Here is a 72,089-nt window from a genome sequence, read left to right as displayed (position 1 = left end):
ATTCAAACTTCTGTACATAATGAACTGATTTTTTCTCTATTTATAGAAGAAAGGAAGTTGATGTGTAAGTTGCTACTGCAAGTTGCTGTGTAAGCTGCTTGTAAGCTGCTGCTGCAAGCTGTTGTGTAAGATGCTTATAAGCTGCTGTGTAAGTTGCTACTCTAAGTTGTTGTGCCAGATATAGATAATCTTCTACCATGGATAATATTTATCCATAACGGAGTACCAAAAAGATAAGCTTCTTTAGGAGGCTTATTTCCAATGGAGTACTAAATAGATAAACATATTTACGGCGGAGTCTCATTTGGATAAGTTTCTTCAGGAAGCTTATTTACAATGGAGTACAAATGAACATCCATAAGATAATATATTTATAGCAGTACAGAGTATTTTTGTTCTCCACTGGAATTATGTGACATTATTTCGTTGCTAATATTAAAGATCCGCTTGTCCAAAAAAGCAAAATTCTTTATTTTTTGTTCAAAACTGTGTTTGTTCGTGAAATTTTACAAGTTTTTGGAATTTTTTCAAAAATGAGTTTTTCAAATCCCACTCACAAAACTGCAACATTTTTTCAAGTGAAATACATGTCCAAATATAATTTTAAATTCCAAATATCATTTTTTAATTTAACTCCAAATACTACTTTTTTCAAAAATTATGTTTTTTATGTCCAAACGCCTACTAAAGTGCACAAGTTGATACATTTTTGGGGGCAAGTTTTCATGGGTTTCAATATAGTGAATCTTACGGAAATGTCCCAAATAAGTCATAACTTACCAATCTCTAACCGTTAATTATAGACTTACCAAAACTAGCCAAGCACATACAAAGATTGAAAACCCAAATAAATAAGGATTCCTTTTCTGCAAGAATCATACCCAAAGATCTCCTTCCATATTTTCAAGTGTAATCAGTAACATTAGATGCAAGACAAAAAGAAAATTCTATGGATGACGTAGCAAACAAGGTGATGAAATACAAAATTCCAAAAATCTAAGCAAAAAGGAACTTTTTTCAATAGGTATGGTTAAATTCATTGAAAACATATAGATGAGTCAATATACAAAATTTGAGGAAGATTGGAGGTGATTAGGACTGATTTGGTATCAAAATTCATAGTTAAAATGGAGTTCAAAAAATTCTTTTACGACACATGTATCATGCATGTATCTCACACACATGTATACATGGATATACATGTGATACATATTTGATACAAATATGATACATATGTGATACAAAAATGATACATAAGTGTGATACACATATCATCTTTTTTCATGTTCATCTCTACTTTGAATTTTAAATTCAAACCACCTCAAAACTCTACCATATCACCCCAAAATTGAGATTTAAACTCCTTAGGATGTATCTAGTTTATTTCCCACTCAAAAGAAAGTAAAAATTTGATATTTGTTTTGCTACAAATAGCTAATTGGCTAATATTGATAATATTTTATGAATTGACTAATTTTTGTATTAACTTACTCATGGGATGACATAACTGATAATTTCCCTTCAATATACAAAAACAACAACCCCCTACTATGGGCCATTGTAGCCCTAGATAACCTACGATTTAATTTTTTTTAAAAAACTAAAAATCGGTTCAGTGCGGTACGATTTGATCGATTTAGTTGATTTTTAAATATCCATTGACAAAGTAATATCAATATTTTTTCGGGTAAGTAATCGCTCTAGTGGATTTATTGCTGCTAGTATAGAAGATGCAAGGATCAGTCGGATTCTGAAAGAAAGTAAGGTTTGTTGTAGTTCTTAGATTAAAATTTCTGGAAGCAAGTAATCTAGTCCCAATTTTGGGATACAACAGTAATTTATAATTTTCTTTACCGAAAAGGGCCAAAACTGCCCTCAGACTATCCGATTTGGTAATATGACATATGTCCATCTATTTAGCCAAACATTTTTCCACTGTTATCTTTCTTGCTAACTTATGCCCCTGCGACTAACGGGCAATGCCAAATAAAAATGATTTATTTAAATTACACGTGATAATTTTTTATTGGTCCAATTTAAACCATGACCCCAATAAAATAAACTCACCCTTAACCCATTTTTTTACGCAACCCAAAACTCCAACCCATCTTAAAAAATGGCCAAATTTTTGATTGCCACGACCCAAAATCCCAACCTGTCGTGATGGCGCCTATCTAGATACTAGGCAAGCCGATAATCTCGATAAACCACAATTTCTCTTAAGTTTGAAAATACAATAATTTAATACAATACAAAATCTCACAAATACTGACATGAACACTCCCCAAAACCTGGTGTCACTGAGTACATGTGCATCTAATATGAATACAAGTCTGGAAAATACGGTCTATAATAGTGTGAGACCAAATACAGTAAACAAGGAGATAGAGAAGGAGAGATAAGGTCTGAGGAATACGGCAGCTACCTCAAATTCTCCTGAAAACCAACTGCGCGAAATGATCAACACCGGCTATATCCGGGAACACTTGGATATGCACACGAAGTGCACGATGTAGTATCAGTACAACCAACTCAGCAAATAACAATAAAAACTAAGGAATTGAAGATAATGATGAGCTACACAGTTACTGTTCATTTTCAGTAATTCCAACAAAGAATAGACATTCTTCCAAATCCGGCAGTTTAAGTCAAATCAATTTTATACAGTTCAATTTCTTGTATTCCGGATATAAAATCTTTCAGAGATTTCACAATAATGACAGATAGCAATCAAGTGCAATAACAAATGCAAAGCAAGTACAGCCTCTCAGACGACAGTCACTAAACTCATCACAACAGCTCAACCACTCGACTCTCAACCCTCAGCACTCACACTCAATGGGTACCCGCGCTCACTGGGGGTGTACAGACTCCGGAGGGGCTCCTACAGCCCAAGCGCCATAATCTGCACGGACAACTCACGTGTTGCACGGACAACTCACGTGCTATAATACCCTGCACAGACAACTCACATGCCATAATATCCTTACCTCACCGACAGGCCCTCGGCCTTACTCAGTCCTCAACCTCTCTAGTCTCTCGGGCTCTCATAATTCACAAAGATCAACCCAAACAAAGATAACATAATGCATCAACAAATATCAAGAAAGATTGAGGTATGATACGCAACTAAAATCATGACTGAGCACAAGATAGAAATTAGCAATTAATTCAATAAGTACGTGCCCTCTGTGGGTCCCAACAGTACTATCACATAGCCTAAGCATGATTTCTAATATGATTTATAGTCAAATTTCTTCAACACATAAAGAGCATATAGCTAACAAAAAATTATTCTACTTTACAGTTTTACGGGTCAGACCAAGTCATAATTCCCTCGGTGCACGCCTACACGCCCGTCACCTAGTATGTGTGTCACCTCCAAAATAATCACATGACATAAAATTCCGGGGTTTCATACCCTCAGGACCAGATTTAAAAATGTTACTTACCTCAAAACGTGAAATATTTTACTCTCCTATGCCTTTGCCTCGCGAATCGGCCTCCAAATGCCTCGAATCTAGTCACAAATAATTCTTTTCAATCAATAAAATTTATTGGAATTAATTCCAAAAGAAAATACTAATTTTCCATAAAAATTTGAAATTTAGCTCAAAAATAGCTCGTGGGGCCCACGTCTTAGAACTCGACAAAAGTTATAAAATTCAAGAGTCATTCAACCACGAGTCTACCCATACCAATTTTACCAAAATCCGACCTCAACTCAACCCTAAAATCTTCAATTCTTATTTCCAAATTTCTAAGTTCCAATCTCCGATTTACACCTCAAAATCATGTAATTTAGTTGGATTATTCAATGATAATTCAATATTATGGAGTAGAAATGATCACAAGGGACTTACTTCAAGTTTTCCTTGAAAATCTATCAAACATCGCCTCTCCTCAAGCTCCTATTTGTCAAAAATGGCGAATGGGACGAAGTCCCTCCTTTATAATTCTGCCCAGACTGCCTCATTTTTTTGCCTCGATCTTGGCCTTCAATTTTGGCCTCGATCCTGGCCCTCAATCATGGCATCGACCCTAGTCTTCGACCCTGCCTTCGATCGTGGTCCTCGATCGTGGCTTCGATCTTGATCCTCGACCCTACCTTCGGTCGTGGCCTTCAACCCTGGGCTCGATCGTGGCTTCGATCCTGATCTTCGACCCTACCTTCGATAGTCCTTGATTCTGGGCTCGATTCTGGCAGAAGAAATTTCCAACAGAAGGAAATTGCAGCAGTTGTTGTAGTTTAATTTTTGATCCGTTAACCATCTGAAACTCACCCGAGGCCCTCGGGACCTCAACCAAATATACCAACAAGTACTAAAATATCATACGAACTTAGTCGAGTCTTCAAATCACATCCAACAACACTAAAAACATGAATCACACATAGATTCAAGCCTAATGAACTTTGAAACTTTCCATTTCTACAAACAACGTCGAAACCTATCAAATCACGTCCGATTGACCTCAAGTTTTGCACATAAGTCATAAATGCCATAACAAACCTATTAAAATTTTCAGAATCGGATTTCGATCCCGACATCAAAAAGTCAACCTCTCCGGTCAAACTTCCCAAAAATTCAACTTTCGGCATTTCAAGCTTAATTCCTCTACGGACCTCCAAAAACAAATTCGGACACGCTCCTAAGTCCAAAATCACCATACAGAACTATTAGAATCATCAAAATTCAAATCCGAGGTCGTTTACACATAGGTCCATATCCGGTCCACTTTTCTAACTTAAATTTTTAATTTTGAGACTAAGTGTCTTATTTCATTCTGAATTCCTTTCGGACGCAAACTAACTAACCCGATAAGTCATAAATCAATTGCAATGCATAAATTGAGCAATAAATGGAGGAACAGGGTTATAATATTCAAAACAACCGGTCGGGTCGTTACATTCTCCCCCTCTTAAACAAAGGTTCGTCCTCGAAGGAGTTTAGAATAATACCTGGAGTCTCAAATAAGTGTGGATATTTTCTCTGCATCTCCTACTCAATCTCCCAAGTAGCTTCTCCGGTTGGTGACCTCTCCACTGCACCTTCACTGATGCTATGCTCTTTGACCTCAGCTTTCAAACCTGCCGGTCTAAAATAGCCACCGGCTCCCCATCATAAGTCAAATATTACCGTCCAGCTGTACTTTACTGAAATCCAGAATATGAGACGGATCCCTGACATACTTTCGGAGCATGGATACATGGAACATTGGATGAACACCTGATAGACTAGGTGGTAAAGCAAGTTCATAAGCCACATCCCCAATTTTCTTAAGTATCTCAAAAGGCCCAATATACCGAAGACTCAACTTGCCCTTTTTTCCCGAACCTCAACACACCCTTCATGGGTAAAGTCTTGAGCAGAACCTTCTCCCCAACCATGTAATTAACATCGCGGACCTTCTTGTTGGCATAACTCTTCTGCCTAGACTGCGTCGTGCGAAGCCGTTCCTGAATCACCTTGACCTTCTCTAAAGCATCCTAAATCAAGTCTGTACCCAATATTCTAACCTCACTAGGCTCAAACTAACCCACCGGAGACCGACACCGAATCCCATATAAAGCTTCATACGGAGCCATCAGAATGCTTTACTGGTAGCTATTATTGTAAGCAAACTCTGCGAGTGGCAGAAATTGATCCCAAGAACCCCCAAAATCGATGATACAAACGCGTAGCATATCCTCCAATATCTGAATAGTGCGCTCAGACTGTCCGTCCATCTGAGGGTGAAATGTTGTACTCAACTAAACATGTGTGCCCAATTCTCGATGTACTGCTCTCCAAAACTGTGAGGTAAACTGCGTACCCCGATCTTAAATAATGGACACCGTCACACCATGTAGGAGAACAATCTCGCGAATATAAATCCCAGCCAACCGCTTCGAAGAATAATTAGTACCAACTGGAATAAAATATGCGGACTGGGTTAGCCGATCTACAATCACCCAAACATCATCAAACTTTCTCAAGGTCCGTGGGAGCCCAACTACGAAGTCCATGGTAATACGCTCCCACTTCCACTCTGGAATTTCAAGTCTCTGAAGCAATCCTCCTGGCCTCTGATGTTCATACTTTACCTGTTGACAATTTAAACACCGAGATACAAACCCAACTATATCTTTCTTCATCCGCCTCCACCAATAGTGTTGCCTCAAATCCTGATACATCTTCGCGGCGCCTGGATGAATAGAGTACCGCGAACTGTGAGCTTCCTGGAGAATCAGCTCATGCAAACCACCTACATTAGGAACACATAGCCTGACATGCATCCGTAATACACTGTCATCTCCAATAGTGACTTCCTTCGCATCACAGTGTTGAACCGTGTCCTTAAGGAAAAGCAGATGTGGATCATCATATTGGCGCTCTCTAATGCGATCATATAAAGAAGACCGAGAAACCACATAGTCCAAAACTCGATTTGGCTCGGAAACATCCAATCTAACAAACTGATTAGCCAAGGCCTGAACATCCACGGCTAAAGGCCTCTTTGCTACCGGTAAGTATGTTAAGCTGCCCAAACTCTCCGCCTTACGACTCAAGGAATCGGACACCAAATTGGCCTTTCCGGGATGATAGAGAATGTTGATATCATAATCCTTAAGCAACTCTAACCACTTTCGCTGCCACAAGTTAAGATCCTTCTGTTTAAACAAATGTTGTAGACTCCGATGATCTGTATATACCTCACACTGGACACCGTATAAGTAATGCCGCCAAATTTTCAAGGCATGAACGATAGCTGCTAACTCAAGATCGTAGACTGAAAATTTTTTCTCATGTACCTTTAAGTGTCTGGATGCATAGGTAATCACCCTACCGTCTTGCATCAGCACTGCGCCGAAACCAATACGCGACGCTTCATAATACACAGTATAAGACTCTGAACCTGTAGGCAACACCAATACTAGAGTTGTAGTCAAAGTTGTCTTGAGCTTCTGAAAGCTCTTTTCACATTCATCCGACCACCTGAACGGAGCACCTTTCTGGGTCAATTTAGTCATAGGCGATACAATAGACGAGAATCCCTCCACGAAGCGACGATAATAGCCGGCCAAGCCGAGAAAACTCTGAATCTCAGTAACTGAAGATGGTCTAGGCCAATTCTGAACTGCCTCTATTTTCTTCGAATCCACCTTAATTCCTTCACTGGACACTATATGTCCCAAGAATGCCACTGAACTAAGCCAGAACTCACACTTAGAGAATTTGGCATAAAGTTTCTCCTCCCTCAGCCTCTGTAATACAATACCCAATGGATGTACATATTCCTCATGGCTACGTGAGTACACCATAATATCATCAATAAATACCACTACAAATAAATCAAGATATGGTTGGAATACACTATTCATCAAATGCATCAATGTTGGTGGGGCATTGGTTAGCCCAAAAGACATCACAAAAAATTCATAGTGGCCATAATGAGTTCTGAATACTGTCTTCAGAATATTCGAATCCCGAATCTTTAACTGGTGATACCCAGATCTCAAATCAATTTTGGAGAACACCCTCGCTCCCTGAAGCTGGTCAAATAAATCATCAATATGTGGCAAAGGATATTTATTTTTGATTGTAACTTTGTTCAACTACCTATAATCGATGCACATTCGCATAGTACCATCTTTCTTCTTCACAAACAGAACTGGTGCACCCTAAGGTGACACACTAGGCCTAATAAACCCCTTTTCAAGGAGTTCCTGAAGTTGCTCTTTCAATTCTTTTAACTCAGCTGGTGCCATACGATACAAAGGAATAAAAATAGGTTGAGTGCCCTGCACCAAGTCAATACCGAAATTAATATCCATGTCGGGTGGCATACCCGGCAAGTCTGCAGGAAATACATCCGAAAAGTCTCGCACGACCAGTACTAAATCAATAATAGGAGTATCAGCATCAACATCTCTCACAAAGGCCAAATATGACAGACATCCCTTTCCAACCATATGTTGGGCCTTCAAATAATAAATTACCCTGCTAGGAACAAAATTTAGAGAACCTCTCCATTCAACCTTTGGCAACCCCGGCATCGTCAACGTCACGATTTTTGCGTGACAGTTCAGAATAACATGATATGGAGACAACCAATCCATACCCAGGATTACATCGAAATCTAACATACGAAGTAATAAGAGATCAACTCTAGTCTCCAGTTCCCTAATAGTTACCACACACGACTGATACACACAATCCACAGTTTAATATTGCCCACAGGTATAGATACACAAACATGTGAAACTAAGGACACACAGAGCATATCCAGATAATGAGCAAAATATGATGATACATATGAATAAGTGGAACCAGGGTCAAATAATATAGAAGCCTCCATGTGGCACAATTAAACAAAACCTGTGATCACTGTATCTGAAGCAACAACATTTGGCCTGGCAGGAAAAGCATAGAATCGAGCCTGCCCGCCACTTGATCGGCCTTCCCCTCTTGGGCAACCCCTAGTTGCCTGACCCCCACCCCGAGCTGGTTGGGCGGGTGATGTAACTGCTGGTGCTGGTGCCGTTGGTAGAGAACTCTGTTGTGGAGCCCCACTCAACAGCCTAGGATAATCTCTCTTGAAATGACCCAATTCTCCGCACTCGAAACAACCCATCCTCTGACGGAACTGCTGCTCCTGATAACTTGAAGAATTACCTATAGAAGCCTGAGCAGACGAGGCATGATGAGAACTCTGCGCTAGTAGTGCACTGAATGAAGACTAGCCTGAGTGAGCACTATAAGAACTGTGGCTACCTGATGCACCACGATGAGCTGGATGACCTGCCTGAGCGTGTCTGTAAGAACGGCCCCTACCGCGGTAAAGATGACCTCCTGAAGGAACACCGCTGAAATCACCGGAACTACGAGGCCTCTTAGCCTCCCTCTTAACCCACTCCTGGCTGCGAACCATCTCAATTTGATGAGCAATGTCAACAACCTCGTCGAAAGTAGCACCAAACACTCTTTCTCTAGTCATGAGTAATTGTAGCTGAAAAGTGAGTCCATCTATGAATCTCATGATCATTTCCCTGACTGTGGGAATCAACCATATAACATGACGGGCCAATTCTGAAAATCTCATCTCATATTGTGTCACGGACATATCGCCCTGATGAAGTTGCTCGAACTGCCTGCGTAGCTCCTCTCTGCGGGACTGAGGCACGAACTTCTCCAGGAATAGACCAGAGAACAGCTGCCAGGTAAGGGGTGTTGCACCGACCGGCTTACACCTCTCGTAAGACTCCCACCATCTGAAGGCAGCCCAAAAAAACTGAAAAGTAGTGAATGAAACCCCATTGGTCTCTAGAATACCCGTTGTCCGAAGCATCTGCTGAAACTTATCTAGAAAACCCTGGGCATCCTCTGACTCAGCACCGCTAAAAGGTGGAGGTCGAAGCCTCGCAAATCTCTCAAGTCTCCTCTGCTCATCCTCTACCATAACAGGAACTACCAAGGCCTGAGCGGCTGTAACCGGTAGAGCTGGTAGTGCCCCCGATATCTGAAGTACCTCTACTACCTCGTCTAGAGTACGTGCAACAGGGGTATGAGTACCTCCCCCGGCCTGAGAACTGGCAGGTACGGCCTGGGCCGAAACCACCTGAGCCAGACCACTGCAGGATGCCAATATCTAGGCCAAAGTCTCCTGAAGGCCTGAAATTTCAATGGGCACAGTTGGTGCCTGAGCTGATCCTGTCGGCTCAGCTATATCCGAAATCTGCTCCTGAGCTGGAGCAACTGGTGGTACTACAGGTGCTGGTCCAACTGTGGTACGAGCTACACCTCGATCTCTACCTCGACCCCGACCTCTACCACGGCCCCGACCTCTGTGAGAGAATAGATTAATACGATCTGGTAGTACGTGTCCTCACCAACTGTGAGAGAATAGAATAACAGATTTTCGGAATCAAAAAATTCGCACGACAGAATACAAGAAAGTGAATTTTTCCTAAGGGTTCTGCAGCCTCTCGAAGATAAGTACAGACGTCTCTGTACCGATTCGCAAGACTCTACTAAACCTGCTCATGACTCGTGAGACCTATGTAACCTAGGCTCTAATACCAACTTATCACGACCCAAAATCCCAACCTGTCGTGATGGCGCCTATCTCGATACTAGGCAAGCCGATAATCTCGATAAACCACAATTTCTCTTAAGTTTGAAAATACAATAATTTAATACAATACAAAATCTCACAAATACTGACATGAACACTTCCCAAAACATGGTGTCACTGAGTACATGAGCATCTAATTTGAATACAAGTGTGTAAAATACGATCTATATTAGTCTGAGACCAAATACAATAAACAAGGAGATAGAGAAGGAGAGATAAGGTATGCGGAACACGACAGCTACCTCAAATTCTCCTGAAAATCAATCGCGCGAAATGATCAACACCGGCTATATCCGGGAACACCTGGATCTGCACACGAAGTGTAGAGTGTAGTATGAGTATAACCAACTCAGCAAGTAATAATAATAACTAAGGAATTGAAGATAATGACGAGCTACACAGTTATAGTTCATTTTCAGTAATTCTAGCAAAGAATAGACATGCTTCCAAATCTGGCAGTTTAAGTCAAATCAATTTTATACATTTCAATTTCATGTAATTCGGATATAAAATCTTTTAGAGATTTCACAACAATGACAGATAGCAATCAAGTGCAATAACAAATGCAAAGCAAGTACAGCCTCTCAGACAACAGTCACTCAACTCATCACAACAGCTCAACCACTCGACTCTCAGCACTCACACTCAATGGGTACCCGCGCTCACTGTGGGTGTACAGACTCCGGAGGGGCTCCTACAACTCAAGCGACATAATCTGTACGGACAACTCACGTGCTATAATATCCTGCATGGACAACTCACGTGCCATAATATCCTTACCTCACCGACATGCCCTCGGCCTTACTCAGTCCTCAACCTCTCTAGTCTCTCGGGCTCTCAGAATTCACAAAGATCAACCCAAACAAAAATAACATAATGCATCAACAAATATCAAGAAAGACTGAGGTATGATACGCAAGTAAAATTATGACTGAGCACAAGATAGAAATTAGCAATTAATTCAATAAGTATGTGCCCTCTGTGGGTCCTAACAGTACTATCACATAGCCTAAGCATGATTTCTAATATGATTTATAGTCAAATTTCTTCAACACATGAAGAGCATATAGCTAACAAAAAATTATTCTACTTTACAGTTTCACGGGACGGACCAAGTCACAATTCTCTCGGTGCACGCCCGCATGCCCGTCATCTAGTATGTGCGTCACCTCCAAAATAATCACATGACATAAAATTCCGGGGTTTCATACCCTCAGGACCAGATTTAAAAATGTTACTTACCTCAAAACGTGAAATTTTTTACTCTCCTATGCCTTTGCCTCGCGAATCGGCCTCCGAATGCCTCGAATCTAGTCACGAATAATTCTTTTCAATCAATAAAATTTATTGAAAATAATTCCATAAGAAAATACTAATTTTTCATAAATATCCGAAATTTAACTCAAAAATCGCCCATGGGGTCCACGTATCAGAACTCGACAAAAGTTACAAAATCCGAAAGCCCATTCAACCACGAGTCTACCTGTACCAATTTTACTAAAATTCGACCTCAACTCAACCCTCAAATCTACAATTCTTATTTCCAAATTTCTAAGTTCCAATCTCTGATTTACACCTCAAAATCATGTAATCTAGTCGGATTATTCAATGATAATTCAATATTATGGAGTAGAAATGATCACAAGGGACTTACCTCAAGTTTTCCTTGAAAATCTATCAAAAATCGCCTCTCCTCAAGCTCCAATTTGTCAAAAATGACAAATGAGACGAAGTCCCTACTTTATAATTCTGCCCAGACTGACTCGGTTATTTTTTTGCCTCGATCTTGGCCTTCTATTTTGGCCTCGATTCTGACCCTCGATCATGGCTCTCGACTCTGGCCCTCGATCATGCCGACCCTGCCTTCGATCGTGGCTTCGATCATGATCCCCGACCCTACCTTTAATCGTGGCCCTCGACCTTGGGCTCGATCGTGACTTCGATCTTGATCCTCGACCCTACCTTCGATCGTCCTTGATTCTGGGCTCGATTTTCTGGGCTCGATTCTGGCAGAAGAAATTTCCAACATAAGAAAATTGCAGCAATTGTTGTAGTTCTATTTTTTATCAGTTAACCATCCGAAACTCACCCGAGGCCCTCGGGACCTCAACCAAATATACCAACAAGTATTAAAATATCATACGAATTTAGTCGAGTCTTCAAATCACATCCAACAACACTAACAACACGAATCACACATAGATTCAAGCCTAATGAACTTTGAAACTTTTCATTTCTACAAACAACGTCGAAACCTATCAAATCACGTCCGATTGACCTCAAATTTGGCACACAAGTCATAAATGACATAACAAACCTATTAAAATTTTTAGAATCGGATTTCGACCCCGATATCGAAAAGTCAACCCCCCCGGTCAAACTTTCCAAAAATTCAACTTTCGGCATTTCAAGCCCAATTCCTCTACGGGCCTCCAAAAAGTTTTCCGAACACGCTCCTAAGTCCAAAATCACCATACAGAACTATTGGAATCATCAAAATTTAAATTCGAGGTCGTTTACACATAGGTCCATATCCGATCCACTTTTTTAACTTAAATTTTTAATTATGAGACTAAGTGTCTCATTTCATTCCGAATTCCTTCCGGACTCGAACCAACTAACCCGATAAGTTATAAATCAATTGCAAGGTATAAATTGAGCAATAAATGGAGGAACGGGGTTATAATATTCAAAACGACCGGTCGGGTCATTACATTGATTGTAAAAAAAAAATAACTTCTTCATCTTTCCAATTCTACCACCATCATAATTGCCACCATCCCTTTTCCTTCGTAGCAACCACGCTTCTACCATATTTTTAGTTTAGAGCAGTTTTGGTCCTTTTTCATATTTTTATCTTCTTTTTCATTTTATATTTACCATTGGAGCTGTCATTTTTCAAAAGTATTTGTCAAAAGACTTTAATTTGCTCATTCAAATGTCACTTACAATGGTAAATCTTTTTATTTTCTCATCACATAAGATAATCAAAGAACCCATTATGAATTCATGGGCTTTAAGTTCCGGAATAGTCTAGATTTTTCTTCACAATTTTTGTAACATTTGTAAACTCTTAATAAATTGTTAGACCCAAATGGTAATATTTTGTAAAAAATAAAAAATTTATGGCTTAGGTACTCCTCCTTGAACAAAATCCTAATTTTACAACAAAAAAAGGACATCAAATCGGAAAAATTAAAGATTTTCTAATCGGAACCTTTTCGATTAGCATAATATTCTTGTTGTTATTGTTTTAAAATGGAGTAATGGAGTAAACATGAGAATCATGATTGTGGTGGCAGCATTGTTGTTATGGAAAAAAGGGGGTGATGACAACTATGGTGATGTAGAGGTGAAAAGATGGAGAAGTTATTTTTTTTGACAATCAAGAGTTGGCCAATTTGTTTTAGAGATTTTGACAAAGTTAGCCGCTCGGCAAAAACTATAAACAACCGCTAGCCCACAATTGCACATTACAACTTGTGACCAAAAACAAATAAATTATGTTAACCATTGTGCCGCCCCCGAGTCTCAGCTTTCTTCTACAAAATTATAATTTACCGTTATGATAATTTCATAGATTGACATCCCTTATACTAGTTTTTAATATTATGTTTACATTATTTATTTTAATTTTTTGTGTAATAATTCTTTTAACTTATTTTTTTAGTAATGGTAGATAAATAGGAGTATAAGATAAATGTGCCCTTTTCTATATTAAACTCTTGCAATTGATAAATTCTATCAAACTAACGTATTTAACAAATTCTTTAAGGATAACAATCACAGTAACGGTCCAATCTATCAATTGTCAATATGTGCCACTCACCTACGACCACCAAGAAAAGAGGAGAAAACAAAACCCAACAAACAAAAACATAAATTTATGGAACATAAAGATCTGAAATCTTGAATCTTTTTCTAGATAAGGGAGATAATTTATACATATAATTATATAAAATAGATTGTTACTGTACAAAAATTATACAAAATAGATTGTCACTATACAATTTATATACAATAGATTGTCAATAAAAAAATATATATAAAATAAACCGTCACTATATAAAAAATATACTAAATAGACTGTCACTATACAAAATATATACAAAATAGACTGTTACTATACAAAAAATATACTAAATACACAGTCACTATACAATTTATATACAATAGACTGTCACTATACAAAACATATACAAAATAGACTGTCACTATACAAAAAATATACAAAATAGACATTTCGGGTTATTAGATGTAATATATTTGGGTCGGAGAGACATTTCGTGTCAATGGGGAAAACATGAGCTATTAAACTTTTGAGGGGCTATAGAGGGTCATTTTTTCTCTTCTTTTTTTTTTTTTGTGGGTCGGATTTTGGTGTTAGGTAAAAAAAGGATTAAAGGTGGGTTTATTTAATTATAGTCATGGTTTAAAATTGGACCAATAAAAAGTTATTACGTATAATTTAAATATTTTTTTTATTTGGCATTGACCGTTAGTCGTAGGAGCATATATGAGCCAGAAAGATAACGGTGGAGGTATTTTTGACTCAATAATATAAGGATAGTTTTGGCCATTTTTTGTCTTCTTTAATAACATTTCCCTTTCCTTTGGAATAGTAATCTTTCTACTGCTTTTTATACAAACGATGAAAGTTTATAACCAAACACGTGCGGCCGATTAGAAATTTGGAAACGCCAGTTCAATTGGACTTTAGTGCAAAAAGGTTCATTAAAATTTGGAGTAAGATGTCTTATATCATACAAAATGCTAGAAATAAATAAGGCTGTGGAAAATATATCATCATTTCATGAAGAGAACTTGTGCATGCCATTTACGTAATAGGTTTCACCGTATTCTCAGTATTTGTGCTGAAAGCTAAAGGGATAGCTAGCTCTCTTTGAGAACACGTGAAATTTAGTTACAACACAGACAAATACTAATGTTAAGGTTGTTTTCTTATTGTCCTCCTTTTGTTAGTTAGCAATTTTGTATATTTGCCACTCTAAGCCGATGCATGCCACATTGGTGAGGGTTTTAATCTCAGACTCTGCCAAAAAAGTGGCTAACACATTAGAAAGGAACACACAATTAAGGACATCACTAAAGCATAATCAGAAATTGTGTTTGAAAACTTTTAGAAGGAAAAAAAAAAGAAGTAATTGTGAATTAACGTTTATGCAAAACAAACAAATTATTAGTTATAGTTGTTTTTTAATTGTTCTTGAATATGGTGCTTGTTTAGTGAAAATAAAAAGGCAAAGAGGTTTTTTTCTGTAAAATTTTAATTTTCTCAATCTCATTCTACCGTATAGCGTATCCCAACAAAAACTTTTAAACATCTATATTCCTAGTGAACATCACTACTTTGCACATTGAAAATCAGAAGGGCAAAGAAAATGGAATCTTATAGACGTCAAGTGAATACAGATCGTTAAAAAGAGTAAAAGACTGTATATCGTCTTTTTTTCATTTCGTCTCATTACTTTAATTTATCTTTTCTTCGACTCAAATTGATATATACCAATTCTAGCTTGTGCCAAAATAAATTTAAGATTTTAATGCTCACCGAAAGATTTTATCTGACCCAATTTACTATTTCCTATAGCCACGCACATGGATTAAATATCTCCGCTTAACATCTAAAGAAAGTGAAAATAGCACGGGCTAGTCAGTTTTCGGACTGATAATTGAAAATAGTCGGCGTTTGTAAAGTCATTGAAAAATAATTATTATTTTGCTAAAACACAGAAAGTTCTAGCATAATATGTTGGATTATGGAGCTCATGCGTATAAACTTCCAGCATATTATGTTGCAACTCCAGCACACGGAAAATTTCAGCATAATACGATGGATTATGGAGCTCCTGCGTGTAAACTTCCAGCATATTATGTTGGAATTTCAACACATTATGATGGAATCTCATATGTAAAAAATTCAAACTACAGCATATTATACCGGAATTTTAAGGGTTTTTTGTTCAAATTTTATCTTTACATAAAAATTTGGCTGAATTTGAATTACTTTTGAAACTGTAGCTATTTTTCAATTACCACTTGTAAATCTGACTATTTCTGAATATTTTTTTTCCCTAAAGAAAAAACAGAAAGGCCCAATAATGTCACAACATGTTTTCTCAACAAATTAAATTCTGAACAAATTTGTTATTTTCTTAACATTTGAGAAAAGAACTAATTGGTACATATGTTTAAAGTGAAAATAAGACAATGACTTAAAATAAAGGGGTCACTAATCCTCTTTTAACTTATTGTAAATTTAAATGTCAAATGCAACACAATGTTTAAGATATCCAATTCCCTTGGGAAAAAAAAGATATCCAATTCAATAGTACATGATAAAGTACTTACACTATGTGTCCGCACATACAGGGAGATATGCACTATTCTACCATGATTTAACTTATATACATTATTAGTGTACAAAATTTTTACAATATCAATATATTTTAACATGTTTAACATGTTATATCCTTTATTTCTATGTGAGTAAATGAGATTATTATTTACAATCATATACTTTAAGTTATCTTGACACGACGGTATTAAAAAAATAATATAATGTAAACTTTTCAAAAATAAACAATATACTATAAGTGCATAAAGTTAAACTCGCAATTATGTTTCATTTGATCAAATCTTGTCCTAAAGCTCTATAAGTTGGAGTTATTGCAGTTTTTAGAAACTAAGGGGAGTGTGTGTAAATTGTAATATGTCAATTTCGTTAGGTGTTCGCTTTTTTATAACCTTTTCAAAATATAATGCTGACAAAAGTATAAAAAATATTTCGTACTGTTTTCGTGCAAAAACTTCTAACTTATTTTTGGAAAGAAAAGAAATAGTAGAAATTTGCAACAAAGACGAACAAAACCAATGATAATTGGATAGCATATGAATTTTGGTGGAACGCGACACGTTATTACCACGCCTAAGGAACCGGAGAAAAGGTTTTAAAAAAGAAGAAAAAGAAAGAATCTAACGCGCTGAAGAGTTGCTTATGTTTTACGCGGCAGATTTAACAAACTATTGAGTTCTGCAAATCATCTTCTCAATTCAAACATTAGAAAAACAAAACAATGGAGGTAGAAGAAAATCCTCAATTGCAAACGCGACCTGAGTCATCGCCAATGGAAGTTGAACAAATAGATCGGAGGCCGGCGGCTCTCGGAGACCTCCGCATTCTTCCCGACGAAGTTTTGTGCGCTATACTGACTTTTCTCACTCCTCGCGATGTCGCTCGCCTTTCCTGTGTTAGCAGGTTTTTTCCATTCTTTTACTGTTTTTTCTACAAAAAAAAAACTTAGTTTTGTGTATTTTTGATGTTTTTGAATGTGGAATTTGTGATCATATAGTTTGTATGATTCGGAATGACTTTTGGTTTGGAGCTCAATTTCTGCTTATTATATGTAAATATGAATGACGGTTCAATTTCGAATTTAATTAAGGTTTAGTTCATTCAATTGCATGATTCATTGCTTCTTCTGACCTATAGGTGTTCAATTTTTATTTAATCTCTATGAAGTAGTAGAATGTGGATCTTGTGTCCGTTTCTTTCTTCTCATTTTCATTTATTATTGGTCTATGGCAGATAGATGCCAGATAGTTTGCTCATTGTTTGCCGGGTGATCAAGTTGTTGGTGTGCCTGTGAGCATGTTGATTGGAATCTGATTAAATACGTGGAATATCTGCTTAAGATAGTGTGGATGATAATGACAAAGTTACTACCTTTATTGATTGTGCCCCTATGCCTATTAATCACTCGTAGAGTCAGTAGAGCCGAGCTTATTGATTGGACATGATTTCTTGAGATACAGCTCCTTATTCGAAGTGCTCTCAGTGCCTTCATTTTCTGATGTAAGCTTAAGGAAATAATCAGTGCCACTTTATCCAGTACATTTCTCAAATACTTACCATTTTGCAGTGTGATGTATATTCTATGCAATGAGGAGCCCCTATGGATGAGCATATGCCTTGATATTGCTAATCGTCAGCTTCAATATAAAGGCTCCTGGAAAAGAACAGCCCTGGACCAGTATGGATATTGATAGGATTTTCCTCTGCAGTGTAGTTAGCCTTCATATATTCTGTTTTCTGACAGTTCATTGTATTTTCCCTTTGGATGTAGATTGAATGTGACTTTTGAAAACAATGAATCCTGCCGGAAGCCGCTACACTTTGACGGTAATATATATATGTATGCATATATTTCTATTGGTTTCTTGGATTTTCTACACAATGTACTAATGGGAGCTCAACTTTACTAATGGGAGCTCAACTTGTGCAGGATTCAATTCTTTGTTCCTGTATCGTAGATTATACCGGTGCTATACATCATTGAATGGATTTTATTATGATACCGGAAACGTGGAAAGAGCGAAGAACCTTTCTATAGAAGAGTTTCATGATAAGTATGATGGACAGAAACCGGTATGGTGTTCGCCACCTAAAATCGTTTTAACTCACATTGCGTGGTTGTTAGATTGTTGGTAATTTGTTAGATTATCTTTGTATCCACTATTTATATCGCATACAACTTGTGGTAAAGTTATGTTTTAGCTTGCATCATTTCATGCCATTTTACCTCCTTTCCGTTGAACATACTGACTTTCTCAAATTATATGTCATATTTTCTGTTATTTAAGTTATCCCACAATTGTGTCTACTTTGCTAAAAGGAAAACCTTTACTCTATTACCTTCAACAGATATCCTAGTGTCAAAAATTACTGTAGTTTCCACTTGAAAACAGACTAAAATGTTCAAGTTCTTGCGAAGTTAGTTTTCTGTCACTTTTGGACCCACTTCTACTCAACTATTCTGGCATTTCAAGTGTTCCTTACTAGCTGTTCCCAAGTCAAAGTAGGGCACTTGAATAAATGAAGGGAGAGCTTATTGTCTTGTATTAATTAGTTTTACACGTGCATATCAGAAAACAAGTTGTTTAGTGATTCTTCGTTGCCTCTTCTTCTTCTTGTTTTTTCCCGTCTCCATTACTATATTTTTTGCCTTTCATTTCACTCCTTTTCTTTCTTATATATACACTGAATTCATCGTATTATACAGAGGATTCATATGGCTAGACTCCAACTAGTATAGTTGATTGATGATATAGACTGGATCTTTCTCTTTAAATCTAGTTGGTTGCATTTTCTATCATATGACCTATGTTGTTCATATGTATTCTTAAAAGGGGGCAAAAGGCAGGGGTTTAATTAGTCTGAACATTTTTAGTGCTGACAGCTTATGTGCATGGTTTTCTTGATTGACAGCTCATGAGAGTATAGATTATCTTCTTCACCAAGCTTATTACTTACACTATAACAGGTACTAATTGCTGGATTGGCTGACACTTGGCCTGCAAGCACTACATGGACTACGGAGGAGCTTTTGAAGAAATATGAAGATACAGCATTTAAATTATCTCAAAGAAGTCGTCACAAGATTAAGATAAAACTTAAGGAATATGTGTCATATATCAAACTTCAGCATGACGAGGATCCTCTTTACATTTTTGATGAGAAGGTTCCTTTACACTCCTGCTATTCTCTCTGTACAGTTTCTCGTGACAGATTGTTCTAATTTGAATTATGTTCTCTCAGTTCGGGGAAACTGCACCAGAATTGTTGAAGGATTACAGTGTTCCAAATATATTCAAAGAAGACTTCTTTGATGTGCTGAACAGGGATCAACGACCTCCTTTCAGATGGCTCATTATTGGACCGGAGAGGTCTGGTGCCTCTTGGCATGTTGATCCTGCCCTAACTAGTGCGTGGAATACACTTTTATGTGGTCGTAAAAGGTATATTATTGAGAACCAGTCATCTTGTCTCAGGGTCTTGCTGAATACTTCAATTAGTGCACGTGTTCTTTAATAATTCCTGAACAGTCAAACTCGTACTCATTATTGCCTACTTGGTTGATAATCTCCCTCACCAATCAATGAAGTTAAGGCAGAACGCATTGGAGATAATGCTAGTTTGCTCAGTTGTTGGTGGAGATGATGGGGTTGGTCAGCTGCCCTAGTGTTGAAGTAAAAGAAGTCAAAGATGCATGCTGAGGCTTAAGTAGGAATTTTATTTAGAGAGCTTATACTTCTGAACGAGCTTTTTTAAGCTCACTGCCCTTCTGTCCTATAGGCATATCATACTTCTTGCATTTCATGGTAGGTTCGTGGGTGTATATCTACAAAGAGGCTGGCTTTGCTGAAAATTTGAGTCCGGTCAGTCTTTCACTTTTTTCCTTGAAGTTATTTCATGAAAAGTGTGCTTGAAAATAGCCAAATACATATATTCTTAAAAGTGTAAACAAAGGAAAAAAGAGTTTGACTCAATTAATATCTTCCCATAGTTTTCCTGAATAGGCATTAGTAAGTTAATGCAGTACGAGTTTAGTGCTTTGCATTTATGATAGCTTGGAGCAGGGAATGAGCTAAAAGAAGCTCAGCGAAGAAGTGGATGGTGACAAAAGACAGATTTTGGCTCTCTGCTGGGAGTTTATTGCCTATAAAACTAGATTGATGTTGTTTGCTCAAAATTCTCCAATGATAAGAAATGGCGCTAAGTTGTCTACTTCTTGAGTTATGACTCTCCTTCCCCCCCCCACACCCCCCCCCCCCCCACACACACACACACAAACAAAAAAAAAGGAAAGAAAAGAAAAAGGCAGAAGGCTTTAAATTTAAGGAGTAGATTTGAGTTTGTTTATACCATGTAACTTACATCATTTGGAACTTTTGAAATATCTTGATGGTGTTCTCATTTTACACTGCTCCAAGAATTATTCCTATACTGTAGTTTGGAACTAGTGGATTAATCACCATTGTGATGCTTATCGGGGGATAAAAAGGTCATTGTTCATCTTTATTTTGCAGGTGGGCACTTTATCCTCCTGGGAGAGTACCTTCAGGAGTGACAGTTCATGTAAATGAAGAAGATGGTGATGTCAGTATTGACACTCCATCATCTTTGCAGGTATTAAATATTTTTGAGATGCAAATAATTTGCTTCCACTTTGCCTAATGTTGTGATGGTTTTTTATTTGTTTGAGCCATGTTATGTTATTTTTCTCTCCTGTCCACCCAGTGGTGGCTGGACTTCTACCCTCTTCTCGCTGAGGAAGACAAGCCGATAGAATGTACTCAACTGCCTGGGGAAACAATATTTGTCCCTAGTGGATGGTGGCATTGCGTGCTAAATTTGGAGACTACTGTTGCTGTGACACAGAATTTTGTGAACTCCAAGAACTTTGAATTTGTATGTCTGGATATGGCTCCTGGTTATAGGCATAAAGGAGTTTGCCGTGCTGGGCTTCTTGCTTTGGATGATATCAGTATTGAGGATGTCAGAAAAAATGTGTTGTCCTTGGACAACAGTTTGAGCTGCTCTGACCTGTCAAGGAAAGAGAAGAGGATTAGAGTTGACCAACCTGCTAAAGGTTCAGAAAATGGAAGTACTATAGATGGTGATTTGGGAGAGGTGGAATTTTCTTATGACATAAATTTCTTAGCTATGTTTCTGGATAAAGAGCGGGATCACTACACTTCGTTATGGAGCTCGAGCAACTCTATTGGGCAGCGAGAAATGAGAGAGTGGTTATCGAAGCTTTGGGTTGAAAAACCAGGGATTAGAGACCTTATATGGAAGGTATTTATGTATTCCATTCTCTGCTTGTTTATGGTTAGTTTTGTTCTTCTTCTTTTTTTTTTTTTTGGGGGGGAGGGGGGGGGGGGGTCAATATTACTTTTCAAAGTATACTAGAAGCTTTCGTGGAAAAAGTCAATTGTGGCTAGGGGAATAGAAAATTATCATTATATGTCTTTCCGTTTGTTATTTGTATTGGACCTTGAAATAAGATACTAAGTTATCCTAAGTTCGGAAACAGCCTCTCTACCCTCAAGGTAGGGGTAAGGTTTGCGTACACACTACCCTCCCCAGACCCCACTCGTGGGATTATACTGGGTTTTTTGTTGTTGTTGTTGTTGTTGTATATATGCCTAAGTTGCTGCATAGCAGGAACCTTGACCTTTTTTAGCTGCACAACTGATCTCACGTAGTCGCATGTTATGTATACTGTGCACAATGAGGTATTAGATTAATAATTGTCATCTGTCATCAGGGTGACTTTTATGTAATTTAAGCTTCTGTTATCACTTCTGACTACCTTAGAATTATTTTTGCTAGGGAGCCTGTCTGGCACTGAATGCTGATAGATGGTACACATATGTGGCGGAAATTTGTACCTCCCATGGGTTGCCGTTGCCAACTGATGATGAGAGGCTTCCTGTTGGAACAGGCAGCAATCCAGTAAGTTTTTGTGCTTAGCGGATCTTCGACTGTTATGCTTATTTCTTAATGTCACTTTTTTCTCTAGACTGAAGTTGAAGGGAACTTTTAGTTATCCTTGGAGCCTGACATTATAACATTTGTGATAATGTTGAGGGGTTAAAACATCAATACTCAAGTAGGCTGTTCTCATCTCAATGAGTTAATGCTGAAGTTGAGATGTCTTACAAAAGAGTGTAAGATCAATTATTCTTACAAAGATGTAGTATCATCATTAACCTAGCAAGTGGTAATACTTGTGTACAGGTTTATCTAGCTGGGGACAATGTTATAAAAATATTTGTTGAAGAGGGATTAGAAGCTTGCCTTCATTCTTTGGGCACCGAGGTAGATGTGTTGTTCTGGCAGTTTTTTTTTTCCTTCTATTTCTTTGTACTATTATTGATTCAGTTATGGTTTGATCTTTTGCAGCTTGAGTTTTACAGTCTACTCCAGAAAATAAACTCCCCTCTGAAGAATCACATTCCTAATGTTTTGGCCAGTGGGATTCTTTATATTGAAAATGGATTGTATAAAGTTCAGCATTGGGATGGCAAAGGAGTTCCGGAGGTGGTTGCTAACATTAGTCCCCTTGTGGAACTTGAGCAAGTTGATTATCCATTTGGTCTGTGGAGTAAAAGGCAGTTTGATTTTAAAAAAGCTGGGATGTCATTACCCGAACTAGTAAGCGCTGGCAGCGGCTCAACAATATGGCCATATGTCATAACACAGAGATGCAAAGGAAAAATATATGCTCAAATGTTAGTGAGATCCATCTCTATTTTAATAGATGTCTATAATTGACTGTATCATTCATTTGAAGTACTTTCAGTTGTTATTTTGAAGCACTGCTCCTCCTTTTCATTTACTTTGCTCTTGTTAGCAGAAGAGATTCCATCTCATGGGAAGATACTGTAAATTTGGCCTCCTTCCTGGGAGAACAAATGCGCAACCTTCATCTTGTGCCATGCCCAGCTTTGAATGATTCAATATATTCGGAATCCCAGCAGAAAGAACTCCTCAATGCTAATGGGTATGTGGAGGATGATGAGGACAAGATTTGTGCTCCTGGAGAGTGGAATTTGTTCCTGAGAACTCTGAACAGGAGAAAGAAGGATGTTTGTAACCGCTTGACCAAATGGTAAACCTTTAATACCGAATACTTTGTTGATCACAAAGCAGCTTTAAAGTCTCAGTATTATGTAGTGAATCTTCTCTTATTACCTTTGCTTCTACTCACCTGGTTTTGTGACTTTGACTGTGATATTTGACACCATGATCTTCGTTTATTCTCCTAGATACAAACGCCATAGATAATAAAACTGTGGGTCTAATTCCTCTCTATTATTTTATAGAATTCTTGGGTTGGTTAGTGTTGCATTAATGTAATAACTATGTCAGGGATAATACGAATGTTTTCTTTTTTGATTCTTAATTGTCTCTTCATTTGGTGTCAGATCAGCGATATGTGTTATTCTATTAAACTAAAGCCTTTCTTTGGACTATTGCCTACCACGACTTACCACTAGTTTCTTCAAAATGGTACTTGGGGCCCTCTTCTATTCCAAATAATGCTACAAATGTCTATTATTTGACTAATTTTGATTTAAATATAATAAAGTTAAACTCTACTTTTAATAAACAAAGACACATAAAACGCATTTCAACTTTTAGTTTAATAGTTATGAATTTCTTTTATAAAGAAATGTAGTTTTGAAATTTCATAAGACACCTACATTGGGGGGGAAATGATACTCTTATAAAGTTATTTCTTGAATTGAAAAATTAAAATCCTTAATGACTTTTTTACTACTTATATATTGCATAATTAAGATGGTAGAGGCGGCATGTTATCCTAGCTTAACTCTCTTGTTCACCACATGAAAGACAATTATGTTCAGTTATTATTTAATATAGAGGACGAATTATATTTAGCCAAGGACTTCTTGTTAACCTCTGTGTTTTGGGTTTTGTGGTGCTTGTTTTCTACTGGATTAATGTTTTAACTTTTTTTTTCACTTCATAAAAGGTAATGTACGTCAGTTATTTGTGCCTTAATTGAAAAAAAATCTATTCAGACAGATTGGCCTGTTAATCTCTGTATGTGTTAATTCTTCATCAAAAAAGAATCTCTGTATGTTGGGTATTATGATGCCTGCTTTCTACTCTATTTCTCTTTTGCAGTGTGACACCTATATGTGACCTTTTCACTGTACATTTAGATATGCTGGCACAAGCACTGTGAATTTGAGCTTCTAATGCACAAGTTGGATCTGAGTCTTTTGTTGTTTCAATCTGTAGGGGTGATCCGATTCCCAGAGAACTGATTGAGAAAGTTGAGGAATACATCCCTGATGGCCTTGGAAAGGTTCTTATATTTAAGAATGAAGTGATTCATTGGACTTCCTTCAGTCTGCTAGACATTTTATTGTTTCTTTTGTCCCTTTTTCCTTCCTCTGATGAAAATGCATTTCTCTGACTTCTTGTTTATTGTCTCCTTTATAAGGTTGATATGGGATCCAGATCTTGTACCTGGATACACTCCGATGTAATGGATGACAATATCCACATGGAACCATGTTCCGTTGCTTCTCGCTCTGCAGGGACTATTGATGATCCTGAGTTGATTGACAATGTTTATGCTAATGGATCTGATTTGGGTGAGCCTAGACATGCATGGCGTCCTACTCATATACTTGATTTCAGTGATCTTTCAGTTGGTGAGTTATTAAGCAACTTTGACCTTGCTTTTTCGGGCTTGGTCTGCTGATAGTTTCATATTTCTTTTCCTGATGAATGAACCATGTTCTTATTTGGACTCTACTAGGCTTCTACTGCTTGGCCCTAGATTATGTGTAATTTGGAGAAGTTACGGTATGTCTAAGATGGTAACTTTTTAATAACTGCTTGTATCAAATGAATATGGTAAAGTTTATGAGCATATTAGATGAATATCAATGATTATAATAGCAGAAAAAGAGAAAAATAAGAAAAGAAAAAGGGAAATAGATATGGAACAGATTTGGAATTTGGCACCAGCTTCAGAGGCAGGCTTTGCCTATTTAAAAGAAAACATTTTTTTTTATTTAAGAAAAAGACGAAGAAGAAGAAAAGTTTTAGAGTCAGAGTCGTAACTACTTCCAATTTACTGTTTTGTGAGTATAATTTGTGAAGTATTTTTTTTTCCTATATGTTTGGCATAGTAATTCTAAGACACAGTTAGATTCTGCCCTCCTTACAATGTGCAGATTAGGTTTACTTATTTTAACATGTAGGCTAATCAATAAGGTATCTAAGGTCCATTTTAGAAAAAGGCTTTACCTTTTTTAAGTGATTTCGCATACTTCTGACAAGAGAAGCTTTTTGGTGGATATTAATTGGCACAGAGAGTCTTGCATGAAAATATTATACCTGCCATTACTTAACTTTAACTAGATCAGTCTAAAGTTAGCACTGTAAATCTTGCATCACTAAAAACTTAAGATGTGGAAGGTTATAAAATGTTCATTGATTTGATTTTAGTTTTAAACATTTGAGTTTCTGTGATCATTAACCCAGTTTTTTTCTCAGGGGACCCGATTTCTGACTTAATCCCGATATACCTGGATGTCTTTAGAGGAGATCCACGTTTACTGAAGCAGTTTTTGGATAGCTATAAACTTCCATTTGTTAAAAGAGGACTTAATGCATCAGCTGAAAGCAACAGATTTCAGAGACTTTCTTACCGAGCCATGTGAGTACATATGGTCTGACGATGTCATATTTCTTCTATGTTGTCCTCGTGTGTTTTTCCATGAGATAATTGGAGGCCTTTTGTTCTTCAAAGTCAAATTTCACTAATAGAGCTTATATAATACCCAACCTTATGAAGATAGTAACGCGTGCTTGGATTATGTGGCAACCGACATATATTTGGGCTAATGTTGACATGTGGACTCAGGCCTTAGAATCCATGACCCTCGTCCTTCACCAAATCGAGGCATCATTTGTCATTTTTAGAATTGTTGATTTCCACCGATATGATACTCTCATCAATCAGACCCCTCAATCACTTTCAAACTCGAGTCATTATATACTGCATTACTGTTAAGTTGAGGAGGTTTTAGTAGATAATTAGAACTAGAGACCACCGAATGTTGTATGTGATAGCCAACATGAGAACTGTAGATGAAGATAGAGTAGAGTAGATTGGAGCGTCGTACTCCTTTTGCCATGAAATATGCTAGAAACTCACCTTGAACGACTTTCGTCGATACAGGTGCTACTGTATTTTGCATGATGAAAATGTTCTCGGAGCTGTTTTCGGTACTTGGAAGGAACTAAGGAAGGCAAAATCATGGGAAGAAGTCGAGGAAGCTGTATGGGGAGATCTTAACAGTTATACAGGCTGCTGTTAAACTTTCTTTTTGTTCTTTTTTAATTTAGTCTTTCACGCCCCTGGTAAAAGTTCTATTGCTGTATGTTGAATAAGTCCAGTCGCTAGTACACTCACATTTGTTTGAGTTTATTTGTTGATTTTATTCATCTTAACTTCTGATCACATCGTTAACATTTTAATAAAATATAAAACATAAAAACAATGATTGTGGAATTAGTACTCCGGTGGAAAACAACGTGTCCTGATTTTAGTAATTTTACCGCTTTCCTTTGAGAACATGTCTTACCTGAGTTTGTCCTGATGTTCTTCTATACGTTTGGCATGCATATAATTGAACATTGTCGTCCTCTGAAGATAACCTGTATATATGCCGATTTACAAAGTAACAAAGATATTGAGTTCACGTCTTATGCTACCTACAAACGGAATATTGTTGAAAAATCGTTCTATGGGACAATTTTAGTACGACAACAATGTTGTCTTGGCATATTCAACGGACACAATGAATGCTATGTTATAAAGGTCAGAGATTTCGCCACTAAAACTCTACATTGCCAAAAAAAAAATTAAAATATATAGTAATTCCAAATTCAGACAACTCACAGTTCGATGCGCCTTGTGAGCTTCTAAAATCTAGAAAATAAATATGAACTTTTAACAGTTGAGTTAGACAGATTAAAATATAAGGCAAATTTAGAGAAAATTGTTGAATGTTGTTGCCAACGCCAATTTATAGTACTATACCTAACACTTGAGTTATACTTTCTTGTTGTCAATATAATGCAAATTTAGAGAAAATTGGTGACTTCTTGCCAGCACCAATTTATAAACTATTATTTTCGTCTTAGAGATTGCTTTACACCGTCTCCATGTATTTCAGTTCCAGAAGTCACTGTTTTTCTGAAACCTTCTCTTTTTGCTCCTCTACGACATATTAGTCGTTACTGCTTATGTTATTTTCGTTTATTGTACTCCTTATCTAGTGTCAAGGAAAAGAAAGGGCAGCCTGATGCACGAAGCATCTCGCGTTCACGCAAGGGCCGGGAAGGTCCGCGCCCAATAGGTGTGATAACTACCTAAAATTCCACAAGACCAAGGTTTCAAAAGTAGTAAACACTCTTTACCAAGTCAAACATATAAAATATCAGCAAATTATAGGGTGAACTCTGAGAGTCAATTCTGGATAATACAGCACACTACACGTTCACCCTTTTGGTAATTATGTTACTGTGTACTTACATCACAATTGACCAACAAAATCGCCACTATTTTCAATTATATCTTCAATATCAGCTTCATCTAATTCATCAAGTTCCATGCTGCCCCAAAAAGAATTGGTTCCACCCTTTGGTACCTGCAAAGGAACTCTAGCCTCTTGTATTATTGCCAGAACTTCGTCCATACTTTAGGCCCAGTTATAGGGGAAACTCTAGCGAATATTTTGGAAAGTTCTTTAAAAACCAGGGATGCTTTTTAATTTCAGGAATGGTTATTCTCTGCAAAAAGAATCAGCAAATTACCACCAATTTTATATTATGCTTCAGGCACATCCGCAATACTGAGGTGCGCTATGTATTCTTACTAATCATGAAACGCGAATGCAATTTTATGGAAGGAACAATAAGGGAGGGCCTTTGGTGGGATTGAACCTTTTGTCTAAGTATAATATATTGAGACAATGAGGTAATTTCTGGACATATTACATGAACTATTCTATGATCCACATCTTTATTAGAGGACTTGATGATTTATTACCTTTTCAGGGTCTGCCACAAAAATCCTGGATAAGAGATGGCGGCATTCAAGGGAAATTTGGACTTGTTCGGGGATTGAGTAGCGGACACTTAGTATTTTCTGCACGGAAACTAGCCAATCATAATGCTGCAGTATATTGCTCAATGCTAGACACTTGCATTAATAGAATGATCCATTGAATGCAGTAAATTAAGGGCAGTCCGGTGCACTAAGCTCCCGCTATGCGCGGGGCGGGGTCCGGGAAAGGGCCGAACCACAAGGGTTTATTGTACACGGCCTTACCCTGCATTTCTCCAAGAGGTTGTTTCCACGGCAGCAACTTCACCAGTTACGCCAAGGCTCCCCTTCATTTAATGCAGTAAATTGATAACCAAAATTCAGGGTAATCCACTAGAAATCTAATTATGTTGCCATCACTTACAGCAATAGTCTTTGTAATGTTTTTTGGATCGCTTGAGTCTTGAAATGGATAAGCTCCAACTAACATTACATATAAGGTGACTCCACATGACCAAACATCTGCAAGCTATGGTTCCAAGAATTAAAAGGAGAGAAATGAGTATATACGAGAAACATTATGGAAAATTTTAGCAAGGAAAGAAGAAGGAAGTAGCACCTTCCCATCATATTCTTTCTTTGTTAGGATCTCTGGTGCTACATAAGCAGGCGTCCCTACAGTGGACTTAGGTTGAGAATGAAAGACAGTTGACTGCAACAAGTGTAGCAGTTAAGAATATGAACTTAAACCTTGAATAGAAGCAAGAATTAAGACTTGAGAAAAAGATCAGTAACCTTGGAGTACCCAAAATCGCATATTTTGACACGTGGTGCAGCACTTCCATCGAGTAAAGTGTTTTCCAATTTGAGATCTCTATGACAGATTTGCTGCAACAGAATACCAGAAACATACTAGTTTCCAAAGGAGGACTGAATTAATGAAGTTTACAGCATGAGAAGTAGAGATGATGTACCATGAAATGGCAGTAGCTAACCCCTGATATCAGTTGTTGAAAGAAGAACCTTGCCTGAGTAACAAGTACATAACCAAGCACTCAGCTGAAATTAAATTAGAAGAGCCTGCTCGGAAATGCTTCACTGAGCAGTAAAATCGGAAAAACGCTTTTAGTTTGAATTTATATACATTAACACATGAGGATAGTCAACTGATAACATATTTAATGGACACTTTCCAATGCATATTACTCCATGGTTTCAACTTTTAAGATGGCATTCTTGGAAGTTAAGAAGCTAACTTCACTACTCATCAACAGAGCCATGACTTGAGGCCTTTTAATGTTCTGCCTCTAAAAATGTAAAAAGCATATTAACCAGTGGACCTCCCACGTCGAAGGACCATATGAATATCATTGTAGACCACTACTAACCATGAATTCATTACATTGGAGATAAAATTAAAACAGCTGCGAGCAATATGCAGTTTGTCCGTTCTAGCCAAGGCTAATTAGGAACTGGTTTCTTACCTCATCTTCATTAAATTTTCCAGCATTACAGATCCTTGCAAAGAGTTCTCCTCCGGAAGCATACTCCATTACTATTGCTAGATGAGTCGGTGTCAGCAAGACCTATACGAGTTAAGTCAATTCATGACTAAAAAGCAAAGGATAGGTCTACTAATCACTTAGATACATCTCTCTTTGCTAAACTATTTAATGTTTTAAGGGATGTAGGACAAGGATTCTGAACAGTCATTGTAATCCCACCAATTGTAAAATTGCCAAACTCAAAATAATCTGCAATTCATAAGATTATGGCTACTATTCAGAAAAGTTAATTTGCTTTCAATCCATAAGATACCAAAGATTGCATTTTAATTGCGAGCAGCAGAGTCTTTTAAAAAAGAATCATGGCATTACATAGCTTAAGTATCTTATTACTACCATTACCATTTTACCAACCAGATCTTCTGTTCCAATAATCAAATTCATTACCACTTGTGATTTTAAAATAAAATAAAAAACAAGCAGAGTTGGTACCATTTATGAGACATGATCACATGGTTAAACAAGCCGCAAACCAACCGAAAAACCGAATCTGAATAAATCGAAATTTTCGGTTCGTCCTGTTTTTTCGGTTCGGTCGGTATTATACCCACCCCTAGTAGGCCTAAAAAATATTTGGGAGAGGTTATTAGGCAGGGCATGTCATTGCTTCAGCTTACCGAGGATATGACCCATGATAGGAAGGTGTGGAGGTCGAGGATTAGGGTTGTAGGTTGACAGTTAGTAGTGTGTTCCTCCTAGGCTTACCAGTAGTACTAGGACTATTTTTGTACTATCTTAGTCATGATTCTTTATTATTACATGATGTGTCATTCGCGCCTGTTACCATGTTACATTGTTGTTACTATTGTTTGTTGTTTGGTTGCTTTATTTTCACTGTTCCTTGAACCGAAGGTCTATCGGAAATACCTTCTCCATCTTTATAAGGTGGGGGTAAGGTCTACGTATACACTACATTCCTTAGACCTCACTTATGGGATTACACTAGTTTTGTTGGTGTTGTTGATCACATGGTTAAACAAAGAACTTAAAAATAGTTCCTTATTATAAGCGTCGATGGCAGCAATTTTCAGAATCCCCAGGAGGAATAAACGCAGATAACAGAATAAATAAAAAGAAAGATCCTTTCTAACAGTAAGAAGCAGAGCACACGCACCTCTTTAAATCTGACTATATTTGGATGTTTCAATGATCTGTGATTCATAATTTCCCTTTGCACATGTTCATCTATCTGCAACCTCAAAATAGTCCAACCAAAAAAACCATAATATCATCACCAAGAACATAAATTAACAAATATTTTAATGAAAAATCAAAAATATATAACCGAATATGAAGTAAAGGTATGAAATTTAAGGTGGGAAAAAAAAAAAACCTTTTGGCCTCTTTCAATAAATTTGACAGCAAAGAGCTCTTTGGTTTTCTTGTCACTAACAAGCTTGGCTACCCCAAAATTACCAGAACCCAACTCCTTTACTATCTCATAACGCTCCATAATCAAGGGAAAAAATATAAAATTTAAAAAGGGAAAAGGGGTTTAATCTCAGATTCTTCAGAATTCAGAAAAAATCAAACTTTTTCTCAAATGCCTTGCGTATATTGGCTTACTGAATTGATAAAATTCAAAGGTAAGAGAAAAGGAGGTTCAAAATTTTCAGAGGTTAAGTTTTCATAAATTAACTAACTATTGTCATCACTATCAGGTCAGCTCAGTGGGTAAGAAGAAGACAAGAAAGAGAAGCGTGTTTTGTAAGTTTTTACTTTATTACTGCGGTTAAAGGTTTGAGTTTCGGGGATTGAAGTGAAAGAGATATGGATATACACGTGGTAAGAGTTGATAACGAAACAAAGAATAGAGTAGACAAGATGAGAAGACAACTTTCTTTGTCGGTAAGATTTGCAGGAAAGTTGCCACTAATTGTGATTTTTTCTTGAGGAATTATTTATATACAGAAATGACACCAAGTAATTCTTCCTCTTTATTATTACTGACTAGTATTAGTATAAGTGCGATCCAGCGTACATAAATCATATCAAATTATGATTTTGATTATTTGGATTAGGTGTAAATAACTTTAAAATTAAATCTCTATATATAAATTATAAGTAATTATTTAATATTAATTAAGAAGCAAGACATGAAACCATTTTTCAAATCTCAAGTGAATAACCTGTTTTCTTTTTCTATATATGTAATAACCAAACCCTTTAATTTTGACACTTGTATTATATTTTACGGTCAATATTAAAGAATACTAAACGTGTAACGGTGTGATCTGTCTTGTTTGAGCACATTAAATTATATTATTTTAACAACATTCTTAATGTCACTTTATTTTTCATCTCAAATTCAAATAAGTCTTATTCTTCAACACTTTTAGATTGAATTTTTTTCTCATTTTTGTTCCTTGCTTATAGTTTTTGCATTATTTATTACTTAATATTGCTACACTGTAATGTGATCTTTTATTATCTTATAAATTGACTTTGTCTTATTTATTACCCTTCTAATATTTATCAATAGATGTACAAATTTTTTATTCTTGAAATTTAATGTATTTTTATACTATTATTCTCTTACTCGGATCTCTTTCATCAGTTAAATCTATTAATAATTTAATTATTTAATTTATTTATTTTTAAATAAATATAAAAATAAAAGTATCCTCGCACTATCTCTATTTTCCTCTTTATACATTCTCTTCCCTTCTAAGAAATTTTAATTAGTTTTTTACATAAATATTTTACATATACTTAAAATAATATCACATTTTATTTTAAAATATAACTTTGAATTAGTCTAAGAATTAATGCATAAAGTTATTTTATAATGTTTCAAATCTATTGAAATTTTCTTATCATTAGTTTTTGTATTACGTGCATTTATTTTATTTTCTCTTTTAATTTCAAGATACAAATTTGGCTTTTAATTTTCATTAGTGAAATTATCTACGTGATATACACTACAAGAAATCAGACTTATTGTGGCAATATTTAGTGGCGACGTGATTTACTGCAACAAAAGCTATACTTTTTGTGGCGACTATAATTATCGTTACAGAAGGTACACTCTTAGTGGTGAGTTTTCAAAGGTCGCTCCTAATACGTTCAGTTAAACACTGAATTTTCTTTTCCGCTAAGATCGAAATTTTGGCTTGAGAGTTTTGTAGCGACTTTATATACAGTCGCCTCTGAAGGCCTTTTTGTGGCGACTCAGTTGCCTCTAGCACTAATAAAAGTTTATAAAAAAAATCACTCTTATTAAATGAAAAAAGAAGCACAGACTGATGTAGGTATTCTTCTCCTTGCTCGTCTCTCTAGAGAAAATTTTCCCACTCAATTTCCTCTCCACTCAAATCTCTCGATTCTAACTGCTCAAATCACAAATTGTGACCCATCTGATAGCAACACAAAAGCCCTAATCAGAAATCGTTACTTGCTCCAATCTCAAACTCAAATCCTTTCTCGATAATTTCAATGATTTCACAGATTTCATCTATAATTTCTCTAACCCAGTTGAAAATCTAAAGGAACGAAAAGAAATTCATAGAGTAATAGTCTGTGGTAAGGAGTCAGCGGGTATTCCGGGTTTTCAGTCCGACGCTGAACTTCTCTCGGCCTCTGAAAAAATTGAGTAGTAAACTATTTTTTGATTCGCGGTCTTGACAACATCTAATCTCCTGCTATCTCTTTCTCCAAAAAATCGAGTAGTAATTTTGTGTTAATTATAAAAGTTGGGTTGTTCTTTTCTTGGCAGCAGAAGCACGAACTTTCATAGTGTTTGGGTATTTATTTGTTTTTTATTTGTAGATTATTGATATTTTGTTGTTGCAGTTTGTTTTGTTAGTAGAGAAAGGCATTGGGGGTAGTTGTATTGGCAAAAAGAGGAGGAATTGATTGAGAGCATATATCAAATTGGTAATTTTGTCCTTGACATGAAGGATAAATGTGGTGTTGGACGTGTTGAGGTTATGTTTTTAGAAGATAGAGATACTCAAGATTAGCCTATCTCCCCATGGACCTTTACTATTTCTAGGTAATCCAAACTATTTGTTGGTTAATTCTTCGATTGTCGAGCTTTTGCTTAACATTGCTATGGATTGTGTTAACTTTTCCTGGTATACCCCAAAAGAATATTATAGTGCTCCGTGTTTAATACATGTATATTAATTATATAAATTAGAGTGTCACTGAAAATGATAGAATTTTGGAAATATAGTAGTTGAAAAAAATGTATTAGTGGCGACCAAACGTTGTCACTGAAACGGTTAGTAATTGTGGCGACCAAGACTGCTACTAAACCTTAGGATATTGTGGCGACAATAGTTTCCACTGAAGATAATAGTGCTTTAGTGGCGACTATAGTCGTTACTACAAGTCATTCTTCAGCGGCAACCCACTTTAAATCTATATTGTGGAACCTTTTTCAGCTTATGTGACTTGACGGGAGGTTTTATTTTGGTTTTTGGGGTATTTTGGGACACTTAGTCCCTAAACGGAAGTTTAAATCTTAGAATTTTGTTCGTAGTCAGAACTATATGAAGATGACTTCAGAATGGAGTTTCGTCAGTTCCGTTAGCTTAGTTGGGTGATTTTGGACTTAGGGGTGTGTCTGGATTGTGTTTTGGAGGTCTGTAGCTTATTTAGGCTTGAAATTGGAAATTTGAAGGTTTTTGAGAAGTTTGACCGGAAGTGGACTTTTTGGTATCGGGGTCGGATTCCAATTCCGGAAGTTGGAGTAGGTCTGTAATGTCGAATATGACTTGTGTGCAAAATTTGAGGTCAATCGGACGTGATTTGATAGGTTTCGGCATCGGTTGTAGAAGTTTCAAGTTTCAAATTCATTAAGTTTGAATTGGAGGGTGATTCGTATTTTTAGTGTTGTTCGATGTGATTTGAGAGCTCAACTAAGTTTGTATGGTGTTTTAGGACTTGTTGGTATATTGTATTGAGGTTCCGAGGGCCTCGGGTGTGTTTCGGATGCTTAACGGATTGAATTTGGACTTAGGCAAATGGTTGAAGCTTCTGGTTTCTGGTATTTTCGCACCTGCAGTGGGGAGACTGCAGGTGCGGACTCGCACGTGCGAGAGAAGGATCGCAGATGCGGGCTGGAGGAGTTTGGCCTGGGGTCGTAGGTGCGACATGAAGGTCGTAGGAGCGGAGTCGCTTCTGCGGAAGCTTGAACATAAAAGCGGAGGGGCCTGGGAGGTTTGGGATCGCAGGAGTGGAAACCCTGGACGTAAGTGGAATCCGCACCTGCGATAATTTTTCCGCAGGTGCGGCGTCGCATGTGTGGCTGGTGGTCCACAGATGTGGGAAAGCCTGGGCAGAACCCTTTTAAGCGAGGCTTCGAGATTTTTGGCTATTTCCTTCATTCTTGAGCTCGGGTTGGCGATTTCTTAAGAGCATTTTTGGGGAATTTCGTGAGGTAAGTTCCTTGTGCTTATTTTTGATCAATAATTTTGCTTCCCCATTTATTTTTCCACCTAGTTAGTGTGTATTTAAGGTGGAATTTGGGAGTCTGAGACTAGGGATTTGAAGAGTTTGATTTTGGATTTTGAGTGGTCATTTGAGGTAGAATTTTGATAAATTTGGTATGGTTGGACTTGTGAGTGAATGCGCTTTCGGATTTTTTTTAATTTTTGTCCGATTACGAGACGTGGCCTGGGTCGACCTTTTAGGAAGGATTTCAAAATTTTTGTTAAAGTCTTGATTTCATTAATTAGATTAGTCTATTATAGTTGTATTTTATGATATGCAATTATTTTTTGCTAGACTTGGGCCATTCGGAGCCGGATATCCGTGGAAAGAGTATTGTTATCGATTGATTGAGCTTGGTTTGAGGTAAGTGGCTTGCCTAACCTTGTGTGGGAAAAATCCCCTTAGGATTTGGTACTGTTGTGATATGTGAGCGCCGTGTACGCGAGGTGACGAGTACGTACACATGCTATTTGTTGTAAAAAAAATAATTTTACTGAGTAGCAGCCTGTTTTCCTTTTAATTTGGTTTATACCATTTTTCTGAGTTGTAATCTGCTTTTCATTCTTAATTGTGTTATACCAACCTGTGTAGTTATCCTGGTTAGTCTAATATCGCATGTCTACGTGCTTTAACTGCTTATTTGAATTCTCTGAAGTATGACTAGTTGATTTTCTGTTTTCCTTTTTCTTTATCAGTATTAACTGTAGAAATCATGTTGTTAACTGTTGTATTTATCGGTTTAAGATGTGTGTTTACTTTTGAGACTACGAGGCTGTTCCTCGGGAGTTCTCCCTGCACATTTACTTTTGAGACTACGAGGCAGTTCCTCGGGAGTTCTCCCTACATATTTACTTTTGAGACTACGAGGCGGTTCCTCGGAAGTTCTCCCTGCATATTTACTTTTGAGACTACGAGGCGGTACCTCGGGAGTTCTCCCTGTATGTTTACTTTTGGGACTACGAGATGGTATCTCGGGAGCGCCCCTGTTGTTATATCATTGTGCGGTGTTGTTATTGCTTTGTGAATACTTGATGTTGTCTTCTCTGTTTTACTTCATTTTTATTATAGCATCTGTCTTATTATTATATCCAGTAGGACCCGGGTCTGACCTCGTCGCTACTCTACCGAGGTTAGGCTTGACACTTACTGGCAACCGTTGTGGTGTACTCATGCTACTCTTTTGCATATATTTTGTATGCAGATTCATGTATTTTTTATTAGTCCCACTACTAGCTGAGAGTGCTTGCTGCTGTACGGAGATTTCAAAGTATATCTGTCGCGTCCGCAAACCTCGGAGTCCCCCTCTATTCCCTCCTATGTTATTTACCTTCCTTACTTCTTTTATTAGACTCTGGTGTATGAAGATACTAATTTTCTTCTGTAGCTTGTGACTTATGATGTTCCGGGTTTTGGGAAGCTGTGTACGTCTAGTGTTTTGGTTATTATATATGCCGAGCGACATTATTATTGATTATTCAGTATCTACTGCAGTTAGCTGTTTAGTTTTGCTTCCATTATTGATATTTCCTCAATCTGTTAGGCTTACCTAGTCATAGAGACAAGGTACCGTCACAACATGTCTCGAAGGGAGTTTGGGTTGTGACATTTAGTGGCGACTATAGTCGCTACTGCAAGCCATTCTTTAGTGGCGACTCATTGTAAATCTATATTGTGGAACCTTTTTGGTGACGTACATGTCTGCTTTTAGCGGCGCGTATAGTCGTCACAAATGGATTGTTTTTGTGGCGACCCCAAGGAGTCGTCACAATGTAGTTACTTACAGCAGCCTTAAGGTCGCTACTAAAAATATTTAGTGGCAACATTTTGTGCTTTTGTAGCGACAAAGGTCGCCACAAAAGGTCTGATTTCTTGTAGTGATATTTATTTAGTAAGGTTTTGGAATCTATTTACAATGAAAATATGAGTCAATTTTAATTGATTTATATCGTTAGATTAAATTTGATCAAATCTGATTTGACCTAATTCTTATTAGATTTTGTCTAAATATTTTTAGACTTTGTCCTAAAAGTACCAAGTGACTTTTTTTTTTGTTCACTTAGCTTAGTATTAAGCTTGACTATTTTTAACCGAGTGAACCCGGCCGAGTAAGCCTATTAGATTTCCTTCTACCCAAACTCATTCATGAATAAAGAGAATATATATATATATATATATATATATATATATATATATATTTAGTTTTATTTTATATTTTAAATTACTTCAAAAGTATAAATAGTCATAGGTTATCTCAATTTACGTTTTTCTATATTTTTTATTTTTTTGATATATTTTTTTAATTAATTCTTTACCTTCATATTTCTAGCTAATATAGAAGAAAATCTATGAGTTGATAAATATATAGATATGTATAAATATAGATATATAGATATATAGATTAGATTTATCCAAGATCTATTTAAATTATGTCTAACATCTATTTCATTCAACTACTTCCATTAATTATGTTCCATTTATAATTCCTAATTATTAATGAGTGACTTTTTTTTGGCTTACCACTTGGTTTAACCACAATACATACTACCCTACTTTCAATATAATATAGATAATTATGTTCCATTTATAATTCCTAATTATTAATATTGTCCTAAATTTGCCGAGTGGCTTCTTTTTAGCTTGCCACTTAGCTTAACCGCAATGCATACTACCCTCCTTTTAATATAATATAGATATTTCTAGCAAATATAAAAAAAATCTACGAGCGAATCAATATATAAATAGGTATAGATATAGATATATAGATTAGATTTGTCTAAGATCTATTTAAATTATGTCTAAGATCTATTTAATTCAACTACTTCCGTTAATTATGTTCCATTTATAATTCTTAATTATTAATGTTGTCCTAAATTTGCCAAGTGTCTTCTTTTTAGCTTGTCACCTGGCTAACTACAATGCATACTAAACTCCTTTTAATATAATATAGATTCTTTCGCTTCTTTTTCTTCTGATGCGCTTCTTTTTTTGGTGGATCATTTATTTAGATTTTAGAAAAGATAACTTACTGGATTAAAAGATAACTTACTGGATTTTGATTAAATTATTTATATATATTAAAATTTTAAAATAAATATAAACTCTGAACTAATACTGAATTTTACCGAACCCGTAACAGGCTTGTGCCGCCCCTGGTTCCGAGGTGTCATTGCATATTTTTGTTCGGAGGCACGAGAGGAGACTTACATAGGTGCAACTTCAGGCTAAATTGTTTTGAAAGTTCAAACTGCAAGAACTATCCTGAAATGAAAAAGTGCGTGCCTGCCGTTATTTTTAAATTCATACGTTGTTTTGAATACATTGCAAATGTTAATTATGTTTTAGAAGAATTAACTTAAATAGCCGATTACTTAATCTCTTAAATTATAAATAGTCAGCATAAATATATAATGTATAATCTATGTATAACGATTAAAAAGTAAAGAGTAAATCTGATCGGTTATTTGTGTAATAATCTCGTTTTCAACGGTAGATCTAAAGTGGCTACTGATTTAACCGGGGCAAGTGCACAGATAGTCAATATCAGGGATGCTATTTAGAAAGTACCTAGAATATATTTTTTGTCTTGAAATTTTAAACTAAAAATCTTAACTTCAGGACAATTCATGCCAATTTTTTCTGAAAAACTCACATTCAGGACACACTGACTAATTCCTAAATAGTAGCCATTTAGAGTGGCTATCTGATGTCATTTCTACTATTTAGCCCTTCTTTATATTGGTCCTGGACCTTTGAATTTGGGCTCTTTGATGAATTGGAACAAGGGATTTTTACAAAAATAGCCGATCAAATGCATTGTTTATTTTTTCTAACCGATATACATATAGTGTACATTGATTATATACGATTATGAATATATTATATCTAAATTATATACATATTACATATTTATCGGTAGCATAATATTACTTTGTAATATATCTCAAGATGTTCATAAGACATTGTTGCATCATTTACGATCCAACTTGGGAAAATAGAATCCCAAGAAACTCTATATAAAAGCGAAATAGAGAATTTAGCTAGATTATAAGCAATCATATTTTTATGTATCAGGAATATATGTTGATATTTTCAAAAGAACTCCTCAATCTCTATATACTCTCCATATATATTAATTTACCATGAACGAGAAATGAAAAATATTATAAAGCAACTGTCATTCATTCATTAATGAAGTGTAAAAATCAGGCTTGAACAAGTATTTCCGTCAAAAGACAGGACATGATTTGATGCAACCTTCGAATTATCTTTTAAAAAAATTCTTTTGGTTCGTTTGCTTAACATTATTAGACATTCCAGTAAAATGAACAATAACTGACCTTGGACATAATGAGAATAATGTGTGTGATCTTAACACGAGATTAATTACATTAGAAATTTATTTGGTTCATTTGATTGCCGAGGTCTAATTCCAACTGTGTGAGTTGTCAGTTTCAACTTTGAATAGAGAACATATAATTAGTCAATTTAGATGAATCTTGGAGACCAATAAACATCTACTAACAAGGCCTATTTGGTTTGGAGAAGTTTTAAAAAAAATTAAATCAAAATCAAAATCATGTCATGTATTTGTTAACAAAAGAAAAAAGAAAGATCTTTTGGGAGTTAAACCAAAATGCCAAAACCACCAAAATAATCAAATGGTATTTCACAAAAAATAATACAAACTCCTCTCCATAGTTATTTTCTAACAAAAAACTAACCCAAACTGTTTCAAACTAATTTTCCCAGTTTTATTTTTGAAGTACCATATTTACAAAAATTAAAGCAATAAGTTTTAACCAGATGTCTAAGATCCAATCATATACTCCGGTATGGAGAGATTACACTCAATGATATCGAAAATAGATTGTCTTGATTTTTTGATCCCCCGTTTGTCCCGACAAACCTTTAGGGGTCATTTGGTTGAGAAATAAGTTATCCCATGATTGATTGTCACGAGATTAGTTATCTTGGGATTAATTATCTTGCCTCCCATAGCGATAAAATACACGTCAATCCCAGAATAACTAATTTCGAGATTAGTTATACTATAATTTTATCTCAATCAAATATGAGATAAATTCGTCTCAAAATTAATCTCGGGATTAATTACCCTTATCCCTCGTACCAAACGAGCCCTTAAAGTCAACAATCAAAAGTATTGCTCATGAGGTAAGTGTAGAACAACACTTGTTAAACTTGAAATTATATTCGTCGAACAAACGAGATAAAAAAATCAAGATTGACGCGGAAGTATCCTATTTGTGTAAATTACCCATCTATTATATTGCTACCATTAATTAAAAATAAAATAATAGGACTATCCTCAATTTAGATTCGCTTTCCTATTGGGTGGAGACCCAAAGCAAAAGGTCATATGCCCATAGAAAAGTAGGATAAACCTTATTCAATCGAATGAATAAAATTTCTAAACAAAAAACCTTCGAATGAGGAATTGGGTGATGTAGGAAGCGCGTGGACCAGCTGCTCACATTAGAAAAGTAGGAACCAAACAAAGTTGCACCGTCCATGCCCACCACCAACTTCACCCTTTTCATTCGCCGAAAATGGCGGGGACCTCATCGCCGGACCCACTCCACTTTCACCTGTTAAATATTTGAAAAATGGAAGTTCTATGCATTAAATTGGAATGTAAGGACCAAGACGTACTCTCCTTCATTTGGACTAGTATTATATGCATCAAAAGATAAATATTTGATTCTTATAAAATAAAAGCAACTTAGTAAAACATGAACAAGACATGTTGTTATATGAAATAAAAGCAATTTAGTAAAACATGAACAAAAAATGAAGATAGAGAGAAGGAAAAGATTTTCTTCTTCAATTGTGTGTATTTTCTTATCTATTACAAGGCCTTTATATAAGCATGAAAAGTGAAGAAAAATATGTCATTAAGCATTTGAGAAGATCATGGAGGAAGAGTAGACATCCACCATAATTTGATTTTTCTTATAACACTCCCCCTTGGATGTCGATAGATAAGGTGCCTCGTTAAAACCTTATTAGGAAAAAACCCTATGGGAAAAAAATTCTAGTGAAGGAAAAAGAGTACACATGTTTAGAAATACGCCTTTTGGTTGCCTCGTTAAAAACCTTGCAAGGAAAACCCAGTGAGACAAAACCTTGTAAGGAAAAAAGAGTACAACGCGTATTAACTCCCCCTGATGAGAGCATCAATTCACATCATTGAGCCTTCACATCCCAATCTTGTACATTAGTTTCTTGAAGGTTGACGTCGGTAGAGATTTGGGGAACAGATCAGCCATATTATCACTTGAACAGATCTGTTGCACATTGATATCACCATTCTTTTGAAGATCATGTGTGAAAAATAACTTTGGTGAAATTTGCTTTGTCCTATCCTCTTTATGAATCCTCCCTTCATTGGGCTATGCATGGTGCATTGTCTTCATACAAAATTATAGGTAGTTTATCACACTTCAAACCATATTTGTCTCGAATAAGGTGTATTATAGACCTCAACCATACACATTCTCGACTTGCTTCATGAATAATAATTATCTCAACATGATTAGATAAAGTAGCCACGATTGATTGATTAGTCGATCGCCAAGATATGGCAGTGCCTCCATATGTAAACACATAGGCTGTTTGAGATTGAACCTTTTGTGGGTCATATAAATACTCAGCATCGGCATAACCAACAAGATCAGGACTGCAATCATTGTCATAAAATAATCACATATCGGTAGTCCCTTTTAGATATCGCAATATGTGTTTGATTCTATTCCAATGTCTCTTTGTAGGAGCAGAGCTATATCTTGTTAAGACATTAACTGAAAAAGTTATGTCAGACCTTGTAATGTTAGAAAGATACATTAGTGCACCAATTGCACTAACATATGGTACATCGGGACCAAGAAGCTTTTCATTATTTTCATGAGGTCAGAATGGATGTGCTTTATCCATATAAAATCGCTTTAAAATCATTTTAGTGTATGCTGATCGATGGACAAAAATTTCATCTTTCATATACTCAATTTATAGACCAAAACAAAATTTTGTCTTTCCAAGATCTTTCATTTCAAATTCTTTCTTTAAATAGTCTATTACTTTAGGAAGCTCTACTGCTTTAGGAAGCTCTCTAGGAGTTCCAATGATATTTAAATCATCAACATACACAGTGATTATAACAAATTTAGATCCTGATCTTTTTTCAAAAATACAAGGACAAATTGAATCATTCTGGTACCCTTCTTTCAACAGGTACTCACTCAGGCGATTATACCACATGCGCCTTGATTGTTTCAATCCGTATAAGGATTTTTGAAGCTTTATTTAATAAATTTCTTAGAAACCTTAATATGCTTCAGAACAATTTAAATCCTTCAATGATTTCCATTATACGCATATCACGTTTTTCTTGTATTGCCAGATTAAAACCTGAAATAGCGACATCCACCACAGGAGAACATGTCTCTATATAATCAATGCTAGGATATTTATAAATCTTCTTGTGACATAAGTCGTCTTTATATCTATCGACTTGACCTTTTTTCGCACAAGAACACATTTATACCTCCACTGACTTTATACTTTCAGGTGTTGGGACTATACGTCCAACTTCATATTTTTCATGTGAAATCAATTTTCATTGCGTATTTTTTATTTGGCCAATCAATTATCTGTCCAAATTTTATGATAGATTTGAGCTCAAGATCCTCGTCAATATTAATAATATTGAGCGCTACATTATATTAACAATATCGTCGACGATCATTTTTTTTATCGGTTCTACTATTATCCAATAAAGACATAACTTATTGAGATCTCTTTATCTTATTATTTTCAGGTACCTGAGCCTCTCCCATGAGGTCTTATGAAGTGTTATATCGTGGTGCTCTTCTAGAGCACTTGCCTCCTTATTATGACCATCTTGAACATTTGCTCCTCTCCTTCTTCGAGGAGTTTTATCTTTGGAACCGATTAGTCTATTATGCTTCATGCATGCCATAGAATCTATTTATTATAAACTTTATTTTATTTGGAGCATTAGCAGCTGAATATGACATTTAGCTTTGGGCCAGCAAATACGCCTGGCAATATTTTACAAATGAATTATCACTTGAACTTCAACTTCACATTTTCTCGTACGAGGATCTAGATGTACTCATAATAATTTATTACATGCATTATTTTTTCAGCTGCCCATTTTCTCTCCCTATTATTGGAATTACCAACACATATCCCTAGCCTTATTTGGGGATCCATCTTTGTATATTGTGGTGGAACAATTAAATCATATAGCACATTCATATTTCTAAATGGAAATTATTTGGTTCTTGACCCCGAATCGATTGTGATAGGGAGAACTTATCATAACTTGGCTAGATGCGTACAAGTGCTGTTGTATATTAAATAATACATCACATACCAAATTTTATTTTGGCAGTTTTGTTCTCATAACCAATGGTTTAGATATAAATGGAGGCATACAATTTGTGCTAAATCAAATTTGAATTTAACTAGTATTATCAATATAAATCATCATAATTTATATTCTAGAACCGTGCTCTAATAATTTGAGCAATCAACCTTGCAAAAGCCAAACGGCAAGTTGATAATAAATGCACATGTGACCATAGAATAAATGCATCTATTAAAATCATATAATAGTAAACGGTCCACATGAAAGGTGACTGGGCCCATATATTTATCACCTTTTATTAATTCCAGAAATCAAGGGATTCAATCCCAACTTTAACTGGTATATCATGAGAATAAGCAGTACAAGAGAATTCTTGAAGAATCTTATATTTCTTCAATATATGTCAATGTAATTCTCAATTAACTTTTCGCATTATAATTGAACCGAGATGGTCAACCGGTCATGCCAACTAATATTTATTTTAGTAAACCTCTAGTTTACTTGTGACATATGATTCCGTCATCATGCTTATATTTGTGTAGTACAAATATAAAGAAAATCGGGTAATCTTTCATATTTATCCGTTATGATTATAGAAATATGAAAATATTCAATATTCCTTTCATTTATAGTCTCAATATGCCAACCACTTTGACTTATACATTTGAAACTCAAAAGGTTTCTTTTGAGACTTTACAATATCAATGTCGTGAATACTTTTATTCATCCGGGTAGTAACAAATTAATTTTTTCGGAGCTCTTAATAACTTTTGTACTACAAGATTTTTTGTCACACCATTTATATAGTAAATGTCTCATTCATGGAGAAGGCACAACAAAATATTTTTTGGCGTATCACATGTACGCGATCAATGACATATTCATGTAACTACACAATAATATTTATTCTCTTTATTTTACTCAAACCTCCCTCAGAGGTGAGTTGTGTGGTATTCATCCAATCATACATTGCATGTCTTTATTCATTACTTTTATCACATATTACAATATTCACCTTTAGGAATGAGTCTGCATTCTCAATGCTTATCACAAGTCACGTTCTCTTCAATGAATGTATCATAATCGGCAGCGTGCTTTATTATTTTGCATACCAATTTGATGGTAAACATTGCTTTCACATTTTGAAAAACTACTATTATTATTATTATTGTGAAGGGAATGTTTACCTCTTGAGTTAAACTATTCATAATGTTATTTGGATATAATTCTCAACAATAGACTTTTGTTTACTCAAATCAGCTAAGTAATTAGTGTCAAACAGATATATGAAAATATAAAATAATATTAAAAATTCACATGTGGTCTTTGCTTCAATAAGCTCACTTCAAGAAGAAAGTGATATGACTAGAACATTAAAGAAAAATAATGTATCAAATAAAATAATATAGTACTACTAGTTACCATGCACTTTTACGGAAACTAAGTATTATGCTCTCTAAAAAAATAAAGAGATATAGCAGAACCTTTAATTAAAAAAATCATTGACAATATTTTTAACATTAATAAAAAAGTCAATACTGGAATGACTCTACCATTTTGTTGCCTCCCACATTACTAATAAAATAGGAACAGTTATGTATTTTAAGTCACAGAAAACTAAACCCTTTTTTTATTTTATTTAATGGAGTGTACTAAGAATGTCGTGTACAAATAATAAAAAATTGGGTTGCGGAGATACAAACTCACTCAATTTTTCAATATACGAGAATTAAAAGTTTTGATTGGCCAATGCTAATTCAAAATATTTTTTCATTTGGATCGTATATTTATTTATCAATAATGTATGCTAGTTGTGCTATTAGAATTACCCGAGAGAAGCTTACCTCACATTACCTTTTCAAAAGTCAGAATGGCGCATGATGGTCAAGCATATATTTTATAGGAAAACGTTTAGTTAAGAAAAATTTTACATAAGGTTCTTGCTTTTTTTTTAACTTAGGAACCAAAGTTCCTCAAATGACTTTGCAAAAGCTGTAGTAGCTCCCCAATTTCTTGTACTTTTTTTTTTGTCTTTGGTTTAGTACGTAACTCTTAGCTGCATCATTATATACTTCTGATTCTTATAATAAGATCTATATAATCAGGATATGAGATGAAAAAGATCAGACCAAACTTACAGCAAATATTAGAAACTCGTTCATTGAAATGGATATTGATAATGCAACAAAATAAAATAAGTAAAACATGGAGTAGTAATTAGTTTATATTTAAGTATTTTCGTTTATAAAGTAAAACACTTAAGAATATGAATGGATTTGTAAGAAGAAAATACTTAGCATTGGAAACTTTCATAACAAATAAAGAACCTATGAGAAAAACGAATAAGAAAATGAATTAATTAAAAATTAGAAAATGTATCTTAGCATTAGCATTGTATGCCTTATCACAGTGTACTGGTCTCCTCAATCTTATTGTTACTTCAGTTATGTTTGATACCATTCTTTGAAATTACTAAATGAGAAAGAAAAGCTTATCTCTTCAAGATGAATATTAGGCATGACAAGAACATGCCTTTCATGCCTTTTATGATGTAGGTTGTAGATGTAAGTAACTCAATTGATTAGGGCATCGTGCTGATAACGTGTTATAAAATAAAAGTAACTTAGTAAAACATGAACAAGACATGTTGTTATATGAAATAAAAGCAATTTAGTAAAACATGAACAAGAAATGGAGATAGAGAGAAGGAAGAGATTTTCTTCTTCAATTGTGTGTATTTTCTTATCTATTACAAGACCTTTATATAGGCATGAAAAGTGAAGAAAAATATGTCATTGAATATGTCATTAAGCATAGAAATATGTCATTGAATATGTCATTAAACATTTGAGAAGATCATGGAGGAAGAGTAGACATCCACCATAATTTAATTTTTCTTATAACAGTGATTGTATTATATAAGGAATTTTCACTTAATTATACTTAATGAATACATGTAGAACAGTAAGTGATATAATAATATTTTGTTACTTAATTTATTACTCAACTATAATAATAAGTTGTCACAATTTCATATGCATGGGCATGTTTCAGCGCCACAACGTTCCCTATATCTTTCGTCATTCCGTTTGATTTCTTTAGTATAGCTCTAAAGTTGGTGCCACAAAAATTGACGTTTGACTTTCCTTTTCTAACATCAGCCCACCCTGTTTTCCTCCGTCAACTATTATATTTTCATTCAAATATTTAACATAAAGAGAAAAAATTCAGACAGAAGAGGTCAAACGATCTAAGCAATTTAAACTTGTAATATAATAATTCAAATTGTGACTTCTTGATCAATGAGTTATTCCTTATAAAATCATCTCCAATTAAAAGTTAAACAAAATTTGAGATCACTCTGTCTGTATTTTGTTATACTTATCATACAAAAGTTATAGGAGTGTAAATATATTTTAAATAGATGCTGTCCTTCGCTCTTAAAAGGTCGAGTAAGAAAACAAAAAAAGACAAATTGATACTTTCTTTCTTCTAACACATTTGTTACTTTAATCATACAAAATTTGGCTCTGACATACTGAAAAAGTTTTCTGCTGATGTAGATTAACAGTAGATCTAAAAAACAAGTTACATGTGGCAATTAAGAAGGTTCTTTTCCGCATCAAAGCTGTTCAAGAAAATAATTTGTAAATTGTAACCAATGTTACCAATCTAGGCCTCCCAACAAAAGAGCAAGCTTAAAATTAAAGTTGATAGTGGTAAAACAATTTTAAAGATCCATAATCAAAAGCTAAAGCCCTAGCTGTCACAAAATCCAAATGCAAAACACAAGGACGGATATGGTAACGACTTATTTGGATTGTTGTTACGTGACGTTTCATAATGTATCGTATTGTATAGTATTGTATTATTTGATAAATATAATGTTTGGATAAACTGTATTGTTTGCCGTCGTTTCATGATGTCACACACCCAGTGGCGGATCTAGGATTTTAAATTCGTGGGTGCTTAAATTTTTTTGACGTAAAGTTACTATACATTATTACATTGTATAAGTACACAACTAGTTAAACACGCGTGTGAACAAAGTTAAGAAGAAAACTCATATTTTAATATTATGGACACCGTAAATCTGTGATGAAAATGCAATTGGCCAAAAAAAAAAAAGAAGATTGGTGGATTTTACCTTTCTGGAGGAACTGTTTATCTTTAAAAGGGATCGAACTTTGGGATTTTTTTTAAGATAATTTTTTTCTTTGCTATAGAGAATTAGGTAAATTAAAAGAAAAACATAAAGCTAAAAACAAAGGTTAGCAAAAAAGAAATTTAAAAAAAGTAGTATTGGGTTAAGAAAGTGTGCTTGAAAAAATAAAAAATAAAAACTAATTGAGAAAAATATTTAAAAAATAAATAAAAAGAAGAAGAAAGAAAGTAGCCTTGAATATAAGGAAAGGAAATTATTTGCTTGGTTAAAAAACTATTGTGGTGAGAGATGCAGTTACGAACCCCCGCCTCAGCCAGTATTAATTTTCCAACACCCTTTTCTAACCGCAGCACCCATCACAGTTTATGTTACCTGGGTGCTTTTTGACCTTTATATATATTTTCTTAAGTTTTCTATGGAATTATACCTACATTAAGTTAAGGTTAATGGATGCTTAAGCACCCAAATTTTTACATGTAGATCCGCCCTTGCACACACCAACAATATGAAGAATAAATTTGTAACATTACTAAAAAAAAAAAAGAATACTGAGTAAAATTATTATATAAAAAAGTAAGATAAAAGATAAAATATGATTATTTAATAATAATGAACGACAAGATGAGAGGGAAAAAAAAGGTAACGGTGCCACCACCCCAAATTTGTCGTTCCATAAAGTGACATTTTTTGTCGTTACATAACGACTGATTTAACGATACAATACAATAAAATTTAAGTAACAATTAAAACAAATATTCTATCTTAAGTAACAATACGATACACAATCGGTAACAACCATCCGAACAAGTCGTAAGTAAATTCAAAATGAGTTAATCTTATCATATTTCACATTTTAATTATTTTTATACGCATATATATAATTCGAGTCGAAAATAATATAATTGATTCAGTTGTACATGTAAAACTTGCCCTAAATTTACTTCTTTTTTATCCTTTAGAAAGAGCACGCATGTAAAATTATGTGATACAAATAACTAAAAAATTGATAAATTATTATGGGTTAGTAGGGGTGTTCGTCAGTCGGTACGGTACGATATTTAAATATTTTGGTTCGGTATTTTTAGTATTCGGTTTCTTAAAATGTTATACCAATATCGTACCTAATTAAATTCGGTATGATTCGGTTTTTCTCCTTTCAGTTTTTGTTTATTCGGTTCGGTAACTTCAGTTTATTCAGTTTGAATACTAACTAGTGCATAGAGTCATATACTGTAATATTCTTAATTAAAGTACTAAAAAGTACAAAACTAAAAAATATTTGTTGACAAAAATTGTCCAAAACTAGCAAATATCAACCGAGAGAGAAAAAACTGTACATAAAGGAATAAATTTGATCATTAGAAATGTCTTGTTACTTGCTCAAAGTTAATTGATGAAGTTAGAGAATAAAATAAAGTAAAATTTTAGATTTTTATATTTATGTTATAATTAATAATATGTGTATTGTGTAATATAATATATATTTCGGTACAATATCGATATTTTAGTATTTTATTTTAAAATACCAAATTCCATCATACCGAATACCAAAATTTTCGATTTTGGTATGGTAATTCCGTATCAAATTATGCAGAGCCCTATGGGTGATGACTGGTGCAGGCAAGAGTCTCGCCACTTTAGAAACAAAAAGTTTTGTCTCATGCCCTTAATATTCCCGCTGAATTATAAATTAAAATTTGGTTGGAAACTTCACTAATACTGTTCTACAAAGTGACTACTAGTACTTTTTAAAGGTTCTACATATTCAAACTTTAGAATAGATTTCTAGGATAATTATTGGAACGTACAAAACGAATAGGAATTTCGAGTTGTAACGACTCAAAGTGGATTACGACTTACAAAGAATTCGGAGCCGTTTGAAACCAAAAAGACAAGTGTAGTTAAAAGCAACAAAAGCAAAATGTACCGCTAAAGTTTGTGGTCAGATGAATACCTCCATCCTTAATCATATATCTTGAATTTGAGCTTGGAAATAAAAAATATCCTAGTATGGAGCTATTCTCCCGTTTAATAACTATACAAAGTAAAATTCAGATTTAACGAGGTCGCAATACTGCACCAGTGAAAAATCAAAAACAAAAGCAAAATGCTAAGTGTGCGTTTGGACATAAAGTTGTAAATTTTCAAAAAAATGTTAAAAAAAATAAAGTAAAAATTATATTTGAAAATTAAAGTTGTGTTTGGATATGAATATAATTTTGGGTTATTTTTAATTTTTTGTGAGTGATCTGAGTGAAAATTTTGAAAAACAGTTTTTTTGCAGTTTTTCAAATTTTCCAAAAATTTCAAAATTCATTTTCAAGTGAAAATTTATGATCAAACAGTGATCTCGAAAAAATGTGAAATATTTTCGGAAAAAAGTGAAAATATTTTCATGGCCAAACGGGCTCTTAAAGATAGACTTTAATGGGGCATTTGCATCTATACTCAATTTTTGGGTTACCTTTTAATTTATACCCGCTTTGCAAAAAAAAAATTACAAGTGTACCCACTTTTTGCGTAACTTCAGACATACGGGCCTGAAATAGCAAAAATTTATGTCTGAAGTTTGAACTTCAGATATTTTTGCCTGAAGTTTGGCCTGACTTGCAAAGGCAATCACGCAAACTTCAGTTCATAGTGCAATGGCAAACTTCAGTTCAATAAAACTACAACATATTTTGGCTGAACTTTTTGTTTTGTAATTGCTGAATTTTAGCATTCCATGAGCTGAAATTTTTGTTTTGTAATTGCTGAACTTTAGGATTCTAGGAGCTGAAGTTTGTTTTGTAATTGCTGAACTTTAATATTCTAGGAGCTGAAATTTTTGTTTATATTTACTGAATTTCAGCATTCTTAGAGCTGAAATTCTAAACAACAATGAATTTAATAGATCATGATTAGCAGCGATTGATGCTGTTCATTTCAAAGATTAAAGAATGAAAAATATTTTCAACATGAAAATAAGTTACTACAGATAAATTAGAACCAAAAACCAATGTGCCTGTAAAGCTAAAATATCTAAGAGGTTAAATTATTGTGAATAAGACCAAACTGAACATAATGGAACAAACATATATATATATATATATATATAAATCATCAGGCTAGAACGCATAACAATATCTCAAGCTTCAATATTCAGAAAACGAAGGAGGAGGAGAAAGAGGCCTGAAGTTGTTTAAAAAGTAGGTACAAGTTAAAACTTTTTTAAAAAGTGGGTATAAGTTAAATGGGGCGACCAAATAGGGCGTCCCGTGCAATTTTTACGACTTTAATTGGTTAAAACAATGGGCCGGACGTGACAACCCATGTAAGCCCAATTTTGGCCCAAAAAAACGGCCGAAGCCTAGTCAGCCCCTCTTCAAAATCCAGCTCAGATCCCAACTGTCAATCACTTTGCGAAAGTCCCCTAATCAACGGCTCAGATTAACTGCTCCAAATTGAAAAAAAAAAGGAAAAATTAAAAAATCCTAAATTCTCTACCCTCCTCTCAATTCAAAAGTCCAAAACTTCCCCACAAAAAAAGCCCTCCTTTCTCTCAATTATTAAATCCCCATTCAGAAAATCGGAAAACTCCCTCATTCAGATCTCCAAAAAAAAATACAGAGAAACAAATCTAAACATGGCGGTGGCACCGACGGCGCGTGAGGAGAACGTGTACATGGCAAAGCTTGCAGAGCAAGCTGAGAGGTACGAAGAAATGGTTGAATTCATGGAAAAGGTCTCCAACTCCCTCGGCTCAGAAGAACTCACCGTGGAGGAACGAAACCTCCTCTCCGTCGCGTACAAGAACGTGATCGGAGCGCGTAGGGCATCGTGGCGTATTATCTCATCGATTGAGCAAAAGGAAGAGTCCAGAGGGAACGAGGAACACGTAAACTCTATCCGCGAGTACAGATCTAAGATTGAGAATGAACTCTCTAAGATCTGTGATGGCATTCTGAAATTGCTCGATGCAAAGCTTATCCCTTCTGCAGCATCTGGTGATTCTAAGGTGTTTTACCTGAAAATGAAAGGAGATTACCACCGCTATTTGGCTGAGTTCAAGACCGGTGCTGAACGTAAGGAGGCTGCTGAGAGTACTCTCACTGCCTACAAAGCTGCTCAGGTTTGTTTTTTCATTTGCCTTCTTAAGATTTTCTTAAATGTTGAATGATTTGATTAGGATTTTATGGATCTGTTTGTTTGTTTCGATTTGAACGTCCTAATTTGTATAGGTCTCAGCAGATCTTTTATATATGACTTTTTGCACAATAGTTATTCTATTTATTTTGCAAGATCAGATTTTTTTGTTAAGTTTTCAATATATTCATAGATTTGGAGTTAATTAATGATGAAATGCTCCTCTATAGTGAGTAATTGAGCTTTTCTGATTCAAAACTGTAGGATACATGTTTATTGATTTTGGTTCAGAATTAGTAGTGATGGATTTTCTCTCCATGTTAGTTTAATTGTGTGTCAGATGCAGAAAAGTTGCTGATTTTGTTTCTGTTTGTGGTAGCTATATTTTGTTCAACATAACAGAAAGGTCATTCTTTATTCAAGAGCTGGAAATAAATTGCTCCATGATGATTATTGAATGAGCAAAAAACAGAATTTCCACAATAAATCCCTCTGATTTCATTTGAGAAAACGTTCACAATTAGGAAACTGAATATTGATATAACCTGGATTTTCCAACAAAATCAGACCTATTTGTAAATATCACGGGCATGGGCAAGTGCATAAATGTACTCCTCAAAGATAAAGTGGATATAGGTAGTTGTGTTGCGATCTATCTAGCCGTAAATATATTTGGATTTCTTCCATCCTGTTTTGGTTATGTTCAGTTCTCCTCATTTTATATAATGCTTGTAGGATATTGCAACTACTGAGCTTGCCCCAACACATCCCATCCGACTTGGACTGGCTCTTAACTTCTCTGTGTTTTACTATGAGATCTTGAACTCTCCTGACCGCGCTTGCAATCTTGCTAAACAGGTCAGTTTTTATCTCTGTATAGCTCAGGTATTCTTAATTCTAGATTATATTTTCATATTTGTCAAGGCCTTCTGTTTGCTCAGAAGTCGATATATCATTTTTTCCTCGTCTCACCTGCGAAAAAAGTATCTTCCTTTTGATATCATGTACTTTACATGGACAGGCCTTTGATGAAGCAATTGCTGAGTTGGACACACTGGGCGAGGAGTCTTACAAGGATAGCACTTTGATCATGCAACTTCTTCGTGACAATCTCACTCTCTGGACATCTGATATGCAGGTAATGATCTAACTCTTGCAAATACTTCCAGTGTCATGCTTGTTTCCTTGTTTATACAACAATAGCTATATTAGAGGATTCATGGCTTTCACTTCACAAAGTTTGTTTGATTCAGTATCAATGACATTCATGATCCTACTTTTGATGCAGGATGATGGGGCTGATGAAATCAAGGAAGATCCCAAACCTGATGAAGCCAAAAATTGAAGGAATTGAAACTCTCTAATTTGCTTTTCACTTCTTCCTGGTTGTTTTTATTGGAAGAAGCTGATTATCGTAATTTCCTTTACTATTATGGTTTTCCGCTAGGGGGTTGTCTTATTGGAAATGAACAACTTTTAATATTGATGTTTCAGAAGTTCCATCTTTAATTTAATGTGGTTTTTCTGGTGGTAATTAGTTTTCTTCTAAAGCGTTTTGACTTATATTGTGTACTGGATATATCAAATACATCTGAAGTGACGCAACAGTGGTAATCGAGCTTGCTTTGTCGTCTCTTAGGGTGTGTTTGGTAGGAAGGAAAATGTTTTCCTAGAAAATATTTTTATGGAAAATGAGTGGTTTTATTACTTACTTTTTGGTTGGTGAGTGAAACTTTTTCCGGAAAATATTTTCTAGTATTTAGTTAGAGAGTAGAAAATATTTTTTAGAAAAATAATTTTTTATGCTACTCTCTTCACCCCTTTCCCAAGTCCCCCACCTTTCAAATTCAAAGAATTTAATTATTCTTCTAAAAATTTACACAAATTCAAAGGAATTAAGCCAGGGAAAACATTTGTTCCAAACCATTTAAGCAAACCAAAAATGGAAAATTGAAAAATATAATCGCACCAAAAACACCCTTGGTCTTTTCTTTTTTGTTTTGCTAATGAAACGCAATCTTACTGAAAGTAAAGCGCAAAGTCAGATTATTACATTGGGGAACTGAATGTATAATTACAGTTTCCCTAGTCTCATTGTAAATCAAAGGTAAAGTAAAGAAAGGAGGTATGGCAAGAGCATCTTGCTTATTCTTTTTCCCATGTGCCGTTTGATCGGTAGTTGCAAATTTAATGGTTCTCAATGTCTTTTGTCGAATTTATGGCAAGAGCAATAGCATCAAGTTGAGGTTGAGCCGTTCATGCTTTTTGGTCCATTACGTACTTTTATGCTTTTTGGCTGTGGCTCGGTAATTTTGGATGCCTATTGTCTTGAGTGGCGATTTGGTGGACGAGGCTGGTTGTTGTACCTAGTTCAAATGACAATCATACATTTATTTTACAAGTTATATTGAACCATCAAACCTGGTAGTTATGTATGGTTCAAGTTCAGGTAAATAATGTACATTTGAATGCCCAGAAAATGGCATCACAAGTGAGATGATTCAACAGACTCAAAGTGTGTTGCATCTCATCTTTCCACGTCCTATTAAAGATCAGACAATGAATAATGATATACTATTTGCCGATTTGATTGTAAGTCTACGATATTCATTTTATGATGTAATTCGATTTTCCTATTGCCACAGCTGACCAACGTTACCTTAGCAATAAGTCACATAGTCCATGGAAATATGCGTTGTAAACAGCTGTGGGGTTGCTCAATTTTCTAATAACCTCATCGTCGTAGTTGATCTTTCGAGTTCCAAAGAGTTGAATACCAGAAGTTCAGAGGTAGCAAAACGTCCTCAAGTTATTGGATCGCATCAGAATAGGCTTCGTCCAACAAGGTAGACATGAGCCAAGAAGAAGCTGTTCTTGTTTGAGACGCATGAATATCGACTGCTCGATTGTGTATGTCCTAGTCTTAATAGAGCTGAATGTGTTGAGTAGTCAACATCTTTCCTTTTTTTTTCTGGTAGAAGACAACTTTCCAAGTAGACTTTTTTGTTTAAAAACAAAAGAAAGAAGAATGTACTATAACATTGAGATTGACAAGTTGAGAATGTCTACACGAAATGGCACTTGGTCCCTAATGGTTTTTCCCTTCCCTCCTCATTTTTTTTCCGAAAAAAGAAATTTAATTTTAAACATTGATGTGCAACTATTTGTCATATCTAACACATAGATTCCAAGTATATATGGCCATTGTATGGTAATGGGTACAAACACCACTTGCCCTTTGTCACCCTAAGGTTTGAGGATCACGTTTTTCAAAGCCTTTTTCTGGCTGAGTTGACACAGTGTATTCTGATATCCGATAGCCGATTGAGAGGTTGGGGAGAACTGAAAATATCTGGATTACATGTAATAATAAGGCCATAATATGCACATTGAAAACTTTTGGCCCTTAACGTGGCAGGCCTGAAATGATTTTTGGCACAATGACAAGGACTAAAGACTAAAGATTGTAAAACATAGTGTAATAAAACGAGTAAATGACTGTATATCTCCTTAGGGAAAACGGATCGTCTGCAGCAACCCGACTCGAATTACTGGTCATTGGGAATCCTCACGTAGTAAATGGATTAGCTATCTTCACAGCCTAACTATCCCTAGATTATGGATGCAAAGAACTAACCCTAGCCGTCCTCTCTTTTGAATAAGTGAGTCTCTCAACACTTATAGTAGTGTTTATATAATCTGCAATACAGGTTAGGGTTAGACCTATTGACCGGCTAATTAGCTAGCATCCACTATGGGTGTACCGGGCCCAAAAAACTATTTTTTCCAACATATAGGTTACTGAACTTAATCGCAAAGAAAACTATTATTTGAACTCTTGCACAATCAAATGAATCAACTTAAGCAGATCTTGAAGGCAAATGAAGTATGCCATGAAAGAAAGGATCAAATGAAGTCACAATAGGGAAAGAAACTTGAGGTCTCTTTTGAGCATGACAATGTAGCAGTGTGGTCTCTTTTTAGCTACTTAGCTTGAAGTCTAAAGTGTGAAAATGCAAAAGCTTTAGACTAACCAATTTCAGCTTTACCATTTAACACTTATGCCTTTTTGGAACGTTACAAAATGTCTAATGTCATTCAATTTCTACACAATATTCACAACTTTCAAGAATTCAAAATATTAAACTATTCAAATCTTAAACTTTAATTTAATGTTTTCTCTGTCAATAATCAAATTAGCGTATTGCTTAACATCCTTCTTTACTAAAAGTAATACTATTAATCGTAAAATTTAACATCTTAAATTGAGAACTTTCTTTTGATAAGAGGGTTACTAAATTAAATACCATTGATAAGAATATCATCGATTAGGATACTAGACCTGGCCAGACTAGCTATATCATGAATTTCCCCAATTTTCTTGCGATATTATTGGAGGTCTTGAACGTAAACATCTGTCGATGTGTCAAATTTAAGTGCTTTTCAACTTTTTTATAGCTCCTCCAAAATCCAAATTGATTGCCGACTGACTTCTATTTTGAAAAGTTGCTTGGGCTTTTGGCGTCTGTGGGTGGGCACTGGACGATCTAGTATGCCCAAAAAACCATAAACTATTACTTATACATGGGTTATCAATTTTGTCAATTAATGGTGAATGATGGCTGATTAAAGTCCCAATAATTGGGAGTTGTGGGTCGAGGGTGGGCACAATATATAGATAGAGTTTCCACCTTCATTTATTTGTGACATAGTTTGATTACTGGGCTTAGCCTAGCCAATATAGGTATAATGTTATATCAAAATATTGATATTATTTATTTCCGAATAGAAATCGGAATTATAAATTTGGGATAACCTTTATTTGAACCAAACAACTCCCTCTAGGTGTTCTTTCCAAGCATTACTACATTCTTGGCTATGATTTTAGCCTTCACACTTTATCAGGACATTCACGCCCCACACTGATGACGAGGAAAAGGGGAGAAAAAAAAGTGAAAAGCACAATATCTGTGAGTTACTAGTACTACTAGTTTAATCATCAATAGTTTTTGTCGTATATCCCTTGAAACACTTTAGCATGTATCTGACTTTCATTTCCATAGATTATTTCAAACAGACACACAAGAAATCCACTCATTTATACAATATTCATCCCCCAAGTTATCACAAGACTAATAGTTACTACATAACTAAATTTATGAGCAAACTATGCCACCCCTATGCTTGGACGGTATGCCGCCACTCGGACTCGAACCGAGATGCATAGCACTGCTTCCTAAGAGGAGCGTGTCTACCAATTTCATCATAGCGGCCAGTCTTGAACTCATAATAGACTATGAATAAGCAATCGTCGAGATTAAGGAAGCTATACACGCGATGCCGCATTTATATCCCATTAAAAACTTCAACTTTTTTTTTCCTTTTCCTTCTCCGAAGAAAATGAAAGTTCAAAGAAGTTTTGTTTCTCCAACTAAGTTTTCCTTTTCAGATGTGGAGAGGTTAGATAGAAAAACAAAATTTGAGAGTGAGAGGTGATCTGCCTAGTGAAAGAGCATTATTTGGGTAGAAAAATGAGACGGAGATGGATCCGGATCCTCAAAATATGGAGTTTGTCAACAATGAGTTCAGCAAAGTTTTGTTTTTCCCCCCTTTTCAGAACTAGAGTTTTGCTTTTCCATTTCATATATGGAGTTTATGTTTACCAACTAAGAAATGGAAAAGTTAGAATAAGTTTAAGAAAATTTATGTATTATTCCCTAGAGAAAGATTGTAACAAGTGTACTTTTCTCACCCAACATGATAACTTAGAGAATGGTGCCCCAGTCAAGATACTGCTATTTGTTTCCACAAAAGAATTAAAGGACCGACCCCATAAGGCAATAAAAGGGGAAGTGTAATGACAGCACCATCAAAAGTAGTCTAAGCTAATGATGATTTGGTATCCCTTTTCCAAATACAGGCTCTTAGGTAGAGGCATATTGTTTTTCTCCACCAATTCACCTTTTTTTGGCCACTTGCATTCTTTGTTCTTCTTCAATACATGCAGATTCCCTTTGTCATACATTGTGCATCAGTAACGTCGCGACATGGGACAATTTTCTAGAGTTGTTTTTTTTACTTGTATTCTTTATGTGACACCCAATGATGGAGGGCGGGCTGACAGGGGAGGGTCTAGTAGGACCGGCAGGTTTCTAGGTTAGCAAAGAAAGGAAGATACATATCACCTTAAAATGAAAAACTTTATAAGACACTATACAAGTTCACATGCTACACACATTTTTGAGTTCGATAATGAAGTAGCCCAAGAACAAATCCGTTAAATAAGTTACGCCAAAACAAACAATACGTGCCATGGGCCTAAGTCGTGACACTTTACTTCAGACCAGAACTAAGATGCAATTGGATTAGCTCGGAAAAACTAAATGGTAGTAAAAGAAGACGAGGGGAGGGACTGCTAGATTGGAGAACGTCTCCAGAACCCAACAACAACAACAACCCAGTATAATCCCACTAATGGGTCTGGAGAGGGTAGTTTGTACGCAGACCTTGCCCCTACCCTAGAGTAGAAAGGCTGTTTCCGATCGACCCTCGGCTCCCTCCCTCCAAGAATTCCCCACCTTGCTCTTGGGGTGACTCGAACTCACAACCTCTTAGTTGGAAATGGAGGGTACTCACCACTAGAGCAACCCACTCTTGTCCAATTTATACGGCTGCAAGTCTTTTGTCCAAACAATGCACCATTACTGAAAAGAACTGTCGTCCAACACAATTGAGCTCATGAATTTCATCCATAAAGAGCATACAGTGACATTTGGAGAATGTCATCTTCCAAATGTCATCATCACCACATTTAAAGTGGGTATGTGGATGTGGTTGCTCTGGGTAAAGCAGATAAATGATTCATATGGTTCATGGAAGTTATAACAATGAGCAGGAATAAACCATCTGATTAGCCCCACCAGCATTGTCTCCAAGCACAAAAGGCTAAAAGAAGGTTCTTGAAATCAACTAGTCAAAAGGTTGTTCAAAATTAACAGAGCACAGGACTTACTCCCACATATTATACCCTTCTAATAAAACATGAATCAAAAGAGTTACAAAGAAAAAGCAAAAGCAGCGCCTACCGTTAGGAAGAGAAGCTCTCCATGTCAGTTGTTCACTTTACCTTTATCTTTAGAGACTAAAATAGTAACTTCAAAACAACGGCCATGCTAAAGACATTTTGATTTATAAAGCTCCTAATTGTACTTCAGATAAAAACTAGGAACTATATTTAAATGGCTTCCACTTTCCAACCATGTAGGACTGGCAAAGAAACCACAGAAAACGCAGCACAAAGAACGCTTGTAATTGGAATGTAACATGTTTAATTTCTTCAAGTAAAAAATGAACTAAACAAAGGAGCACTCAGTCAGCAGGTTCAGAAAGCTCCAGTCTGCTCTCAATAAAGGGAAAAACTAAAAGTACCCTAGTTAAGGCAAATTCAAACAAACTGGAACTGGAAAGCAAATGCAGAGTCTAATTTGAACTTGTTACTCCATCAAGATGACCATACTTACACACCATAAGTTGTGATAGAAACAAAATATACCAAATATCCATTTACATATGCCTTAGCTGAAAGGAATACATTTCATTAGAACCCATCAGCAACTACATACAAGGAATTTGCAGTACCAATAATCAGCTCGCTCAAACACATTCTAAATAAATGGAACTTAAAGATTAAAGTAGCAGACCACAAAAACTCAAAATTCTACAAACTTCTCATTGAAGAGGATAAAGAATAGCTGAATGAACAAACAAAAAATTCTCTCTTCATTGTCTTTAACATTAATGTACAAAACAAACCCTAATTAGCCATTTGATAGCTACATCATCATATTTGGGCATAAAAGACTACTCTTGAATATAATCCAATAATTCCCCCCAAAATGTACATGTACAAAATATATTCCTATTGTAAAAAGATAATAAACAAAAATATAGATTTTTAAAACTCCTAAAAGACTTACCCTTTTGTTTTTTAATGTTTCTATGAAATTCCTCAAATACCCTTCCATTTTGGGCTTGGCACAGGAAGTGTCGGCGACAGAGGGAGCTGCTGAAACCCTAGGTGACCGGACGGTGAAAGCAGTAGACTAGGAGATAGCAAACCGTACGGCGATTTTGGCGACGGCAAACACCCAAACGGCAGCGGCGATGACGGAAAAGCCGGAAATGGTGGTAAAACGGAAGAAGACGCGGTCGGCGGCGGAGGAATGTTCTGTTGCTGCGGCAGCGGAAACGACTGAGGCGGAAATGGCGGCTGCTGCTGCGGCGGACCAACGTTGATCCACCGCGGAGCCAGTGGTGATAACCCACTGGAACCAGAGGCGATTGAGCTCTGTAGAAACCTCATGTAGGCGGAGATAGGCGATTCCGCCGCGGCATGCACTGCCGGAAACGGCGGAAGAGGAGATAACGGCTGTGCGTGAACAGGTCGTTGACAGCCAACAAATCCACCACCACATCCAATACCTCCACCAGCAACAACGTTAGAAGCGTTCACGAAGGGAGGAGGCCGGTTGGTGATCTGAGCAAGCGGCGGAGGACGGATCCTCTGCAACCGTGAACTCGGAGCCTTAGGCTGTTGTATAGGCGGAGGAGTAGAAATCCGTTCATGAGCAGGGGAACCAGTAAGCTTCTGAACAACATCCCTAAAATCACTCTTGTTAATATTATACACCGGTGGCTGTTGCTGCGGTTGAGGCTGCAAATTCTGAAGAGGCGGTCCCGGTGGTGGCGCGTGTTGGGTCTGCGCCTGCGGACGCGTCTGAAGATTCTGGTTGTTGTCAAAAAGAGGAGGAGGAGGAGGTTTTCTAATGGGTTTAGAAATCTTATGGGAGATTTTGTTAAGATGTTTCAAATACATATCTCTATTACCACTGCTGCTACTACTCGTAGCAGAAGTAGAATCAGCGTCACCACCAGATGAATTACAGCTTTTATTATCCATTAGCAAATAGAAGAGTAGCAGAGCTGAGCTTCCAAAACTTTTCTCACTCTAGAACAGTCCAACACTTTCTCTCTCTAGAAAATGGGGTTATTACTTATTAGTGGGGTGTATATAATAAAAAAAAGAAAAAGAGGAGAGTATCTATTTTTTCTTCCTTATCCCGCAGACTTTTTAACCAAGAGAGTAGGGACAAATATATATATAGGAAATAAATAGGACTTAAAACAGTAATAAATTAAAGATTATGCCTTTTATTAGTATTAAAGCAATCAAGTTGTAATTACAAAGATTCAAACTTGATACAGTAAACCATGTTCCTTTTTAGCTAGTACTAGTATTTCTGTAAGACAAGAGGAGGAAAGAAAGTGAATCAAAAGAAGAAAAAGAGAGGACATGTCTGAGACTGGGGGTTAATTTAGGGGCGGAAAGGGATTTACATTAGCTTAAAAGAAGAGAACGGAGTAAATGAAAGGCTTTAAATAAATAAAGAGGAAAATTGGCCCCGGTGGAGAGAAATGGGTCGAAGACACTAATCCATTTAAACTCTATAAATTTAATTTTTAAAATTATTAGTTCATATTTATTATTTTTATAATTTTAATAAATTTTATACATAAATTTATATTATAATTTCAATTATACATTCGTGTGTGTGTTTTTTGAGGAGTGTCCAAAAGAGAGACGATGAATTGATGATAATGATGATGATGAGGATGCGTGTGATATCAGTTTGCTAAGATAAGAATGGAATTGGAATGGGGCGTGTGTGATTACGTTGTTTTTCTGTCTTGTTTTCGAGTTGACTCGGCATAAGAAGTGAGTCTAGTGACTCGGATATGATGCATTGGTACCGTGAGATTACTAAACTGATAGTAGTTATAGTAATAAATTATTTTAATTTTAATATTTTAGTAAAGGATAAAGTTGAAAATATTGAACCGCAAAATGAATTCTTATAGCAGCGGATTCAAAATTTAAACCTTATGAGTTCAACTTTTAAATTTTTTAGCATTAAATTTATTATATTTTTAAAGTTATATGTTCATTTCTACTATTTTTATAATTTTAGTTAATTTTTATATATAAATTTTTACTCCACATCGAAAGTTATGAGTTCAATTGAATCCGCTGAGTATATGCTACATCCGCCCCTGAGTTAGAGTTGTCTCATTTAAATGCGGAGATCATTAATCAAGTGAAACCATACTTCTAATTTGAGATTCTTATCGAAGTTTAATGTTATTCATCCCCTAAACCTTAGACAATTATGTTTGATATAACGGTTTAGTTTAAACTCATGTTACATATATAGAAACGAAAGGTAAATATTTCATAGTAATTATTTAGCCTTGTGAAATACTAAACGGAGTCAATTCGATTCTTAGATTTTGGGACAATGTTTACTTCAATTACATGAATTAACTGTTCAATATGAAGGGTCCATATCGATCGTGTGACTGGCGCTTTGATTCTTAGTATTAGTTGGTACTAAACATTGTTTGCGTTTTAAGGATGGTTTGGACAGAGACATTTAAGATAAATTTTAAACTTCTAGAAATTCAAATGACATGTTTTGTATATATTATTGAGTTCGAAGTAGATTTAAAACAGGATTGTAATTTTTCTTCAAACCAACTTTTCCACTGTGTTGTTCTCATTGAGATAAATCCAAAAATTCCAACAGCAAAAAAAGGGTCCAGTTAGGTATGTTAATAAATGTGCAAACATTATAAGTTAACCAGAATATATAAGGGATAAAATCACACCATCCAAACGGTTACATACAGACAGTATTATGGACCTGTGGTCCTATTTTCCAATTTGGTTGGACTTTAAAGAGGAAAAAACAATACTCCCTCCAATCCTTTTATTTATTGCTTTAGCAAAAAAAAATTAGCTTAAATTATTTATCACTTTAGAAAATTTAAAAGATATTGATTTCTTTTTTTATTTCACACTTATTATTGCAAGAAGTTATGTATTCATTGATTATTCATTTAAGAAAGAGATATTAATCAAATAATCATTATAATTAATACTCCCTCTATTCACTTTTATTTGCCACGTTTTAACTTTTCACGCCCCTTAAAAAATAATAAATGAAGTGCTTTTCACGCCCCTTAAAAAATAATAAATAAAGTGCATAATTTGTCATGATACCCATATTAATTAATGCATATTTTATTGGATTTGGGAAAATGATTTGAAATGAGTAATAAATACTGTGGGTATAACATGGAAAAAAAATTGTCTTCTCTTGATATGTGTAAAGTGATAAGTAAAAATAAAAATCTATTTTTAGTATACATGCCAAGAAAAAGTGAACGGATAAAGTATAAATTTAATTATTTTTCTTAATGATTGTGCAAAAAGCTTAAACGAAAAATAAAAAGAAGTAGAGGAGTTATACTTTACTTCATGCTGAGGAAATAAATGTTTTCTCATTATTTATAAAATAGCCGTTGGTAATTAATTTTATTCTTGCTTTATGAACAAGTACTACTAGTAACTAGTACTCCTAATAATGACCCTTAGAACTTAGGAGTGGATTTGTTCCCAAGGCAACATATAATTACTGCACCTAATTTGGATTGCTTTTATTTGCATCGGTTATTTACCAAAAGTTACAACCCCAATGACTCTAAATAGCTTTCCTAATTTGATTAGATTGTGCATTAAAGCAATCTTTGACTATCGAGTCTAATTAAATTTTGACTGAGTTATGTTTTGAAGTGATTTGACTATTTTGTAAAAATTTCATTGAAGCATTAGTAAAACATAAAATGATTTGATTTTTACATCCAAATCGAATATTCGTTTGTTCGATATGGATATCTTTGACTAGAGTATTGTAGTTATTAAAATCATATTTTAACAATCTTTGTTTCTTTATAGGATAAACTGCTTGTGCAAAATAAATTTTCAATACCTGTCAAGCTCTAATATGGATATTTGTAGTACATTGTAACATGTTAGGAAACCCATGTTACCAACAAGGGTTGTTGTGGAGTGATAAGTATTACATTATCCTTAACCAAATGTTTCGGGTTCGAGTCTTTGGGTATGACGTCGCTTTTGTTAGGAAGCGCTTTACTCTCCCAATATGGGACTCCCCGGCGTGAATCTGGATTTAGTCGGGTCCTAATGTGGGTACCCCGGTGAAAGACCAAAAAAAATAGTATTTTCTGATGAACTTATTATGATCGTTTTAAGTTGTTGAAATTAATTTTTCGATGTATGCGTTTTACACTAGATGCGAATATCATAGGATTCAGGATTTAAATTTCATAAGTTCACTCTTTAAAGTACTTAACACTAAACTCGTTGTATATTAAAATTATGGGTTCATAACTACGAGTAATTTTTGCAATTTTAATTAATTTTTATACATATGTTAATGTTCCGGCTCAAAAATACTAAGTTCTGATGAACTCGTTACTGCGACTCTACATTAGTCTTTGAAAAACAATATTGTTATTTAGGGACGTAAGCTATAATTTATAAGTATTTTAACTCATAATTCATAGCTCTCATTCTAGTTTACATTGTAAATATTTTTGTCAGCTTGTAACTATCAAATAATCTTCAAAACGTTACCCCACCCCCATCCCCCAAATTTTACTATAATAAATAAATTAGTTTTAAAGGTCAAAGTTTTTTCGACATAACATAAAAGGTATTTCACATTTGTACCAACTGCACAAGAAAAGAATTTCCTACCTTTGCATTTTCGAAATTTAGGAAACAATTTGTGTAACGACACGGCCAGTCGTTTTGAGCATTATAGCCCAGTTTCTCTATTTATTGCTTATTTTGTGATCAATTCTTGTTATGTGACTTGCCGAGGTGGTTGGTTTGGTTCCGAAAGTTGTAATAGGTCTGTTGTGTCATTTATGACTTGTGTGCAAAATTTGAGGTCAATCGGAGCTGGTTTGGTATGTTTCAACATTAGTTTTGGAAGTTAGAAGTTCATAAGTTCATTAGGCTTGAATCGATGCATGATTCGTGGTTTTAGTATTGTTTGATGTGATTTGAGACTTCGAGTGAGTTCGTATGATGTTTTAGGATATGTTGGTATGTTTGGATGGGGTCCCGGAGGCCTCGGGTGTGATTCGGATCATGTTCGGCGCATTTTGGACTTTGAGGAACTGTTGATTGTCTCCATCTGGTTTCCTCTTTCGCGATCGCGGAGATGGAGACGCGATCGCGATGAGTTGTTGTTGGCAATTGGAAATTTGTTCTCTGCGTTCGCGATAGAGTATTCACATTCGCGTAGCTTTATGAGGCTCAAGTCATCGCGGACGCGATGAGGTCCACACGATCGCGTAGAGGAGTGGTCAGTTGGGTGTGAGGCTTTAATCCTATACGATCATAGATGTGTGAACGCGTTCGCAGAGTGTCGGGTGTGGTTACCATTGTGTTCGTGACTGGGTATTCGCGTTCGCGTAGGCTATTTTGGAGGGTAGCATTTTTTTTCTTCGTGATAGCGAGGGACTTTCCGTGATTGCGAAGAGGAGCATCTGAGAAGAATATAAGATTTCAAAAATGAGGGTTAGAGTATTATTTCATATTTGGACTTTGGGAGCTCGGATTGAGGTGATTCTTGGAGAGAATTTTCAAGGAATTGATTGGGGTAAGTGATTATGACTTGTATTTGGTTAATATATACGAATCTATCATTTTTTTACCATTTAATTATTATTTTGGGTTGAAACAATTAGGAAAAATTATAAAAACTTCATAAAGTATAATGTGAGGATTTGAAGGTCTAGTTGAGATCTGAATTGACTAATTTTGGTATGCTTGGACTCGTGGTTGAATGGGTGTTCGAATTTTATTAATTTTATCGGATTTTGAGACGTGGGCCCTAGGTTAACTTTTTGACTTTTGTTAAAGAACCTAGCTTTATCATATGTAATTGATTCCTATAGCTTGTGTTGATTGTATTAAGTTATTTATGGCTAGATTCAAGTCGTTCGGAGGCCGATTCGCGAGGCAAGGGCTTATTGGAGTAGAGATTTGTGCGGTTTGAGGTAAGTAACACCTCTAAACTTGGTTCTGAGGGTATGAATCCCTGAATTACGTGTTATATGGTTGGTGTTGAGGTGACACACATGCTAGGTGACAGGCGTGTGGGCGTGTATCGTAGAAATTGTGACTTGGTCGATTCTGTGAAACTGTGTAGTTATCTAATATTGTTGTTATTCGTGTACTCTCCATGTGTTAGAGAAATTGAGTTGTGACTGATATTAGAAATCATGTTTAAGCTATATGCTGGTATTGTTGGAACCCACAAAGGTCGTTTTGTTGTTGAATTATTTGCTAATTTGCAAATCATCTACTCAGTCACATCTATCCTTTGCGTATCATATCTCAGACTCTGTTGTTATTATTGTTACATCATATTATCATTGTTTGGGATGATTGTTATGAGATATGTGAGCCTGAGAGAATGGCGAGATTGATGACTAAGTGAGGCCGAGGGCCTGATTGTGAGTGATTTTATGGGATCGAGTTGCACGCCGCATCAGGATTTAATGATTCATGCCATGATTGACTTATTTTAGCGCTCGGGCAGGATTCGCCTCTTCGGAGTCTGACATATCAGTAGTGAGCGCATGTACCTACTGAGTGCGACTGCCGAGTGATTTAGTGTGCTGAGTGATTGGGAGTACTGAGTGATTGAGCGTGTTCAGTGAGGTTGAATACTTCGAGAGTATGTATATGACTTTATCACTATGTTGCATTACAGTTGGCATGCATAATTGACATATAGATATATAGAGATGTTACATTCCTCATATCAGTCACACTTGAAATATTTTATCCGTGTTGAACTTAAACTGTTAAACTTGAAAGCATGTCTACATGTCTTAACTGTCTACAAACTGATTATTGGATCTCTCTATGAGTTATTACTGTTATTATCTGGACTTGGAATATACCTATATGAGCTCGTCACTGCTTTCAGCCCAAAGGTTAGTTCTGTTACTTATTGAGTATATAGGGTCGGTTATACTCATACTACACTCTGCACTTCGTGTCCAAATCCAGGTACTTCTAGACACGGCGGTTGCTAGCTTTGGAGCTTTATCTGATTGGACACTATTGAGGTAGTTACCTTGGCGTCCGTAGAACTTGACTCTCCTTCTTTTCAGTTTATTTGCATTGTTCTATCTTTCTAGACAGTTGTTTTAGCAGTTAGACTGAATTGTCATATAGATGTTCATGTACTCAGTAACACCCAGATTTTGGAAAATCTTGTATTGAGTCGTGATATTTTATTATCAGTTCACTATTTAAGCTTATTTCAGCATGTTTTAAATTTAAAGATGCGTGATTATTTGTGAATTTTTCTGCTTGCCTAGTATTGTGATAGGCGCCATCACGACATGTGAGACATAGGCCCGGGGTTGACTTTTTGCCTTTTGTTAAAGAACCTAGCTTTATCATATGGAATTGATTCCTATAGCTTGTGCTGATTGTATTAGGTTATTTATGGTTAGATTCAATTCGTTCGGAGGCCGATTCGTGAGGCAAGGGTTTATTGGAGTAGAGATTTGCACAGTTTGAGGTAAGTAACACTTGTAAACTTAGTTCTGAAGGTAGGAATCCCTGAATTACGTGTTATGTGGTTGGTGTTGAGGTTACGCACATGCTAGGTGACAGGCGTATGGGCGTGCACCGTAGAAATTATGACTCGGTCGACTCCATGGAACCATGTAGTCATCTATTGTTGTCGTTATTCTTGTACTCTCCATGTGTTAAAGGAATTGTGTCACAACCCAAAATCCTATCCTGTCGTGATGGCGCCTATCGTGGTACTAGGCAAGCCGATATTTAAAAATATTTTCAATACTTTTAATAGAAAACGATTTAAAGCAGTATAAACAATAAAAGTTCTCATAAATGGGATAGAAATCCAAAATACAATGCGGAAGCTCCCAACCACCAGGGTGTCACAGAGTACATGAGCATCTATATATCACAAGTATGGAAAATACTGTCTATGATAATCTGAACTAAATACAATTAGTTAAAAGATAGGGAAGGATAAACAAGGTCTGCGAAACGCCAAGCAGCTACCTCGATAGTCTCCGAGAATCCGAACTCCACAACTCAGCAACCGCCGTGACCGGAAGCACCTGGGTTTGCACACAAGGTGCAGGTTATAACATGAGTACAACCAACTCAGTAAGTAACAATACTAAATAAAGAACTGAAAGTAGTGATGAACTTCACAGTCAAAGTTCAATTACAGTGATTTCAACATAGGAAAGTAGGCATGCTTTCAAGTTCGATAAATTAGGTCAAAACAGTTACTCCATGACAAGTTTAAGCGAAACAGAGTGTAACATCTTTCAGAAATTTCAAGATAGTGATACATGGAAGCTAAGTGCAACAATAATGAAATCAAATGCATCCTCTCAGGGCCACAGTCACTTAGCCCTCCCATTCACTCAGCACATGACACTCGCACTTAGTAGGTACCTGCGCTCACTAGGGGTGTGTACAGACTCCGGAGGGGCTCCTTCAGCCCAAGCGCTATAATCCGCTGGGACAACTCATGTGCTATATTATAATATTTGGATCCGCACGGACAACTCACATGATACACGGACAACTCACGTGCTATATTATCAATATCTCACAATCAGGCCCTCGACCTCACTCAGTCATCAATCTCTCCAGTCTCTCGGGCTCTCAGTAATCATGAAAATCAGCCCCAACAGAAATGATATAATGTATCAACAAGGAACAATAGAGACTGAGATATAATAAAGAAGTAAAACTGTGACTGAGTACAAAACAATAATTTAGCAGATAATTCAACATGTACACGACCTCTGTGGGTCCCTACAGTACCAACACATAGTCTAAACATAATTTCTAACATGATTTATGGTTTAATTTCTCTACTACATGGACAATGTACACATAACAATAGATTATTCAATTACACAGTTCCATAGAATTTGACCAAGTCCCAATTCTTACGGTGCATGCCCACACGCTGTCACCTAGCATGTGCGTCACCTCAAAACCAAATACATGAAATTTAATACAGGTTTCGTACCCTCAGAACCAAATTTAGAACTGTTACTTACCTCAATCTGAGCAAATCTCTACTCCAATATACCCTTGCCTCACGAAACGCCCTCCGAATGCCTCGAATCTAGTTATAAACAATTTGATATAATCACTACGGGCTAAAGGAATCAACTCCATAAGAAAATGCTAAGCTATTAATAAAAATCAAAAATCAGCTCATAAGCCGGGCCCCGGGCCCACGTCTCGAAATTTGATGAAAGCTACAAAACTCGAAAGCCCATTCAACCACGAGTCCAACCATACCAACTTTATCAAAATCTGACACCAAGGGACTTATCTCAAGAAACCTCTCTAAAATCATCTCAAGAATCGCTTTAACCATGCTTGAAATGTTTGAAATGAATCTAAAATCGCGAACCTTTGTTTTAATAATCTGCCCAGGCTTTCTGCTTCTGCAGACACTTACCCGCTTCTGCGGTCCCAGCTCATCGGCCTACTTCCACTTCTGCGGTCCTCCTGCCGCATTTGCGGTCAGGTAGCTGCGGAACTCCCTATCGCACTTGCGCGCCTTCCGCTTCTGCGCACCTCTCACCACACTTGAGGCCACGCAGGTGTGGAAAACTCCTCTCACCTGCAACCACCTGCACACTCCCCTACAATCTCGCACCTGCGCAAGCCAGCACGCACCTACGAGCTCGCTCCTGTTATCAAAGCTCCGCAGGTGCGGTTACAATAGCACAAGTCCATTTTCAGTAATCACTCAACTTCAACATTTGATCTGTTAACCATGCAGAATCAACACGAGACCCTCGGGACCTCAACCAAACATACCAACAAGTCCTAAAACCTCATACAAACTTAGTCGAGCCCTCAAATCACATCAAACAAATTGAAAAACACGAATCACACCCTGATTCAAGCCTATTGAAACTACGAAAATTCAACTTCTACAAACGACGTCGAAACCTATCAAAACACGTCCGACTGACCTCAAATTTTGGGCACAAGTCACATTTGACATTATGGACCTACTCCAACTTCCGGAATTGGAATCCAACCCAGATATAAAAAAGCCCACTCCCAGTCAAACTTCCTAAAAATTTAATTTTCGTCATTTCAAGCCTAATTCCACTACGAACCTCCAAATCACAATCCGAACACGCTCCCAAGTCCAAAATCACCCAACGGAGCTAACGGAACCAGCAAAACTTCATTCTGTAGTCGTTTACTCAAAGATCAACATCTGGTCAATCATTTCAACTTAAGCTTTCCACGACGAGACTAAGTATCTCAATTTATTCTGAAATCTCACATGAACCGAACCGACTACCTCGATAAGTCATATAACAGCTATAAAAGTACAAAATGAGCAGTAAATGGGGGAATAGGGCTACAACTCTCAAAACGACCGGTCGGGTCGTTACATCCTCTCCCTCTTAAACAAACGGTCATCCTCGAACGGGTCTAGAAATGTACATGGAGTCTCAAATAGGTGTAGATATCTGCTCCGCATCTCCCACTCTATTCTCCCAAGTAGCCTCCTTAACTGGATGACCTCTCCATTGTACCTTCACTGAAGTTATGTCCTTTGACCTTAACTTCCGAACCTGCCCATCCAAAATAGCCACCGGCTCCATATCATAAGTCACATCACCATCCAATTGAACTGTACTGAAATCCAAAACTTGAGATGGATCGTGGACCTACTTCCGGAGCATAGAAACATGAAATACTGGATGCACACTCGACAAACTAGGTGGCAAAGAAAGCTTGTAAACCACCCCCACAATCCTCTGAAGTACCTCAAACGGCCCAATATACCGAGGGCTCAACTTGCCTTTCTTCCCGAACCTCATAACACTTTCCATGGGTGAAACCTTGAGTAGTACCTTCTCCCCAACCATGTAAGTAACATCATGGACCTTCATGTCGGCATAACTCTTCTGTCTAGACTGTGCCATACGAAGCCGCTCCTGAATCAATTTAACCTTATCCAAAGCATCCTGAACCAAGTCAGTACCCAACAACCTATCCTCACCAGGCTCAACCAACCCACCGAAGATCTACATCGTCTCCCATACAAAGCCTCATATGGATCCATCTGAATGCTCGACTGGTAGATGTTGTTGTAGGCAAACTCTGTGAGTTGTAGACACTGATCCCAAGAACCCCCAAAATTAATGACACAAGCGCGTAGCATATCCTCCAATATCTGAATGGTGTGCTCGCACTATCCGTCCATCTGAGGGTGAAATGTTGTGCTCAACTCAACTTGGGTGCCCAACTCTCATTACACGGCTCTCCAAAACTACAATGTAAACTTCGTCCCCCGATATGAAATGATGGACACTGGCACGCCGTGGAGGCGAACAATCTCTCGGATGTAAATCTCAACCATCCGCTCCGAAGATTAAGTAGTTCCAACTGGAATAAAGTGCGCGGACTTGGTCAGCTAATCCACAATCACCCAAATAGCATTGAACTTCCTCGAAGTCTGTGGGAGCTGATCTCCCAATTGCACTCCTCTATTCGAGGTTATAAAAACGGTCGATGCAATAGTAGGACCCAACAAGAGTCGGGGTTGAATTCCACAGGGAGCTATATGAATAAAAGTTAGTAGTATATATCTTAGCGTGTGAGTTTGTATATCTAAATTTGCATTTCCGCAAAATTTGGTTGTTTATAAATCTAAATCACACTACGATTGCAATTTAAAGACTGAAACTAAGAAATTATTTTTGTTATTTTTCAAATGATATAAAAGGCCTAGGGCTATGACCTTCACCTA

At 35.9% G+C, this 72,089-nt stretch overlaps 4 protein-coding genes across 5 annotated transcripts; 2 read left to right on the top strand and 2 right to left on the bottom strand.

Annotated features, from left to right (window-relative positions):
* Positions 1-16,925: 16,925 nt before the first annotated feature.
* On the top strand, positions 16,926-27,066 carry LOC107826578 (lysine-specific demethylase JMJ21). 2 transcript variants are annotated; one of them, XM_075226340.1, is made up of 17 exons: positions 17,120-17,395; positions 17,726-17,992; positions 18,060-18,170; positions 18,264-18,319; positions 18,423-18,565; positions 19,461-19,658; positions 19,736-19,935; positions 21,007-21,106; positions 21,218-21,778; positions 22,316-22,438; positions 22,724-22,804; positions 22,889-23,217; positions 23,343-23,597; positions 24,758-24,824; positions 24,963-25,176; positions 26,027-26,189; positions 26,715-27,066. In XM_075226340.1, the coding sequence occupies exons 3-17, from the start codon at positions 18,064-18,066 to the stop codon at positions 26,851-26,853; spliced, it is 2,736 nt and encodes a 911-aa protein (XP_075082441.1). In that variant the 5' UTR covers positions 17,120-17,395; positions 17,726-17,992; positions 18,060-18,063; the 3' UTR covers positions 26,854-27,066. The 2 variants fall into 2 exon arrangements, with proteins under 2 accessions (XP_075082440.1, XP_075082441.1); XM_075226339.1 differs by lacking the exon at positions 17,726-17,992 and having other exon boundaries at positions 16,926-17,395.
* An 866-nt stretch (positions 27,067-27,932) lies between these two features.
* Positions 27,933-32,007, bottom strand: LOC107826580 (serine/threonine-protein kinase SAPK2). Its single transcript, XM_016653567.2, is given in 10 exon segments — positions 27,933-28,261; positions 28,263-28,330; positions 28,590-28,688; positions 29,011-29,115; positions 29,206-29,298; positions 29,382-29,474; positions 29,561-29,614; positions 30,071-30,172; positions 31,266-31,340; positions 31,485-32,007. Coding segments are annotated over 10 exon segments (996 nt in total). The 5' UTR covers positions 31,605-32,007; the 3' UTR covers positions 27,933-28,074.
* Positions 32,008-51,720: 19,713 nt separating this feature from the next.
* On the top strand, positions 51,721-53,799 carry LOC107777576 (14-3-3-like protein C). Its single transcript, NM_001325243.1, has 4 exons — positions 51,721-52,276; positions 53,026-53,148; positions 53,312-53,428; positions 53,579-53,799. Exons 1-4 carry the CDS (start codon positions 51,791-51,793, stop codon positions 53,633-53,635), a joined length of 783 nt encoding a protein of 260 aa, NP_001312172.1. The 5' UTR covers positions 51,721-51,790; the 3' UTR covers positions 53,636-53,799.
* A 6,250-nt stretch (positions 53,800-60,049) lies between these two features.
* On the bottom strand, positions 60,050-61,651 carry LOC107777575 (VQ motif-containing protein 9). Its single transcript, XM_016597629.2, has one exon. The coding sequence runs from the start codon at positions 61,247-61,249 to the stop codon at positions 60,299-60,301; it is 951 nt and encodes a 316-aa protein (XP_016453115.1). The 5' UTR covers positions 61,250-61,651; the 3' UTR covers positions 60,050-60,298.
* Between the last annotated feature and the right edge of the window lie 10,438 nt (positions 61,652-72,089).

This window comes from Nicotiana tabacum, chromosome 12 (genome assembly GCF_000715075.1).
Source record: "Nicotiana tabacum cultivar K326 chromosome 12, ASM71507v2, whole genome shotgun sequence".
Classification (NCBI taxonomy): Eukaryota; Viridiplantae; Streptophyta; class Magnoliopsida; order Solanales; family Solanaceae; genus Nicotiana; species Nicotiana tabacum.
The sequence above is the reverse complement of the archived record's forward strand: the minus strand, read 5'-3'. Positions and strand labels throughout refer to the sequence as shown.

Coding starts and splice junctions, on each gene's coding strand:
- LOC107826578 (XM_075226339.1), top strand. CDS start 17,214: ATGGAGGTAGAAGAAAATCCTCAATTGCAAACGCGACCTGAGTCATCG. Junction 19,936..21,006: donor CTTTTATGTGGTCGTAAAAG/GTATATTATTGA, acceptor TTTATTTTGCAG/GTGGGCACTTTATCCTCCTG. Junction 21,779..22,315: donor TTAGAGACCTTATATGGAAG/GTATTTATGTAT, acceptor TATTTTTGCTAG/GGAGCCTGTCTGGCACTGAA.
- LOC107777576 (NM_001325243.1), top strand. CDS start 51,791: ATGGCGGTGGCACCGACGGCGCGTGAGGAGAACGTGTACATGGCAAAG. Junction 53,149..53,311: donor CTTGCAATCTTGCTAAACAG/GTCAGTTTTTAT, acceptor TTACATGGACAG/GCCTTTGATGAAGCAATTGC. Junction 53,429..53,578: donor TCTGGACATCTGATATGCAG/GTAATGATCTAA, acceptor CTTTTGATGCAG/GATGATGGGGCTGATGAAAT.
- LOC107777575 (XM_016597629.2), bottom strand. CDS start 61,249: ATGGATAATAAAAGCTGTAATTCATCTGGTGGTGACGCTGATTCTACT.